Source organism: Amblyomma mixtum, chromosome 8 (assembly GCF_055824585.1).
Source record: "Amblyomma mixtum isolate Tamu chromosome 8, ASM5582458v1, whole genome shotgun sequence".
In the NCBI taxonomy this organism is placed as follows: Eukaryota; Metazoa; Arthropoda; class Arachnida; order Ixodida; family Ixodidae; genus Amblyomma; species Amblyomma mixtum.
Genome location: NC_143019.1, coordinates 22,168,142 through 22,240,230, shown reverse-complemented (window position 1 = coordinate 22,240,230; position 72,089 = coordinate 22,168,142). Strand labels below are relative to the sequence as shown.

The 72,089-nt window shown below is 48.6% G+C and overlaps 1 protein-coding gene across 1 annotated transcript; it reads left to right on the top strand.

Moving 5' to 3' along the window:
• Positions 1–27,777: 27,777 nt before the first annotated feature.
• scro (scarecrow) lies at positions 27,778–55,651 on the top strand. The gene is made up of 6 exons (XM_089555548.1): positions 27,778–28,662; positions 50,408–50,625; positions 52,177–52,278; positions 53,327–53,482; positions 54,460–54,757; positions 55,245–55,651. Exons 1-6 carry the CDS (start codon positions 28,245–28,247, stop codon positions 55,388–55,390), a joined length of 1,338 nt encoding a protein of 445 aa, XP_089411674.1. The 5' UTR covers positions 27,778–28,244; the 3' UTR covers positions 55,391–55,651.
• Positions 55,652–72,089: the final 16,438 nt, after the last annotated feature.

Here is a 72,089-nt window from a genome sequence, read left to right as displayed (position 1 = left end):
GTTTTCTTAAGGCGGAACTTAAGTGTCCCGTCTAATTTTTTTTATAGTGAATGTCTCCAACACACCTACCACTCCAAAAGCAGAAACAAAGGAAATCCCAAAATAGGCCTCCGACTGTTTGCGAAACGCTGAGGTAAGCGTTAGCTTACAGGAGTCTACTAACGAGTCTCGGCGCTTAATTTTCAGCCTGAAATAAAACCTACTCTTTCCCTCTCTCAAATGATAAGCAGCTCTTTTCATTGTACGAAAGGACCGAGGGCAGAGCGTATACGTTCGGGCTTGACGACTTCTCGTTATATTGTGTAAGGTACGGATCGCAGGAGGCAAATCTTAAATTTCGCGAAATATGCAGTTTTTCATTCTGCGGTCTCGAACAGATTTCACAGTGACGCAAGGTCTATTCGTACACTACACGAAACCAAGGGGGTGCTCCACGATACAGACAAGTCGCCACAGTGCACAAAGCGCAAAGATTCATCCGCTGAAACCGATGAGTTAACCGGAACAATGGCATATGAAATCCCTTTAAGCGGTGTAACAGGATTCCCTGCAAGAAGTTCCACGTTCCGTACACTACATCCTTTTACAATTCCAACGGAGTCCCTGCTCCCCACCGCCCCAGTCTCACCGTACCCCGTTAAGCCCCGGACGACGAGCCACTCGCAAACGCAGCCAAGCGTAGCGCTTCAACAAAGATCACGGCGTTCCATACCGGTTTCGGGTGCCCGATCTACTTCTAATCTCTTGCCTCACTTAAAATCGTGCAGCACAGTTCAAGCTACGGATATGTTCTGCAGAACTATCCCTGTGCCTAGCAAACTGTGCCCTACTGTGTCAAATTTCAGATGCACTCTGTGTTTGAATAGCTCTTAAGGTATCTCCTCTACTCCTGAAACATACACATACGTTCCCCCTGTGAAGTTATTATTTAATGATGCGACCAACGATGATAGCCACGAATTATTCACGAAGACTCAACAGCTACTTCTCTGTTTTCACAATATTCCGCAATGTTTACTCTCGAAACCTAATATATGTTCAAACAAATTCGTAAGCAGTAAGCAAAACAAAGCCTTTGCAGCTGAAACGTCTATCATATAGAAAAATATGGAGGGTCCCTTTCGCGATATACTGTCCACCTACTACCGAAGCATCTCTGATCAAAATTGCCGACTGCATCCAACTAAACCACGCCAGTTTTAGCCTTTCGTTGAGTAGCTCAGCAAGGTTCATGAAGCAACGATCGCCTGTTCGTTTTCATATTTGTTTCTCTTTCTACAACGCAAGTACAGCACGCGAAAAACGTTCCTCGCGATAGCTGTCTACACCGTCACAATCAGGCGTCAACTTTCTCTGTCTTTCCTACTGCAATTGCGAGGAAGAAAAAAAAATTATAGGGAGACAGCGAGCATGCTAATTAACTACCGGTCACGTCTTCCTCCAAAACGACGGCCAGCACACTCTCCCCACACTTCATTCCTCGCCGCCGTCAACGCCCCCTTCCTCGCTCCCCTGCCTGCCGACATCCCCGCTCTCACTATCAACCTTGCTCCCCTCATGTTTTAACTGCGTTTTAATTGTACGGCGGCGTGCTCAAAAAGAGGAAACGAAAAGCCCTCCAGCAACGTAGCGTAGCGGACGCCGTCCTAGACGTCCCTACCCGGCATCCCTAATTACAGCCAATTAGGGACATGGGATCACGTGCGTGCAAGCACGGTGGCGACCGGTCCCGCTTCTCCCTACTGTTCCTACCTCCCCACGTGCGCCCTGCGGCGAGGCACGAGACTGCCCGGCATGGATCCAGCTCAAACTGAATTCAGAGATGAGAGTTGTAGTTTTACAAACTCGAACTTTACGAAGAATTTTCTTTTCTTTTTGCTCTCTTCTCCGTTCTTACTACACGGCTTGCAGCTACAGGAGCTTATACATATATATATATATATAATCGTGCTGTCAACCTTCATTGGTTGGTCATGTCAGGCAGGAAATAGAAATGGTTTAAACAGGAAACACACGCATGCTAAAATTTTTTGGAACCCGAGGCGTTATAAGGACGAATAATTCAAGTTATAATAATCGTAAATACAAATAGCGCCACGCTGAAGCTAAGGCACAAAAGGCAAAAACACACATAAATGATATTACAGAATCGGCACATACTGAACAAGACACTCTGGTGAAGATACGATCGTTATCAAGACGCGTTTGAAATGCTGTCATACTAGAACAATGCATGACATGTGTAGAGAGTTGGTTGCATGGTTGTACTGCCTCATGAAAACATAAGACCCACGAAATACGTCACTATGGGCAAATTAGTGACCTATCATTGCATCAAGATCCAGTCGGGTGCTACGTTTATTTGTAGAATGCAGGTGTGTATTTCTATCAATTTTCACTTCACCACGAAGTACCCGTTATTACGCTTTCAACACAGTTTTTTTCCTCCTAGGTCACAGCAGCTCAAGCTGCTGGAACAAGCAGATTTCATCGCGAGTGCCCGTTTAAGCTGGCTTTCCCACATAAAGAACAAAGGTGACGGTCACACCACTTCGCCGTATGGCGGAACTCTCTTGTGGTGAATACGTACCCCGGAGAGAGGGCTACCGTTCTTTGCGCCCGACGGTTGGCTTCAGGTGAACGGAAATTGTTTTGCGCTTTCGTTTTCGACCGCTTGGCCCTGCGAAAGCAGCGGGATGGCGATACCTTCGAGCATACTAATACACCTGTCACACGACAAATTTAATGTCATTCTCATCGAATGACATTTGTTCGACTTAATGTCATTTTTTCTGCGCGCTGCTACACGGCAAAAACTAATGTCATTTGCAAATGATGGCGATTGCGATGGAAAAAGAGTACAGCATACAAAAATTTTGATGTATGCTTCAATACGTTGCCAAAAGTATTGAAAAGTATTGAAAGTTTGCTAATGGATACCGATTTGAAAATACTAATCCTCATTTCAATAACGTGTTGATCACTGCTATTCACCACGAGTCCAAGCCAAGCCAAAGCTCAGCCAGCGGCGGCAGGCAAATGGCGGACGTCATTTTGTTAAATGCTCTCTATGGTAAAACTAGACAGTATTAGCTGTGCGTCCGCAAAAGCTTTGCGCATGCTACGGGCGAACCTTACGCGCACTGCCGCCCGTTCTCACAACAGTTTTAGTTGGGAGCACGGTGGTTGGGAGTGAGTAGCGTAGCGCGCGAGAAGCATAACATACTGTGGCGCCATCTAGAGGACAGCAAGTCAAACCCTCCTGAACTGTGTGCCGAAGAAACGTTTCTCTCTTTTACTGACCGCAGTAATGAATGCATTCGAAGGCTTTGTTTTTTTTACATGTAAATCAATTGGATGAAATGAAAATGTAGATTCTAGTGCAAAGTTGGAGAAATACCTTGCCCAGGATCGTTGCTGTGACGACAGTGTACGCCGTACATAGTTAAGCCTAGCACCAAGAAATTCTTAAATTTACCTAAAAAACGATTAATATTTCACACCTATATTGTTACGGAGGGATGACAATGCACAAAATAAAAGCGAATACAACCGTTTGGAGTAAGCTATCGCGTCGAAAAATGCAGCGGCGACGCAGTATTCTCTCCGAAGCGGGCGGGCTGGGCGTCGCCATGTTGTGAATGTTAACCACGCAAGTCACGCAAGGCTGGCAGCGAGAGTGAGTTTTACTTTTTTCCAATTCTATTTGGCATTTGTATATACATAAATGAACAACCGCACAATAATACGGACGCGAAAATATTACTGTGCTTGTGACGCTTTTGAAATCGTGTTTTTCGGTGTATATTCTCACCAAGCCTCTGGTGTCGAGATAACACATTAGCTCATAGATCGCTGGCCAATGAGTTCTGTAAACTCATTCGATACCTAATGTCGTTTTCATCGAATGACATTATATTCTCTTGTGTGGCAGCAAAATAATGTCATTTTGAACGAACGTCATTCCATGGGAATGACATTAAATTTGCCGTGTGGCAGGGGTATGAAAGCACTCTCAAACGATTTAACCACACAAACAGGCTAAACTGCACACGGCATCTAAGAAGGAGAGTGCCCTCGCAGTTGGGCATGCGCAGCAAGGAGATTGAAACAGGGGGGAACTGCGCTGACCTTGGACACTCTGTCGAGGCGCACCGCGAAGCTTGGCACCGTTTAGCGGGCCACGCACCCCATTTCCGGCCAAGATGGACGCCCCACGCCCCACGAGCCGAAGACGAATCCAAAGCCGAAGCCTAAACCACGCGCCGAAGCCGGGGCTGAGAAATAGTCTAGGAAAACATTTCGTGTAGGCCTCGGTTGAGGCCGGAAAAGTTTTCGGCATATTAAGGCGAAAGCCTTTAATGGCTCATACTGTCGTCCGTTAGCAAAGGGTGTACACGCATTTAACTCGGGAACTGAAAAAGACAGAAGAAAACCAGTGGTTGCTTCAGATAGAGGACGAAAAAAATGAACCTAGAAGCAAGGTTTGATGACTGCAGATTAATTAGTTACCTAACTACAGGCAAAAATGCCGAAATTGTGTCGAAATAGCGCGGACATTGATATAGCCCCGGGAGCGGTGTGACGTCACATCCACCTGGAGTTATCACGGCATAGTGAAAATTATCACAGAATGGTCGGAAAAACGTCAGATTTGTGAAAAATTATATGGAAAAATGTGTAATTAAGCGTAATTAACACTTACGATGATTCCAGAAAGATGTATAATTTGGGTATCGATATAGCCAAGGGAAGGGTGTGACGTCACATTCACCGAAAGTCATCACGGCATAGTGTCCTCGGCTTTCGCCTCTCAACCCTTTAGTTGCCAAAGTGTCCTCACATTTTTTTTCGCGTAGTGCTAAAAAGAGCGAGTTGTGCACGGAAATTTTAGTTTACCCATCGAATGATCATGGAAATATACTGAGCACCGTTACAAATCAATATACTCAGCGCTAAATGGTGAGGGGGGGGGGGGGGGGGGGTGTTCATTTAGGGTCAGTTAAATCTTTTTGTAGGAAGATTTATGTTCGTAAAAGACAGATGTCAGATACATGAGCTCCTGAGGGAGCTTCCAAGGGGATCGGCTGTTTCTTTTTTTCTATCCATTGTTTCGTTATAAACAGTTTGGATATAGCAAGGTTTCACTTATTCGCCTATCCCTACAAATGACCCATCAAATGTTCCAGCTCTTACAATGAGTGGTGTTGTAGCTTCAGATGGCCGGCTGAGTTCGGGCGGAGGAGGGCCTTTTTAAATCACGATATTATAAAAGTAAACCCTATTTCGTCGCAATTACAGGACAGCTTTCCCGCAGTATTATGATCACAATGAGCTGTAATCAACTGAGGTTCAGAGGGTGAGGTTGTTGCTAGCTTCTATATGGAGGCCAGCATTGTCTTTAGTGCCGGCAATTGCTCTGTCGTACAGAGATTTTTGTATTTCAAAATAAACACTAACTATCGCCATTCATGCCATCGTTCTGTATCAACCATTCACCACCTCCACCTTTGATTATTTATTTAGTTAATTATTTATTTCTCTATGTAATCATTCAAACTAACATTAAAGACCCTCGAAGGAGGTTATAAACATAGAAGGGGGACGGGGAAATACATAGAATATAGACACATAAGGATACTTGGTCAAATGTTTAGGGGAATCTCCCAAGGTGGAGTAAATTTCTAATAATGGAGTAATTACTCATTGACATCCACCCGAGCGCAGCCATACGGCTTCAAAGCAAAGCTATACAGCTTTCTCAGAAACTGTAACATTTGACCAGCACAGTTCCCACTTCGAGTTGCTGATCAATTCCTCTCACCCTATCATAAGCTTGCTCTCCTGGTTAGCTCAGTTGGTAGGGCGACCCCTCTGGTGAAGCGGTGGTCGAAGACCAGGACGAATTTTTCTTTAACTACAAAGTTTCTAGAAAGCTGTATAGCTCTACTTTGTAGCCGTACGGTACGGCTACAATGAGTATTAATCAGTAATTACTCCCTTATTATAAGGATACTGATGTGGCCGGGGATCGGGACCGGGGTCTTCACCGCATTAGGACGAAGCAGCCAGACTACGGAGGGAAGCCATCGGGAGGAATAGTGAGCTGGAACGGTTTTATTTTACATTTTGTACAGTAGCAAGGAGACCAAAGTCAGAAAATGGGGGAAGATCTTCTGGCACCCCACAGATTGCTGCTTAAATGCAGTTCAGATTCCCCAGGCACCCAGCTAGGGAATCTGATCTCTGGGTGAGCGTCCAATGGGCTGCTAGCGTCTTCTTAGGCTCCGCCCTCCCCACGTGATCGCGCACACCGCACAGACACACACACACACGGGCAAGGAGGAACATGGCGTCTCTCAGTCGCGAACTGTTTGACCAGGCCCAAAGGTCGTTGCTGCTGTGTTATGAGCTTGATCGATGGGGACGCGAGCGCTGACCGCTCACAACGGTGACCTCTTCAGGGACAAATTAGCCGTGTCGCCCCTCTGCTTTGTCTGCTGCCCAGGGCGCACGCGGGCATTGAGTTAGCGGCGCCGCCTCTCCGCCGTCGTCGCCACTGGGTCTCGTCGGTCAGTCCACGGGCAGTCCGGGAGAAGCACCGCGCTCAGCCTTCCCGGCGAAGGGATTAGACGCCTTTGTGTACGCCGACGCCGTCGCCAGAAGCTGCCCCACGCAGTGTCTCTTTTGTCTCCCCCGAATAGCAGCGCTTTCCGTAGCAGTAGCCTGATGACGCCGGACTGGCTCGCCTGTTTCCGCTGCCAGTCCCCAGGAGCGCAGTTCGGCACCAGAGCTGCAGTCAGCATCGCCGGCGAAGGGGATTATAGCCTTTGTCCGCCGACGCCGTCGCCAGAAGCCGCGCCAGGCACCCTTTTCCTTGCATCTTCTCCGAAAAACAGCAGCGCTTTCGGCTGCATACCTGACGGCGCCTGACTGTCTCGCCGTTCTCCGCTGGCCGGGCCTCCGATCATTACAGTCCGTCCGCCGCCACGAAGACGTCACGAAGTGGTTGCAGCTGATCGGTGCACCACGAATGTACGTCATTGTCCGAGTCCTTCTGCTCGACAGGTCGGCCAGGAAGCCCTGCACATCTTGCAGTGGTCCTCGAAACGCAGCATTAGTGATCAGGCCTACGCTAAGCCCATACCTCCAGCAGGGCAGCACACGGCCAGCCTCAGAGAACTGCCAGGTTTTCGGATAAGGTTAGACAAAGGCTAAATTTTTATACACCCCCAGCCCTCGCTCGAAAGCGCATGCCTGGAAAGCTGGCCTACCAGACCTAGTTGAGCCAATTTTGTGTTTTCTTTTGTAATGGATGCCACTCGCTTCCGAATTTTGAACAAAGAAAACCGCTCCAACTAGACGACAAAGAGAACAAAACGGTGACGCTTCAGAGATGCAAATGCGGAGAAAACAATCCAAACTTTTTTTTTCTCGGGAACTTTAAGCACTTCCATTAGGGCCACGAAGAAAACACGTGCTGAGGCCCTCGCGTTTCAGTTTTCTCGCCCTCTTTGTATTGGAGTTCAATTCGTAATTACCACTAGAATTACGAACGTGCTTACTTCCCCTCATTTGCATGACCGCATAGTGCCGTCACCTTTGCTCCGCCTGGCAAAGCTTTCCTCAATATCGGAGCCCAAGTCATTAATCTCTTTAATGCCTTGAAACAAAGTTGCTCCCGGCGCTTATGCCAGTGTCCTACAATGGCCCGTCTTTCCAGCATTTCCGCATGACAGCGGACGCTGCTATACATAAGCACTACATGTGCATGGTCAAACAATTAGCATTAAAAGAAATGCAAGACCACTGCTGCAAAAGTTAACGATGACCATACCAAAACTACACATACTCAAAACTTTTTCGGCAGGAGCAAAAAAACGAAAAAGCAAACAGCAGAGACTCATTCTCGGAATCTGCTAACTAGCCCCGTCGCGACACGAAGGGTCCTATTCTTCAGCCGGGCTCGGCGCGGTCGCAGACTAACAGTAGCTTCGGCCGCCGAGACCCGACAAAAGCCGAAGGGCTTAAGTGCGCGTTCACCTCTTCGGGCTCCAGACGCCACGCGACGTTGATTTGTTCCGCAACCCGGCCGCGCGTCTCCCACGCCCGAGCAGGACCCGAAAAGAATGCGGGAGGGGGACGATCTATGAAAGCAATGCCTACGAGCATTCCCCTCTCGATTCAAGAATGGCCTGCCATTGAAACGCGTTCTTTAGCGTGGTAGCTGTGCATGCTTCCCTGTGCCCTGCGGCAAGTTTTACGCGTCCTGCAACCGCAGGGTCGCCACAAAGGGGTCGGGTGGTCTTCGCTTTATCTGAACCCTTCCTGTCGGTCTTGCCCTTGTGCGGTGTCTATTGCACCTGGCGTGCCGCGGTGACCGTCTCGGCCGATTACACTGTTGGCCGGCCTTTAGCCTTACAGTGTCTTCGGCCCGTACTTTCTCTGTTCTCTGGAGAGCACCTTTTCGCTTGGTTCTCCCTGCGCGCGGCCGCCTTCCGAAAACTGCCCCAGCAGATCGGCCCTGCGCGCCTCCCTTTCCTGCGGTGTCCTCATCCTCCGCATCTTTTCTCTGATGCAGCACCGAGCCGCATTTCCCACTTGATTTTGACCAATGGGCTCGTGCTTCCGGCGAGTCACTGCATGTCGTAGTATCTGTCTGTCTCATCGGCACTTTACTCTCTCCTGGGCATAATGTGCTCTCTCGAGGCTTGCTGTTCGAGCCTACGGCACTAACGCTCCGGCCTGCAAGTTGACCTGAACCACGTTGCTCGGCTAACGTAGCGCTTTTGTCCGGTGTGCTACCCTCTCGATCGCAGCAATCAACCTCACTTAACAACAGAGCATCTGCCTCAGGGTTAGAGACGGCCGCCTTCTTCCCGGAAAGTGCACGCTCCTCCAGGCTCAAAACCGCCGCGCTGCACCTTTCCTTACTGCTAGCAGTGCCTATATTATCCCCCGAGCCCTCTCGGCTTGCGGATATGCACTTTTCGCTAGCCTTAGTGTCCTGATTATCCCCCGAGCCCTCACGGCTTGCGGATCGGCACTTTTTCTCACTCCTAGCCTTAGTGCTTACTCTATCCCCCGAGCCCTCGCGGCTTGCGGATCTGCACTGTTTGCTAGTTTCGTGACCGAAATCATCGGTCCCTGCTGCTGAAGTAGCCTTTCTTTCTAGAACAAAGTCTGCCCTATTCCGGCACTTCTTAGCAGCCCTCGTGTCTTTCGGCGACTGAGTGGTGCTCCTAAGTCGGTCGCTGACACTGTCGTGGTGTAGCCTACCACAGTCACTTTGGGTTTTGAGATCGACCTCTGCGGGAAGTCCAAAGTTTCGGAGGAGCGCACTTCTAGCTTTCGCGTAGTTTTTCGCATCCTCGTCCGACAGGCGCGCTAATATGTTGGCGACTTCACACGGGAGGACACCCAGCAGCATTATTGACCAATAACCCTGGTCCAGCTGCTCCTCCGTACAAATTCCTTCAAACTTTTCAAGGAAAGTCCCGATATTATCGCCTGTCCTGAAAACACTTAATCGAGATCGAGTTCCTTGCATTTTGATCAAGTTAAGTTCACGTGTGATTTCCCGCAGCTCTCTTTCGCGGTCCTTTTCCTGCTGTTCCCGAGCTACTTCATCGAGCCGTTTTTTCTCGATATCTCTTTCATGCTCTCGCTTCTTTAGTTCCTGTGCCTTCTCTAATTCCTCCCGAATGTACTCCCAACATCCGACTATCTCCTCCGCGTTTGCACCGCCTGCCTCAATTGCCTCAATCAAGAGCGGTTTCCTACGGATAGACCCACAATCGATGCCCAATTTCCCGCATATCAAAACCAGGTCCGGTTTGCGCAGCTTTTTCCAGTCCATGTCTGCTCCACAAGCGACGGCTAGTCTCTACTAGTGGTCAGAGAAGATTCCCAGGCAATCTCTGGAGCCACATTACATTACCTAGGTTTACAAATTTCCTAAGTTGTACAACCTGGCAAAACTCAAAGAGACAAGACCGTGCACTTACCCATACTGGAGCCAGGACGCCGCGCAGACCATCCCACAGCTGCCAACCAGTTGATGTGGCCGGGGATCGGGACCGGGGTCTTCACCGCATTAGGACGAAGCAGCCAGACTACGGAGGGAAGCCATCGGGAGGAATAGCGAGCTGGAACGGTTTTATTTTACATTTTGTACAGTAGCAAGGAGACCAAAGTCAGAAAATGGGGGAAGATCTTCTGGCACCCCACAGATTGCTGCTTAAATGCAGTTCAGATTCCCCAGGCACCCAGCTAGGGAATCTGATCTCTGGGTGAGCGTCCAATGGGCTGCTAGCGTCTTCTTAGGCTCCGCCCTCCCCACGTGATCGCGCACACCGCACAGACACACACACACACGGGCAAGGAGGAACATGGCGTCTCTCAGTCGCGAACTGTTTGACCAGGCCCAAAGGTCGTTGCTGCTGTGTGATGAGCTTGATCGATGGGGACGCGAGCGCTGACCGCTCACAACGGTGACCTCTTCAGGGACAAATTAGCCGTGTCGCCCCTCTGCTTTGTCTGCTGCCCAGGGCGCACGCGGGCATTGAGTTAGCGGCGCCGCCGCTCCGCCGTCGTCGCCACTGGGTCTCGTCGGTCAGTCCACGGGCAGTCCGGGAGAAGCACCGCGCTCAGCCTTCCCGGCGAAGGGATTAGACGCCTTTGTGTACGCCGACGCCGTCGCCAGAAGCTGCCCCACGCAGTGTCTCTTTTGTCTCCCCCGAACAGCAGCGCTTTCCGTAGCAGTAGCCTGATGACGCCGGACTGGCTCGCCTGTTTCCGCTGCCAGTCCCCAGGAGCGCAGTTCGGCACCAGAGCTGCAGTCAGCATCGCCGGCGAAGGGGATTATAGCCTTTGTCCGCCGACGCCGTCGCCAGAAGCCGCGCCAGGCACCCTTTTCCTTGCATCTTCTCCGAAAAACAGCAGCGCTTTCGGCTGCATACCTGACGGCGCCTGACTGTCTCGCCGTTCTCCGCTGGCCGGGCCTCCGATCATTACAATACTTAGAAAGTATAATACAGACAAAATAGCATTGTAAGAAAATAATACAGTAAGCTAGCACTAACACGATATTAAAAAAAACACGTAAAGATAGAAAAAAGCGAACTTCCCTAATATCGAGAGATATTTCTCTTTAAATAATACGGGATTATAATTGAGTAAACACGGTACGTAGACCACCACATGCCCGCGCTCCGTCGAGCGTAGGATGCGCACGGCAACAAGATGGCGACACCCACCACTCGCTTGCATAAACGCCGCAAGACACTCGAGTCCAGCCCCCTCTCGCGGAGTGTCCGTGCCAGCGGCTCAAAGATTGTGCAAACAGGGCCTCCATACAAGCCCCCGCTGGCGACAAACAAAATATGATATCCGACGAGGGCCTCGAGAAACCGTGGCGACAGCACGTAGGCGAAAAATTTGCCCGCGCAACTTTAGGCGGCGAGCCGTGAACCAACACGCTCGGGCGACCGTGTCGTCTTAATTGCGTGAAAAGTGTACACAGGCGCCGGTTTGTGTTACATTGTGGCATAGGGGTTGAGTACTTGTATAAAGAGTCCCCGTTTGCTCTTTCAATCGCTCGTGGTGAAGTTCGCGCAAGCTTCATGAAGGCCCATTCAAACTTCTCTAAGATTTACTCTATAGGTTAACTAGACACTACTTTTATGCTTACCCATCTGCTGCTTGAAATCGAACTTTATTATTATCGTATAAAGCTTACTGATGAACAGATGATAGCAAACAAAGAAAATTATTTGTAGAGAGAAAATAATTTTAATGAGAGGAAAAGGTGGAGAGGTCAGCCGGTGCTAACATTGCCCTGGCCTGCTATGTAATGATATATGTAATGTTGAACAGAATGGAGCATGCTGCTCAAACTTGAGAGGCATCGTCGATAACTATTTTATGAACGTAGCGGACTCCGAATAAACTTTTACACTCGCAAGTGGCATCATTTGATCTTTTTCCTTGAGTGTTTACTAATGCCGCTGCAATTTTTCAAAAGCCTGTTAGCATATTTAAGGCTTCCCGTGAACAGTCGAACCCAAGCGCTTGCGCCGACGAGACAGCGCTGAGTATGCTATATAAACATAGTAAACGTAGCAAAGTTTTGTATAGTATAGTATTCTAGATTTTATAACAGCGCGAAAAGACGACGACGTTTACACACACAACAACACGAGCGCTGACTTTCAACTGAAAATTTATTACCACAAAAAATATTTATACATAATCCCGCCAAACAAACACACAAAAAACCTACCTAACTTATCTTAAACATCCGGCAACGACTTCTCAAGAAGGGCAAATTCACGATTCATCAATGACAATGACGGTTTAGCGACACACGCAGAACCCCCCTTATCAATGTGATAGGCCTCTACTAATTCTCTTACCGTCTGATCTTTGTGTTGGAAAACTAGACGTGTCTTGAACAGCGCTCGTGTTGTTGTGTGTGTAAACGTCGTCGTCTTTTCGCGCTGTTGAAAAATGGATAACAACCAACTCGCCCAGCTTTCTGTTCTTCTTAGTATTCTAGTATAACAACGAGCGAGTTTTACAAAACACCGATACTTCTAAGTAATTCTAAGTGATACTTCAAAGTAAACACGTTAGGATTACAGAGGGAAGCCTAGAATACCGAACGAGACATCTCCACTCGCAACTGAAGTGAAATATTTCTACCTCCGAAAACTGACTGCGCACAAACAGGGCTTTCCATCTTTGGCCGGTGGTCATGAAAAATTCTCCAGCGTCAACATATGGCGCATAAACTAACGTATTGTGATAAGGGAGTAATTACTCATAGACATCCACTCAAGCGCAGCCGCAGTAGCACATTATAGAGTATACGCTGCTATAGAAGTAATTTTGCATGAGCAGTTGTCCATGGATTTTTCTATAATAATTGGGAACATGATTCCGGCTGGGCTAGGCACTGCACAAGCCTCGTTTTGAAACCCGGTACCGAGACTCTAAGCCCGAGCCCGACTCAGGCCCATGTCTTAAAGTCTGGGCCCGGCCCAGGCCCACCGTATTACCGCTTTAATAAGCCCGATCGCGGCCTCGGCCAGTTGTCGGCAGTAGCACAAGCTTTAAATTGTTTACTGCATGCAAGTAGACGCATATTACACAAGTAAAAAGGGGGTCGGAAAAGGCGCTGAAATTAGAACATCTCGCGAAGAAATTAGCTTCATAAAGGGAAAAGCGCCACAAGATGAGATGAGATCGGCAGTTTTGTTTCCTGGAGCATACTGAACAAGTTCTGAGATCTAGCCAAGCCCGAAAGACACGGGTTCGATACCGGCTGCGGTGGTCGAATTTCGATGGAGGCGAAATTCTGGAGGCCCGCGTACTGTGCGATGTCAAGGCTCGTTAGAGAACCCCAGGTGGTCGATATTATCCGGAGCCCTCCACTGCGGCGTCGCTCATAGCCTGAGTCGCTTCGGGACGTTAAACCTCCACAAACCATAAAAGGTAGACCATAATCCCATTGTGTGTTGACAATGTGATAGCATTCGAAGCTGTTGATGCCCTTCTCGGAAGTGACCGACTTGTGAGACCCAGGTTGCTCTTCGCGAGGTCTTGCCGTACGCCTCCTTCCAGCTACCGTGGTTGTCATACGGAGGCTTCACACAGATTAACCTGGTCTGGTGACGTCACTTCCGGGCTGGTGACGTCATGTTCCTCCAGCGAAGAGATTACTGCAAAGAGAAAGGAAATTTGAGGAAAGGAAATTACGCACTGTCTCACTTCTCGTCGGCCCCTCGACCGCGCGTTGAGGGAATGGAGGAAGGTGGGAACGAAAAAGAAATAGGTGCTGCAGTGGATGGCTCCGGAATAATTTCTACTACCTGGTGATCTTTAACGTGCCACTCACATCGCACAGCCCACAGCCGTCCCTGTGGCATTCGGTTTGCAGCCCTCGGGCTGCGGCCGTGTATCTGTATTTTTCAGCCAGCGTCCGTTCCGGCGGACGCGGTTGTTGCGACGCGCGTCTTTACTCCCTCTTTTACTCTGTCCTCTTATCTTTCAACTCTCTTCTATCTGCACGTGGCAGCGGTGGTGGCTCGGCTTGAGACAGTTGGCAGGCCCGTGCACTTTCCTTTTCATCCTTCCCTCTGTCGCAACCAACCAACTTTGCATTTCGCCTCCATCGAAACACGGCCCCCACGTCCGGGATCGGACCTGGGTTCAATCGCGGCCGCGTTTCGATTGCCACTTTTTACCTCGGCTGCTTCTTTCTGCTCGGGGATAAGATCCTTTCATAATTTCATTAAAGCCGCGCGGCTTTGTAAGAATCTAAGCTAACGTCGCCTAATCCATCGCCATATTCACAAAACTTGCCAACGAATAAAACTGGCCCGTCATTGGTTGGCGGCCGTCTTCTGGCCAATGGTGGCCGACAACATCATGAAAAGGCCCAAGCGCCAGGCAATGATCAGTTGTTCATCCCGAAGAACAGGTTGTTTCACTTCGCTGCTGACCGGTAGCCGCCATGTTGCATTGTTTGCAATAGTCTTGTACAGTGTTTAGTGAGAAAGCAGCACAGCTAATTGGCCCAATATTGGAAATGTATTGATTTATTGGGGTATAACTTCCCAAAGCAACTCAGGCTGGCAAAGGCCGGTCCTACATAGGACCACAGTGAAACCATCTATTTTCAATATTGGGCCGGTTACGTGTGATGCTCGGGTATAGCTTCCGCAGCGCTGCATAGTATTAACAGTACAGCGTATGTATTAGCATCCATGGTAGGCCTGCCTACAGCCCGTCCGGTGATTGACAGTTCGCTTACAGATGAAAGAGAGCAGTAGGAAAAAAGCAGAGGGGTGGTTGGGCGATGGGAGGAGAATGGAGGTGGTTGCTGTGTGCTTCGAAAAAGCCCGTGCTTGGCCTCCATAACCACCGCAGTCAGGGCCCACTCTTGCAGTCCCTCAGTGTTGCGAGTGCGCTCGGTCGATGGCGTCGTCGGCAAACACGGGCGGCTGGGAAACCGCGAAACGTGTGGGACGGACAAAGCAGAGGAGCGGGCCATAGCGTACGGGTTTCGGATGCAAACCGAACCGACAGCTCGGGTTGTTTCGAAAACTTTTTCCCTGGCGGTGCCAAAATGGAAAGCGTCGCCCAATGCAGACGGGCACGAATGACACATGCAGGATGGTTTTAATATCGCCGCGAATCTTTGTAGCGTCTGTTTGTTGTGTTTATTTGTTCATGCTTCAAGGCTGCCGGCACGCCGCTTTACATGGCTTTACCGCTTCGTTTGTAACGCAAGACGCGCCTAGAATTATCTCGATTGATCGCATCCAGGCGGAGCCGATTCTACTTTGTGCCAGAATGTTCTAGAAACTTCCACGCTTTATCTCGAAGGTTCGCTATCAGCTTTAAAAAGAGCACGGCCGACAGCGGCGGTCATTCTGTTCGACGACCGCCGAGCACGCTTGTTGCTACTCCGCCGCCGAGTGATTCAGTTCTTTGCGGGCGCAAGTCAGCCCGAATAAAGAGTTTCGCTTCGAAGACATTCTCGCTGTGTTCCTGTTCGCCGGACTGCAGTCCCCACTACGTGACAATATGCTCAGCACTCAGAAAATGTAACAAAACTTAAGTGCCTATAAATCCACGCGTGTTTCGAGATAGGGAGACTCCCGTTATAGTTCGTGAAAGTTCTACATTATTTAGCTTCTTCGCATTAGTTTTGTCTCGTTATCGCTTCAGGTGTGCACAGCTTTATGGTTTCCTTCTCCAGTTTCGGATTACTGATTACAATCATTACGCACAGTACATGGTGGGAGCGTTAAAGACTGTAATCTGTTCGTGATACTTATACGGGGACCTCCTGTCACTAAGTGCGTATAGAAATCGTGTAAATATAGACACCTGAACAATTCAATAATATTTAGCAATAACAATGGCGAACACACAATATACTCTGCGCACAGAAACCGATTATCTAATGATGGTCTCTTAGGGTAATGGTTAGATTCTTATCTAATGATGGTCTCTTAGGGTAATGGTTAGATTCTTATCTAATGATGGTCTCTTAGGGTAATGGTTAGATTCCAATAAGAGGTAAACGTATAGAAAAAGGAGACGGGTAGTCAGGTGCGGAGATGGCACACAGGGCGGGCACAGCTGGCGAGGACAGGGTGAACTGCAGGTGAAATGAAGATGCGTTTTTGTTCGCCTCTGGGCGTAAATGGGCTAAAGATGATGACGATGAAATGACCACCTCTTTAGGGGTAGATGACTGCACACATTATTTTCTTCTCACGCACAGCTGCAAACGCATGCGGTCTGTAGTACAACACCCTGGCACCTCGGTCCTTACCCCCCTTTTACGTCCTGCGACGGGGCCCGGACGAAAAAGCGAACTGCTGACACCTCCGGCGGCCGATCAGGGAAAAATAAATAAAACAAACGCATCTCAGATGAGCCGAGGGGGCCATCTCAGACGGACGCTAGAGGCAGGACTGCTCCTTCCTGCTCGCATTCAAGCGTCCGTGCCAGCAGTGTGTACACGACGCCTCGCCTGTGCAAACAAGGAATGCGACCGCGCCACCAGGCGGCGAGCCAGGCAGTCGGTCAGTCAGTCGGCTGCATTCAGCCCCAGAGCCCACGCTAGGTGTGCAGTCTCGACCACTCCGGCCGGCAGGCGCACCCCGCCGCCGCACACAAATACACACGCTCACCTCTACTCATACTACGTCCGCATGGGGCCTGCTGTCCATCCGCATCCCCCTTTCCCTCTCTCTTCGGCGCGTTCCTCCTCGCCCACACCCTTACAGCAGCGCTCGTGTGTCGGCGTCGGTACAGAAATCAGAGGTCTTCACTGCATACGCCGAGATAGAGCGGGAGCCCGTACCCGCTGCCACTGACTGGCCATGACGTTTCGGCTATCTTCGTCTGTCCTCAAAACTACGGGCAGGCGCTCTTCCTCATCTTCTTGGTGGCGCAGGTGCACAGTATGCCTTGAATGCGAAACGTCGCCCGCTCCCTTGTGTTCACTCCGCCCCGCTGTGGCTGCCTCGTGCACACACAGCCGCGGTCGAGAGTCAATAGAGCTTCTATACTCTGCCTCTGTATATGCCTCGGCTACAGAGGAGACTCTCTTATTTTGCGCTCCGCACACACTAGTGGGACGTTTCGGGTACTGAGTGAGCGGGCGGGTTTGAGCGTATTTGTATGCGGCGCCGTCATGACGTGTGCCACCTACTGCGATGAGGGAATCGACGTTTGGTTAGTGCACCGTCTATCGTTTGATGAGCGAAAAATGCAACCGCATGAGGGACAGGCACACGCACTTGCTGTGTAGGTATGGCAAGCGTAATCGTCGAAGCCTGCAGCGAATCAATTGGTCAACGGAGCAAGATAATGGGCCTAACGCGCAGCTCAGTAAGTTGCAGGCGGACCTGAAAATGAGTGCTGCTAAATAATATGCGTAGTGTACGCGTGTTTCAGACCCCCCCCCCCCCCCCCCCATAGTGGTACCATCTCGCTGTGGCATGGGCGGATTTATGGTATATTATTCAAGGAGGAGCCTGGAGAAGGGGAGAAGAGTTTGAGTTTGAACTACGTATTTTTTCTTGGCCCAAAAAATGGTGTTAGCATAGCTTGCTATGTTACATTTCTCCGTCCTGCATCATGCTCCGTCCTTATAACATGCTCAGCCCTCTGTTCTCTTTATCACAAGCGCCCTAATTTGCAGCAAAGAAAATGTTAAATAATTTGACATCTCAAGCTGCAGTTATAAGGAAGCAGATTGAAATATTCTTATGAAACAAGCATCAACGGCAAACAATGTGACATGTACACACGTTATATCAGCTTGCGAATAATATCTGCCTGGAAAAAAGAAAAAAAGGAGCAATAAAACAGCCTATTCTATGCCTTTTTTGTCTCATACGCGGATCGTTCATGGGAAGTGTACTATGAAATACACCGTCAGCGTGTTTTCTTGTATCGCAGACTCCGCATCAAACCGAACAGATGGCTTCCTTCTCCAAACGCATGGGGTGTTGAATCGACACAGCGTCAGTAAATGAACAAGGAGGTACAATACCTCCAAACCGCACAACAACAACAACAACAACAACAAACCGTCCATAGCTGAAAAACGGCGGCATATCCCGGGGCGTCCTGCCTCAGTGATACCCTTGACCCCGTTTCTCGAGAAGCATGTCTGCATCCGCTAATAACCTCGTGCTCCCCTTTACGCACTCCTCCAGGTACTCGTTCCATATATCGAAGCCGCTCTTGACACACATACGCATATAAAGAAGTCCCTCCATGTCAAGACGTGCACTCGAGGTATACTACTTCTCAAACCTCACGGTGCTCAGTTAACTAAATGCCGCGCGACCGCGTCTTGTATACATGCATCGCAGCAGGATTATACAAGGTCAACAACCGATTCGAGAACCCGTGCGAACAACCTCATCAACGTCGCCGATTCAAGCTGACGGAACAGAAGTCCTTGTTCCGCACTTCACTCCCCTCTCAAAGCTCCGCTGCCTTTCCTGTCATTTTGTTTGTCTTTTTATTTGCGTAAAAAACCAGCACATTCACCCAAAAGCGACGTTCTACCAATGGTTGGGAAGCACATAGCAAGATTCCAATAAACCCTGCCGAAAATGGCATGAATGACAACGCAAATCATACTCGTATGTATTCTCTCGTTCACAAAAAAAAAAAAAGAAAGAGACAATTTTCGGGCCCGTATGTAAGCACATCGACGGCCTCTTTTTTTCTTCGATCGTCGCCGGGTTTGTTCCCATTTCGATGTTCGCGAGCTCGTCCTCACAACTCGTGTATAGAGCTCCAAGCTCCAAACAAACAAACACAAACAAACCAAAATACTTCCACAAAAGTAGCCAACTACAATAATAGCAAAAGCGTAAACTTCCGACATATCGTCTGGTGACGAGCTGAACCGTGAGTAACGAGCCCAACTGGCAAATCTGCATGCGGGTATTACATTCGTAGGCAGTGATGCGATTTCTTTTAAAGAGCAATAATAACTCGACTCGGAGAGTGCAGCACTGTTCGTTCAGCGACGCCGACTGAAAAAACAAAAAAAAAAGAACAAACGAGCGGGGAATAAAGATAGGCGCAGTAAGGGGAGAACGAAAACCGCGATCAGGCAGCGGGTGACTTCTGGCGCGCAAGTCTTTCGTTTTTCGCTCTTCATTCGTTCTCGCTCCCTCCTCTTTGCGTGCTCAATGCTCCCGCAGAGACCCCCCGCCGACATCTTTAAGCGTCGCGTCGAACGGCAAACTCTTAACTCCCTCTCCCCTTCGCCTTATGCGGAAGAGGGAACAGGCAGGAGCACAGCACGATGAGTCCACACAAAAGCAGCAGCTCTTTATTACTAGCCACCGCCCCCCCCCACCTCCCCCCCCCCCCCCCCCCCCATCCCTCTAAGCATCGCAAGCCGTCGTCTTTGGGAGCAGTTGTAAGAAGAAAGAGAAGGTCTGTACGAAGGGGGAAATGCGAGCGGTATATTAAGATTAAATAAAAAGAAGAGAGAAAACACAGGTGAAGAAAGAGCGAGGGGTGAATAAGGAGAACTGAAAGGTAGGGGGATCGGACTGAATACGGACTGGGGAGGGAGGGGGGTGGGGGGTGCTCCGTAGATTTGGAAGAAGACCGCTTACAGTTTGAGACCAACCGCTTCCGACACCAGCGCCTCTTCATAGCTCTGCAAAGACCTCGCCAGGATTCGAACCTACATACACAAGTGCACCGGTGTCATTTGCGATATGGAAATGGTGTTTGTGTTGATGCGACGCGTCCGACTACCTCTTATTTCCTCTTCATTTTTTTTTTGTTTTCTTATAGTTATTGCTCAGTACCGTGTTGGCGTCAGAGTGAATACTGCTGAGAAAGACGCCGGGGTTTTCCCTTTTTGAGGAAGTTCCGTACTCTCGCAGACACGAATAGGAAGATGTCTGGCGTGACCCGGAACTGCGTGCACGCTTGGCTAGAGGGATGATATATGCGCCCTCATGGCGGAGGTGTTCGGTGATGCGTGTGTCTATATCGGACGATGTATGCGTGTGAGGGCTGTTTTCCTAGCCCTAACAAAGCACCGAGCAACTTGGGACAGAGCCCAGCTGCCAGAGGGGAAAAGAGTCGCCTGCCGGAAGTTATTAAGACATCACGGAACGAGCTTATTTGAAGGTCGATGGTCTCGGTGGTCAGTCGCCGTGAAGGACTTCCGTCTGATACCGTCATTACATAGAATCTTGGGCAAAAAGCTTGACGGCCGCCGCCATATTGGGCACGAGTCTGTGGGAGGAACGTGCTTTTCTAACTGTGGAGTGTGTGGAGGCACGACACATTACCCGAACGCGGTTGGCGCAACCCAAAAGCCGGGATCTTGGGGAATTGTAAAGGGATCTGTAGCGGTTGCTTTAGGGGGTACGCTATTTCCCACGTCGACGACGTTTCAGATAGTAGAAAGCGCATAAATTAGTGCAGTGGATAAAGTAAAAACAAAAACAAATATGGGGGAGACGCGAAAACAGGAAGTCTTTGACTATAGCTGACCTGTCTTGGTTTGTAGAATGTACAGCCGGCCAAATCTTTAGCTGGCGTGCACGACGGCCGCGTTTTCCTTGCTCCTGCAGCTTGTGACTGAGCAAACTTGCGAAAATATCAAATCTAAGCACAGGTTAACTAAGCCCGTGCTTAATATTGAGCTTTCAGCAAGTTTGCTTCGTCGTAAAGCACAGGAGCGCAGAAAAAGCGGCTGTCGCGCACCCCAGCTAAAAATTTGGCCGGCTGTACTGTTATGTAATGTACCACACACACGTGCAACCTCGGTCCACCAGAATCCTTTTTCTTTTCTTTGTTTTTGCCAGCACGCCCTTGTTTGGACAAGTTCGAGCTTCGCTTGTTTACGGCGCTACAGACAAAAGTGTACTACGCCGCAAACTCATCTGCTTGAACAAAAGTCATTATTCTGCATATAAGAAGCCGGCCGTACGTAACTTTATTCAGGGGCAGCCTAGAAATCTTTTTTTCTCAGGGTGATCTCAACTTGGCGTGCTGTGTATATGAGAGACGTGGTTCAGGCTATAGTTGATGGAGTGAATGTCTTCATACACTGCACTGCACTGAAGAGCAACGTGTCTGTCTTTCGGCTTAATTCAGTGTCACTGTGTCGTAAAAGCATACGATTCGCGCCGTACTGGCAACCACAAATGCCTCTGCTGCCGTCGATTATTGAAAAAAGGCCGCGGCGGCCGAATTTCGACGGAGGCGAAATTATAGAGGACCGTGTACTGTACGATGTCAGTGCACGCTAAAGAACCCCAGGTGGTCGAAATTTCCGGAGCTCTTCACTACGGCGTTCCTCATAGCCTGAGTCGGTTTGGGACGTTAAACCCCTATAAACCAAACCATTATTGAGAAAACAGGAATTTCGATGTTATTTGCGGCTAATTTAGCAAGAAACATGACCTAAACAAAAAATAAACTTCAAGCGAACCCCGCTAAGCTGCTGTAGTATCTCGCATGGAATTTCTACGAGTTCTGCAGTATGCAAATTCTTTTCCCTAGATTCGTAAATTTTAAGTTTCTGAAGCTCCGTATATTTTACTTGCGCTTCTATTAGTGCACGAATATAAAAGTTTGTAACTTACGATATTTTTTTTATTTTGCACGAAAGATTTGGAGGAGGAAGTCGTGCAGTTACGGCAAGCGAATCCTCAGCCCCGTTTTTGAATACGCAGCAGCAGAATATGACATACGAAAATCGCTTACGGGTGCACTGCCATGGAAAAGATTTGACGACTTTTGGGAGATTCTAAAGCTAAGTTAGAACCCTAAGATAGAACTAGGATTAATCCGAACACGCCTCACGGGTCTAAAAAGACTCCGGGTCGTGATCTAGGCGCATAGGGTGACACCTATCCTGCATCTGTTGGAAAATAAAGTTTTACCACCACCACCAAAACCAGAAGAAGAAAATACCCTTCTTATATCTACAAAAATACGTTTTTAGGACATACGCCACCTCTACAAGAAAACGTTATTGGAACATACGCAATTTAACCAACTATAACGAAGTGATTTATATCAAAATAATTGATATAACGAATGTACAGTTATTCTCCTTGGAAGTTCTCATAGAAGTCCGTGTATTTGATACCTCACGTTACGAAGTGAAATTTTCCTATGGTGCGCCACAACGAACCTCCCATCCTTCAATAACCGCTATTTCGCGCTGAGTATGGTAATTGGAAACGGCGCCCAACAATCACATACCAGTTCAATGCTGTAAAATGCACTTTCCACGCTCTGTAACTTCCTAGCTGCACAAGGAATACGCAGAGTGCGCTCTGCTTCTCTGGTTCCATGCACAGTTTGGTATCTTTTTTCGCATCATAGCCAGTTGTGCTGTTGCTGTTGTGCTTGATTGTTGTGCTTGACGGTATCGAGGTCCTAATGGTTCTACAGCGCCAAGTGGCGGAAAACAAAAGCGTGAAACAATATCTGCTGACCAGAGAAGGCAGCCACGATGAAAGCCCTCGTCTCTGGACCCGACATCGCAGCTTGCTGCGGTGCTTCGGGGTGATGACGTGATGAACAAACGTCAAATGAACGTTTCGACGTAGAGTGGGACCGTGTGGTGGTCCAGGGACCCAAAAGAGGTGTGAACACACTGGCCTCAATAAAGTTTCTCTCTCTCTCTCTCTCTCTCTCTCTCTCTCTCTCTCGGTTTGGCGTTTGTTTTCTCCGCAAGACGTATCTGTGGTGCAAAGAAGTGTTGGGGCCCGTGTACCCACCGCGGTGACTCAGTGGCTTTGTTGCTCGGCTGCTGATCACAAGGTCGCGGGTTCGATCACGGCCGCGGCAGCCGTATTTTGATGGAGGCGGATACAAGAAAGGGCTGCGTGTTGTGCGCCATGTGTGCGCACCGTGAAGAAGCCCAGGTGGTCTAAATAAATTCGGGGCTACCCACTAGGGCGTCTCTCATCACCCATGTTCGCTTCGGGCCGTTAAGCTCCACAATTTACAATTTTGCAGGCTCGTGTGCTCGTCAGCTGTGCGGCGAAGCTAACCAAACAGGCAGCTACGAAATCGCCGCTGCGCCCCTCTCTATTACAGCGGCTTTTATAGGCTTCAGCACCTAGAACACGGAACCAAATACCCTGAATAGGATACTCAATAGACGCGATAAGGGTTTCAAATTCCTTTAATACAGTTTGATCCATTAAGGACCGTTGATGTCACTGTCCTGCTGTAACGTTGAAGTAAAATACATTTAAATATTTTAAGCTGCTTATGCATTGTTGGTCGTTGTAGATCTTAATATGCTGATCTTTAAGGATACCTGTTTTTCTTTCGGTCGCAAAATAATGACTCGCGTTGCGTTCGTGTTTACTCTTAAATGATTATTTCCCGACCCCAAGGCTAATTTGCGCCGTATTTTGTTTGCTTTAGCGATTCGTTCAAACCCAGAACGTGGCTAGGTAAGTACATCAGTATCATCAGCATGAACCTTGGCATCTCCCGAAATGTGTAGCTCGTAAATTATGTATTAAATATAACACAGAACCTGTAATGCATCCATTAGGAACTCACAAGCACAAGCACAGAAAAAGGAAAGAAAGAAGCTTATATCAGCGGCGTTTACATGAAAGCGACAGAAGTAGACTCCAGGCTGATTTTTGAGGGAAAGTGTAGAAACGTCTAGGAAGAGAGTGGAGGACGAGTCATACCTTTCCTTCTCAAAACCTGCTCTTTCAATAAAAAATTGGAGTGGAGTAGACTGTCGATTCATGCAAACGCGGCTATAGGCTGGTTTTGTATAGCGGGGTCGAAACTATATACATCAGCTCATATCCTTCTTAAACACCCTTTGTCTGCGCGTATAGGTGAGGTTCGGAAGTATTTCCTGCTATCGCAGCCGCACAGGTCTTACACTGACTGGAAGAAATTTACGCTTCAATCAATAAAAGAGCTTTTAAAGGGGCTGCGAAGCACTGCCTGGGGGAATACCGGCTATACTTCAGGTGGGTTCTTTATGTCACACAGATGCTGACTTAAAAAGAATTACAGGAATCGATGCACGGAAACGGGAGTTATTCAGTGGAGAAATTTCAAAATACAAGCAAACAAAACGCTGCCCTCAACTCGATTTTGGCGGGGCTTCCCACTCCTATTTCGCTCTCCCAATGACGGCACCTGGCGCAACCAATCAAAACAGCCAGCCAGAGCACGTCGCGGAAGTTTGTACTCCATGGTTGCCTGCTCTCTGTGAGACTGGCAGCGTTGTTTCCATGCCAGAGCGCCCCTGGTGGTGTATTTTTATTTTACTTGCCTTGCAGGGCTTTTATCTAAGACAAACAAATTGTCTTTGTTGATATAATATAAAACGCACACAGGTGACAAAATGTTTCTCTATTTATTCACACAATTTGCAGTATATTTACTGTTTGTCCGGTCATCAAGCTCGCGCCAGGTGATTTCATATCCGCTGCTAAAAACCCGCCACTGTGTGGCGACACCATCAGAGCCATGAAGTTGTTTTTGGGGGGACATTAAAATATTAAAAAACGGAATATACGCGGTGTTACCGACGCTAATAGCACCATTATAACTCACTGTATGCAATCAACAGGCAAAACAGTTAACTAAGATTGTGTTTCTGGGCCCCTTTAAGCAAAGTAAACATGCAGCGACATCATAGTAGAAAGAGAATGCGCAGGTGGTTTTTGATAATCAGTAAGTGCACAAGGGAGGGGAAAGCCTCAAGCACACTGAGCCCCCCCCCCCCCCCCCCCCCCCCCCCCTGCTCACTTCGTGATTATGTAACGACACCGTTTGACTGCGCTGGACCTGTATAGATGCGAGCAGCAGTGTTGACCGCTGGAAGCCTTGTGAACTTGAGCCTGACAACAAAACTGAATTAACGTGAAATTAGGCACCCCTGAAAGACTAGCACCTCTGAAGGACTAAGTTCCTCAGCCACTTCCTCGCTTTTTCACGATATTATCGCGGAAAAAAAATTATGCATTGAAGTACATCGGAGCATGTTCGTCTTTGTGGAGCGTTGTCTATTAGGAGAAAAACAGCGTGCTCACATTCGCTTTACGTAATTTTATAAGTATTAATGCGAATTGGAAGCGAGAAAGATAAGCCCGAGAGTCATTTGAATAATATACAGCCTATAACCTCCTTGCTCTGCATCGGATTGCGAAAGGGTACCCCGTTGACGCATGACCACTTACGTTTCCCAGGGATGCAATTAAGGTGCCTACAATAACATTCATGAAACGAGCTGGAGTAAAAAGAAAGTAGTGTGCCATGAGCAGGAAACATGCATCTTTGAGGACTGCCCCATGCACTGTAAAATGCAAAGCAGCGCCGCGGTTCCCCTGTATTGAAACACTCGTGCAGCACCAGATTTTTTGCCTGGCAAGCAGCGGCAGTTTGCTAACGCAGCATACTCCCAAAACTAAGTCCCGATTTTTATTGTGCTTGCTGTACGCAATAACGATGCACACAATTAATGAAACTTCGCGATTGAACACTCCCAATGAAACAAACATCCTAATCCGTTTTGCGCTCAGCTATAGTGATCTGTGATTCAACGTAAAATATTACGTCAACCGATTGCACACCGATGCTATGCATAAGACAAGAGGAAAGAGACAAATTCTTATCAGCAAGTTGGTATCGGCCTTCCTGTGCAGTTTTGTATGTAAGGCTGCACTCGGCCGCTGGAGGCAGTATACATTAGCAGTCTATTCCAAATGATGATTAGGCATTGGTAAAAAGACGTTTTTTTTTTAGGAAAGCCAGGATAAAAGAAGTTTATGATATCACACATTCTCGGTGTACATTGCAATATGCTATAAAGGTTTTGCTGCGAAAGCACTATTGGCCTCCTAACCTGGAAAATTCCAGTGTGTGGTGAAGCCTCTGAAGATAGTCACGTGATGCGGAAAATGGAGAGAAATAAACGAGGCTTTGAATGAGGGTGACATTGGCTAGCGTGAAGAAATAAAATAACTATTGCCGACACAGGGTTTCGAACTGCAGCGGCGCGAACAAATCAGCTGTGATGGCCACTGCACGAGAGCACTATGCTCTCGCCAGCAATCGTGCATAGTGTATAGTGCCAGCAATCACGCCTCGTGTTAAACTGCAACATACCTTCGCACTGAGCATACGTCGTCGTCATCAACTGTCATCTGTGCGCTAGTCCCGAAAAGAAAGGAAACGCTATTTCAATCCCGCATTCGGGTACGCGGCGTTGGTGTGCTGCTGTAAAAACCTGCTTTCGGCCAATATTTCGTGGTTAGCAATGCTAAACCGCCATAATGTTTTTTTTTTTTTGAATGAAAAAAAGAAACCACGGCAACGAGGTGTTCGCCTGCATTTCAACTCTTACGGAACATTTCGCAAAAGCGAAAACGGAGCAGTCACCATTAATGAATAAAGACAGCACATGAAGAACAAAAGCCGACACCGAAAGGCATATCTACGACGAATATTTCGTGGAGAACAGGGTACTCCCGGCATCGCGCGACGACTCAGCCAGAGAGCTGATTATTAAGCAAAGAGGGGGCAGTCAGACGTTTATACAAGGCCCAAGCTCTCTAACGAAGAGACGCCACCGCAGAAGCCATCCACACGCCCGCAGAGCAGCGCCCCGTCGCCGACCGACAGTACGACCCAACAATTCTCTATAGGCACGAAGCGATAAATAGCTTCCTCTCCAGAGACCAACGTATGTACTTAGCGAGCTCGACGCGGCAGGCCGCTAACTACGTCAACGGCCACGCCAACAAGGCACAAAACATACATACACACGCCGCTGAAGCCGGAACAAAAAGCTTCGTTCGGAAAGAATGAACGCGACTGAAGGCGTGTCCATTTCAAGACCCCGCCTTCCTTGCCTGTGACGACAAACGTCAATCACCGTAGCTTTTGGAGCCACGCCTACCAACCACAGCTTGGCCCGGAATCCGTCAGTCACAATACGAGAAAAGACACATTCGGCGAACGGGGCGCCAGAAAGAGGGGAAGTGCTGATCCGATTCGATTACGAAACACATGGCTGCCTTTCGTGCACGCAAAACGGCCTGCATTTACATTAAGCGTAGAGAGAGGCGGAGCAGTCCCCGGTCTGAGGCTCCGCCTCCCGTTTTTTTTCGCAGTGCTTGGCGGGAGAGGGAGCTCTGGAAGGGGGCTTCGCTTCTGGTCGTCGCCGCAATTCTAGCCCCGAGAGATGGTTCGGTTATTCTTATCATCGCAGGGGTTGCGTTGAGGCTCGCACAAAAGCGCGAGATCTGCAGCACGGACCGAAATAGAGATGACGCCTCATGCACACAATCCGTGGCTCTCTCGACACCGTTCGGCGCACCACCGCGGTACTGCCCGCCGCCGTTTGTCTCCAGACCACGCCCCACTTCGACACCCTTCCGCGGGGCGCGCTACAGCTGAACGCACAAAAGCGTTCGATTCGTGGCCCCTCCTCGAAACGCGTCGCGCCTGAGAGGGGTACGGGGTTGGGGGAAGGGGGCGAATATGGAGAGGGGTGGTATGTAAAGAAAGTAAGGAAAACCAAACGGACAAAACCAAAGAAGTTGCGCCGAACAAAGCTGAAAGAGAGTGAGTGAGACGGCGAGAGGAAGAGAGAGAAAGGAGGCGTGCGGCTGCGACCCCTCGCGCGTCAACGCGGTGGACAGCGGGGCCAGCCAGCCATCCAGGCGAGGCTGTGTGCGCGCGCACACACACACACGCACACACTCACACGTGTTCCACAACAAGAGAAATCGCCACTCAAACCCCTCTAAAGCTGCGAAGAGGGGCCTCTCAGTGCCGAGTGGGAGCCCGTGGCAGCAACGACGTCGACGACGCCGCCGGCGACGACCGCTCGCTACCAACGCTGACCGACGACGCGTTCCAAGATGGCGGCCGGAGCCGCGGAGCCACTGCTTTCTCCCGGGAAGACCGAAGGAAGAGGAGGGACCGGAGAAAGAAGCGAAGCGGCAAGATTTCCCTAAGGGGAACAAGAATAAGAGGCAGAGCTGCAAGCCTAAGATCCCGAGAAGGGGGGTCTCCTCGGCGCGTGCGACGAGACTAGGGAAGGAGAGGAAGAAAGGGGAAAGAAAGAGGGAAGAAAAAAAAAACATGGGAAAGGTCGCCCGAGCGGAGGCTAGGCAGCGCCAAGGCGCCGGCATGGTTTCGGCCCGCGGCAAGTCATGTCCATGAGTCCCCGGAAAACGGCGCACCACCACTCGGACGACCAGCGGGAGGACGACGACTCGACGAGCATATCGGCGCTGCCACCGGCGCACCGGCAAGACCAGCAGCACCACAACAGCACTCCGTTCTCGGTGTCCGACATCCTCAGTCCGCTGGACGTGAGCACCGTGCAGCAGCTGCAGCACTTCCAGGGAGAGGACTGTGTGACGGCCGCCAGTGGCGCCGGTGGATTCGGAGGACTGATGATGAACAGCCACTACGGCATGCAGCTGGGTTCGCAAGGCTTTCCCGGCAGCCAGTACGGAGCCGGGCCGCCCGACCTGACGGGTCACTACGCCGACCCCGTGAGGCAGTCGGCGGCGGCCGCGGCGGCCGCGGGATGGTACAGCACTGCGCCGGACCCTCGCTTCGCCAGTGAGTAACATGCTCCTATTATTAAAGCCAACCCTGGTGATTGACGCTAGAGGACCGTAACTGTGTTCCCCAGTTCTTTCGAATGCATGAGAGGGCAGCCAAGTGAGCCGAACCCGCGCGAGTAGCTGAGTGTAGGCGTGACTTCAGAACGCATGATGATCAGCAGTCTAGACTGATACAGGCAGTAGTACTACGAAGTACAAAACTGCGAGTCACTGCCGCGGTGGCTCAGTGGTTATATATGGCGCTCGGCTACTGATCCGAAAGACCCGGGTTCGATCCCGGCTGCGGCGGTCGAATTACGATGGAGGCGAAATTCTAAGAGGCTCGTGCACTGTACGATGTCAGTGCACGTCAAAGATCCCCAGGTGGTCGAAATTTCCGGAGCCCTCCACTACGGCGTTCCTCATAGCCTGAGTGGCTTTGGGACTTACCATAAACCAAACTTAACCAAAACGTCGAGTCATTATGATCAGTAGCATCGCTATGAGCGGTACATCTCAGTGCAAGTCTTATTTGGTCCCTCGATGTTGCCACTCCGGGGAGAAGGAATACCCGAGCACTGCACAGGAGCTGAGACGGCAGAGTCGACAGCTCGGTTGGTCTGAGCGTTGAAGAGGCGCGAAGTTATTTGCCGCCATATCGGTTACACTTGCCTCAGTGGTGTTTGGCGTTAACAACGAGTTGTTATAGTGGATAAGTCCGAAAGCTTGCAGCTTGAAAATGCAGTGGCACAGGAAATGATGGGGCATGTGCCGGAACAGCAACGCAGTCGCAGAGTATAAAATTTTCGCACTGCATTAAGAAGCCTCTCAAAGAGCGGAGTCGGAGCCCATTTCCCACTAGCTGTTGAAAGTCGCGTTGAGCGTGAGTTAGCAAGCCGCAATATCTACATACACTCATCCGACCGCCACGCAATAAGTGGCACAACTTATGTGGATTCTGTGCTTTTGCATGATGTCCGCCGTAACAATTGCATCGTGGGACTAAATTATGCATGATTCAGTTTTATTAGAAGTCAGAACACTGTTCGACGTAACATGATGCTTTTCCCGACCAGAGTTCATTCTTCAGCTAGCGGTGATTCAAATCATTGAAACGTGTTCCTGTATGTGCATTATTCAGGCGGTGGTTTAAATACTGCAAGCATCCATTAGGAAATGTACGACATCTGCAGTTTAGAGTGTGACGACAAGAAATGTATGTCCCGCAAACTTTTAACAACCTGACGCCTAGACATTTCGACCTGTGTGGTTTTGTTGTTGGCATTCTGCCAGTCCCATCTTACACCCAATATTAAGCAACACTTCACACCTAGCTGTCGACCAAGGCTCTGAATTTGAGGGGACTTTTCAATTCCACAGCATGCGGGAGGTCTTGGGAGGGACGGCCAAATTCCAGGCTTTGAGTAAACTTTTCAACAGCTGGTTTAAAAAAGGGGAACAACTAATTCATGTTTGCGGAATCTCGCACATAAAGTGTGGTTCTGAAGCGTGGGCACCTGTTTGTTCCGAGCATCCTTCGTCGTGGACGCAAGGCTTGGTGCACGAGCTAGTGATTTGTTTGCTGATCGATGTCTCCACACCCTGAGTAGGCGCAGGATACCGGCATGTCATTGCTGCGAATGAATAGAGTTAACTGGACCGATGTGGGAGAAGCCTTAAACCCGTGCCTCAGGAGCACAAGAAAGGAGAGTAGATGCTTAAGGCCTTAAGTTCTTTAATGCTATTATTTTTGGAGCTCGTGCTCCTCATCGAGATTTAATGTAATTATACGAAAGTCACGATGGCGATAACGCCTGCGAAGCAGTCAAAATGTTTACCTGAAATTAAACACTCACGTTTAGTAACAGTAATGTTAAGAGATCGGAAGCGGGCGGAGTGGGTGAGAGAACAAACGCGGGTTAATGACATCCTAGTCGAAATCAAGAGGAAGAAACGGGCTTGGGCTGGTCATGTAATGCGAAGGCAAGATAACCTCTGGTCCTTAAGGGTAACGGAGTGGATTCCAAGAGAAGGCAAGGCAAGTGTAGCAGGCCCTTCACTACGGCGTCCCTCATAGTCTGAGTTGTTTTGGGACGTTAAACCCCAATAACCAATAACCAAGTTTAGCAGAGGGCGGCAGAAAGTTGGGTGTGCGGATGAGATTAAGCAATTTGTTGGAATACAGTGGCCGCAACGGGCGAAGGACAGGGTTAATTGGAGAGACATGGGAGAGGCCTTTGCCCTGCAGCGGGCGTAACATCGCTGTAACATTTCACTATAAAAATCAATTTATCTGCAGGTCTCCCGTCAGCAGGTTTGCATTTTTTTTTCTATTAACGCTTTTTCTATGGCAGTCTTAACTTCTCGATGCGAGCGATGGAAAAACTTCAAAAGAAAGATTTTGCTACACATCGGAACAGTGGCCAATTACCTTCAATATTTCCAGAACAGTACCTTACAGTTTTCCAATATTCAAGATTTTGTCCAAGAATTTTGGACGCGGTGGACTCGAAAAGACGTCAAAGCATTTTTAAGCTTTCAAGAGGAGACGGGGCTTTAAAATCCCCAAAATCGCCGAAAAGTTGGAACTTTCAAAACTGTTCTATTTTCTTGAATGCCTCCTTTTTTATGCTATTCCGAAGTTTCGTCTCTCAAATCGACGGGGAAGTACCCTAAAAAAACGGTTTCGTGAAGCACAACGGCACTGCCTTTGGAGTAAACGCTCGAACAATGGGCGTTGTTCATTATTACGTGTTTTTTGTTGCGCTCCTAGTACCATAGCGTAGGTCAAAGCATTTTGTTTTTCAAAGATGTAATTTTGAATTCCTTGTAAGAAAGTTTATATGAAAGTTGTATGACAATTTCCGCTTTGGGAAAAAAAAAATTCTGAGAATGTCTTGACCACGCAAGTAAGAACGCAACGAATGTTAAGCCAACCTTCTGCCAGATTTTTTAACTCTGGAACCTTTTCCCAAGATGCTGAGAAAAAATGTATATATATTCGAAAACAATCTGCTGGAGATATCACATTGAAATTCTATGGCAGCAGTCACAAAATTATTTCTAATATGCTCAAGAAATTTGATGCATATAAATTAAGTGATAAACAAAAAATGTTTGCTGAAAGCCACGTCCCCTCTTCAGCACTTATGATAGTACTCGCAAAAAACTTAGCGAGCTCTTAAGAACAAATCTGAGCAAAGAACAGACTCTAAATTTCCTCTGTACTTCGTAAACTTCCAGATTTTCATATTCGGCATTTACCAACACGGAGTCAAAAGTTCGGAACACAAGAAATATTTCATGTCTTAGAACCCAAATTATCTTAAATTTGAGCAAAATCGGAGACACAATTTACACTCCAGGTCTGAGGAACGTGTGACACATTGCATTCGAATAAAAAATTGCTAATAAAGTTATAAGAGTACCTAAAAAAAAGTACCTGAGGCAATTACCTCAGGCAAATACCTAAAGCAAGTACCTGAGGCAATAAAAAAAGTACCTGAGGAAGTTGACTGATGAAAAAGGCTCGAAAGTTCAACAATTTTTCAAAAATGTTTCTTCCTGCCATAATGTATCTCGTCGAACTGCACACCCGCGCTTGCAAAAACGAACAGAGCGCCAAGGGGGCCTGTTAGCGAATGACAAAAACACACTGAATGATTTGTTTGAGATTTCGGTAATATTCATCACGAAAAAGTGTGGCACGCGGGCGCCTTTCTTCGTTTGCTGGCACTTGAAGCAAGCGAGAGAGATATGTCCCGCTGCCCAACAAAGGGTCAACAAGTATCGCCATCCATGCCCATGGGCGCCCTGATCGCCGTCGAAATCATTCGAGATCTCAGGAAAGCAATCGCATAAGCAAGGTCTGCTTGCCTGTTCACTAATAAATAAGTGTAAACGCAAAAGCACCAACACACACCAAAAATTTTTACACTCCAAAAGGTGTAACGTTTTTGTCCCAGGGATAAAACCTTTTGTGGGCGTTCACCAACACCTTGAGAGCGTTCGTGAACGCTCTTATGGTGTCAGGGTGCTAATGAACATTTTACTAGTGCACATCGGTACCATAAGCGCGTTCATGAACACCCTTTAGGGCGTTAGGCCTTTGACACTCTAGGACACCTTTCTTACACCTTTAAGGGTGTAATAAGTTTTGAGTGCATCCGTCACGGCAGGCGTATATCCCACGATGCTTCTGGTCGAACACATATTTTGCGGTTTCGAATGCTATACATTTTCCTAATGCTGTTGCTTTATTCCACGCTTGACGCTTTTACAGCGAAAGGTTCATCCTTAGCTCTTGCAAAACATTCGCATTGTTAGCGGTCCTGCCCCTTCGGACACATTGTGCAGCACATGAGACCGCTTTACAAAGAAAATGTTTAATTTACCATAGAAAAAAGGCATGGTTATTTACAGAAAACTTCTTTAGCCTGGTGAAAAAATTAGGAACGATTATAATGGTCTTGGCGAGAAATTCGTCCATTGCGAGTCGCAACCCTGCCAGTGCATGCTTATTTCGTCACTCTCTCCAGCTGGGTGTCCCAAGGGAGTCTTAGCGTGTATACAGTGAAGAGATGTTGCGATGCCGCAGTGTAACCGCGAGGTTAGGTCAGTTATAATAAGGGAGTAATTACTCATTGACATCCACCCAAGCGCAGCCATACGGCTACGAAGGAAAGCTACATAGCTTTCTCAGAAACTTCGCAGTTAAAGAAAAATTCGTCCTGGTCCGGGGTTCGAACCCGGGACCACCGCTTCACCGGAGCAGTCGCTCTACCTACTGAGCTAACCGGGATTTTTTTTTCTTTATTATACTGAGCTAACCGGGACGGCAAGCTTATGGTAGGGCGAGAGCGAATTGATCAATAACTCGAAGTGGGAACAGTGTTGGTCAAATGTTTAGGGGAATCCCCCAAGGTGGAGTAGATTTGTAATAATCATTTGTAATCATTTAGATTTGTAATGTAATAATTGTAATAATAGGTCAGTTATCTACCAAACTTTGCTCCAAGCAGCACAGGTATTGGCAAAGGCAAATGTATTAGCAAAGGTTGGGCCTACAAAGGCGCAGTGGGAAACCATTTCGTTCCAATATCAGGCCAGCCACCTGTGTAGCTTGGGCTGCAGTACAGGTCAACGCCCATGGTTTGACCGCGTATACAAATTCCCACTATTCAGCGTTGCTTGGTTGCTACGATCCATGCATGTCTTCAATGTACAGATACTGGACCCTTCCAAAAGGCGCGCGAAGTGACTTTTGCGAAGACGTTGTTCTGGTCGCACTAATGTGAGACCTACACTGCCAATATTCGACGCACCTCAGCTAGCGCTTGATTAGATGCGAGCCTAGCCCCAAAAGAACGTAGCCAGGCCGGAACGCTGCTCACAACTAAACACTCACTAGCTTTGCTATGGAACGAGTTTGCTCGCGTTGAAGATGTAGCAGTTGTAACGACCAGGTCAAGCAAGAACAGAATGAACGTTTATTGATAGCAGCTGCTCGGTTTTATAGGGGCAGGTCGATGCAGGCACGTGTTCGCGTCAACGGCAGCGGTCGGTTCGGGCAGTTTTTTTGAGCAGTTTTTCACGTAGCTTCGGATTATTTGTGCTGAACACAATCTGGTCATGGATCATTGCGTCGCTCAGTGTTGAGAAGTTGCAACTCTGGGCTAGCTTTCGCAGGTCGCGTAGAAATTGTTCAAAAGGTTCGCCTTCCGCTTGAATCTTTGAGCGAAACACGTACATACCTCTCGTAGACCTCATTCTGCTGCTCCTGACAGTACGCTTCAAACTTGCTCACAACCGTTGCATAGTCATTCTTGCTTTCTTCCGCCGAAAAAGTGAAGTTATTAAATACCTCAAGAGCGTCATCGCAGGCAACACTTAGCAGCAGCGCCGTCTTAGCAGCTTCCGTCCTTGGCTCTTTGGTCGATGCTGTTGCTTCCAAAAAGAGCTCGAACTTCTGCTTAAACAACGCCCACTTCTTTGCGATGTTCCCGGTCAGAAGTAGGTGGTCGGGCGGCTTGAGTAGCTCCATTTTTCCTGGCTTGTAGGCGACGCCCTTGCGTTTCTTGTTCAATCCACTGCTTGAGAGGCAGACAGTCGGCCCACTTCTGACACCATGTAACGACCCGGTCAAGCAAGAACAGAATGAACGTTTATTGATAGCAGCTGCTCGGTTTTAAAGGGGCAGGTCGATGTAGGCACGTGTTCCCGTCAACGGCAGCGGTCGGTTCGGGATGTGGCTGGCACGCACAGCGCATGCGTATCATGTACGATACAGCAGTGAAACGACCTGTGGAATAATAATGAACATGAAGCAACATACCACATCATTTTTAAGAGGAGTGTACTGCTGGTCTTCATTTGAACTAATCATCGACATGCTTTGATTCGGATATATGCCTGAAGAAAACTGCACAGGGACACGGTTTTACATTTGGCTCAATTATCTGCTTTGGTTCGGAACGAGTAACACAATTAAACTTTACGTCTGACGAGTAATGGTTTGTTTTTCCGGCGATATTGGACTTGAACACTGCAGCCAATGTCGAAGTATAATTTCTCTGTGCTGAGCAGGCAGGGATTGCGCTCTATTCTTAACTACTTTCAATTTATTAGCGACGATATCCTGCTAATTTAAGGCTACACAATGTGACGTAATGTCAAACGACGTGCTTCGGTCGAGTTTGCGTCTAGGCAAACGAATGGTCACAGAAGCAATTGAAGTAATTCCCTGCTATGTACGGCGAAGTTATCAAACAAGCACGTTTTCCATTTGAAAGAAGGGTGTTCTTTTCAAACCTTCGGTTATTTGTTATAAATTGCTTTACATTCCGAGCCTCTATGTTATCAGATCACAATGTAGTCACGCTGGTTAAACAGCAGTTTCTAGTAAGAATAGCAATAATAGGAATGGCATTGTTACTTACCATTTTAATTTTCGTCATTGTGTGCTGGTAGCATGCTGCGTTTTGTTACACTTTCGTGAAACACCGTCCTCAAACTTCTATATTTTATGATCAGGTAAGATATCAACTCCATCATCTCCATCAGCTCCATCAGCTCCATCAGCTCCATCAATACCTCGTTTCAGTAAATCGTTGTAAAGAAGTTCAGGTAGTGTAAAGCAGAATACGTGAAAGTATTTTCGCCACGGAGTTACGTTCGCACCAACGAAAAAATGGGAGTGCAGCTAGTGGAATGTATACGAAAGAAACAGGGTCGTGACGTACAGAGGAGCTTGTCGAAATTTCTTGAGCGGAAATGGGGTGCCACCGTATATGCGAGCTCCTAATGAACTCTTATTCCACCATCGGAATACTGGAAAGTCTACAAATTTTGTATTTAGCTTTGGTATGTTAGGAGTTGAAATTTATAGTTTAAACCGAAAAGAAAAACGATAAAAGTATTCGGCGAATTCAGTGTTCCAAATTCGGGTTAAACCTAAAAAGGTCAGTATTCTTGGCGAGCAAGGCATTACTAGCTGGCTGTTAAATACCAGTTACACTCAGACAAAGTTGAAAACTAACAGGGACGTGAAGCGACGGTGGTATTTTTGGATAAACAGCGCAGTTATGCGATTTAAGGTATGGCTCCGCTAGCTTACAAGCCTCAGAAGACCGGGAGGTGACATCTCCTCGTCGCCTGCTACCAAAGCAGTTTGTTCAGTATCATAACCCGCTTTGAGCAGTTATTCGGTTAAGTAGGTTGATCAGTTTCGTGTAGGACACCGACGCGAAACCGTGCATGGATGTCAGGAAAAAGTATGCTCTGGCTACCGCCACGATTTCACGGCAATTCCATTGCTGCCATCAACGCCCATAAAACGTGATGCCCGGATCACTCGCTCAACCCAGTGCGACGACCCAAGAAAACACGTCCACCTCGTTCTTTGAAGACAACTTCCATATGCGTTTTTGACTGCCGGCTATCTCCTTTAACCTTCTTTACTTTTTAATGACGATAATGATTTCTTATACAAGCAGAGATCCAAGTGCTATCATCTGGGCATTAATTAACGGGAAATGAACTGTTTGTTAATGGTGACAAAAAGGCCGAGATAGACTCGAAGTGACTTTTGACCACACAGGATTGCCGCATTAAATCAATGAAAAATGCCAGTAACTTATTTCCAGAAAATAATATTCACAAAACAAAAATAACAAAAGTTTGATTCTGAAGTAGATACGGAAAAAACTCCGCTGAATTTTCAACATATAAAAACTGAGAACTGCTACCTCTAGTTTTTAACGATAGCAGATTCTGTTGAGTAAGAAAAGCTAGCGTACGGCCAAAGGACTATAGAGACCAAATTTTTGCTTGCCTGTTTTTTTTTCTTTCTTATGATGCGTTAGACATTAGAATACATGGATCACCAAGTGGTATTTTCCTACGACCGATAAATAATTTATAGTTGAATTTCTTCTTGGTGCAGTTTAGGCTTTGGCTTAGATGTGTAAAAATGTGTTTAGGCGGGAGGCATGTAAAAAAATACAATATATTCGCTGATATGTATGGTTTACTTCGCTGCAATGCTTTTGTTAGTCTGTAATATGCGTTGTGGGGCTAGTTGGTTCATACTCAGATTTCTTTTATGCGCACAGAAAGACGACACAATAAGACAAGGTAGACAGGACGGAGCGCAAGGGTTGGAATTCCTGCCTCAAGGGTTGGAATAATAAAAAAAAAACGACATATAAGCGGTTTTTTTTGCAGCCTTTTTTCATACCTCACGTGACCAAAAGGCTATTTACATGTCACAGCCATCATTCGGTTGATAAAACCTCAACATCAACAAGAAAAAATTCGATTATTATTTACAGGTCGTAGACGAATACCAATGACTTATGCATCATTACAGAGGAGAAAACATGTAACTAAAATTAATTACCCATAGTGCATTCATATATTCTGCGTATATTTACTGGAAATCTGGATGGCCACAGATAAAGACGAAGTGGACTAATTAATGCAGAAAAAGAAAAGTACATCTAAAATTATCCCTACGCTTAACCGGGCGCAAATGAAATCAGAGCGGTGATTTTTGTCAGTTGTGCTAATCTATTAGTACGGGCTTATCGCCATCATCCTCGCTTTGCTTGTTGCAGAATCCGAGCATTTTCGGCGTGAGACGTTCTACAACTGGTAAGGCAGACTGTGCACACCGAAGAGACGCAGAAGGCGATGAGCGTCTGATGCCTTCAGAAAAAACACAGGCAGAGCTGTTCAGCGCGGAAGCGAACAATCAGGGCAATCTGATATTAAATAAAAGCTAGGCGTTATGTGATGTGGCATAATACACCCCGTAAAGTTTGCGGAAGTAGACTGAGCAAACTTCATCAGCGCTACCAAAGATGTGTACTGGGCCAACGTTGGTTATGGGCCACGATACTGGGTGTGTGTCTCTTCGCTCATAAAGCCGGAAATAACTTGCAGAGAACGTCACTTCGTCTTCGTGGTGTATACCCCTCGCTTTTCCGGTAATCGCGCAGTGCAAGGGTGCACAATTTCCAAAGTCAACTCTGCCTCAATTTACTCGAGGATATATGCGTTTGAAGCGTAGTGCGCCTTACGCTCGGACTCATCAAAAAGCACATCGTCATCAACATCAACGTCATCGTCATCGTTGACGTCATGATAGTCGACCGTATTCAGACATCTGCAAAGAAAAGGCGGCTTGTCCTGTAAACACTTTGCTTGTTCTTGTGTTCGTCTTGCTGCGGCACATTAACACTGCAGCATCTCTCAGCTCCGTACCCTTTGCAAATGATTGGCGTTGGTATATCCTCCGATCTTCCCTTCGCATCTAGGGTGAATACAGTTTCTATTTTTTTCTTGCTTAAATGTTAGCTTCAATGACGCTTATGCAAGCGCGGGTTTATATATGCACGCCGGGCTGAAAACCTAGTCGCGCGGCTCGGGCCAGCTATGCGCAGATTTTTTCGCCGCATTATTTACCTGATGTGAGCGACGAAACGCGTTCAAGTAACAATGTAAATTCTTTGAAGAATGGTATACCCTTCACTTCAACACTGAACTCTGATGAAACGAATGTTTTGAAATATTGTATAGTACATTCTTACCATGTCTTGAATCAGGCAGAACAACTCCAAAATGCTATGGAGTTCATAGCGAGAAAGAGCACATCTATACACTGGTTGGCACGGCAAAAATGTGTTCGCTTTCAGTTTAAACCGTAACAGTATGAGTGAATATATAATGATCGAAAATAACAGGTGACGCGTGAAGACATTTGAAGCACGCGTACGCGCATCAAAGAACCCCGCTTTCTGCACCCACAGTCAAATACTCAAAGTTTCCCACACAAACCTCTCAATGTGTTAAAAAAAAGGTACTTTTCGTGATAATATGTACCGCCTTTTACTCCGGCCTTTATTCGAACTGAATTGAAAAGACAGATGTCAGAACTCAAATCTTCTAAGGCCGAAAACTTCATATTAGGTTGATGAGCGCCTCTAAAGTGCGCAACGACTCATTTGTAGCATCAGAGTAACATATGCGTGTTAGCACTGCACAAAACATCTGGGCGTGAAGGTCATGCATACGTCACAAAGTTCGGTTTTTTTAGTGACAACCCAAGGTAATTAAGGCGGCAATGAGTCTCTAACACGCGGGTGCTTCAGGCGAACACATAGGAAAAACTTGGACATGAATCGACTACCGGGCTATTTGTATATACTGACGCACTCGTTATAAGTGTAGGCAGGGGCTAAAGAAGAAGAACGAGCACTTATTGCGTGTCACAGCGGAAGTTTTAGGACCAATGCTCAACCGTAGGGACACAATTCTGCGCCAGTAGATTTGAAGCGAACAAACAGTAGGCGTAATCCCAAATTTAAATGCGTGGGCATGATGTATTTAGGCACCGCTTACCATGTTTAACAAGGCGTCCCAGATAAGCCGTCTAGCGGACCCGCCTCACGGTTCACCCGACGCACCCTGCAAAGGGTGCCTGGATGCCCGCTCTCCTCAGCGGCGCTAGCTATCGAGGCGCCCTAACCCTGCATGGATATGCTCGCTTTCATTGTCTCTCACGTTCTCATTCGACGCTGTACAATCTCTTAATAACCCTCATAACACCCTTTCGTCAAAGCTGCTTTGAGCCAGGCTCACAATTCCCCGCATGGGCTTGCTCTACCTAAAATCACAAGTTTCTATAAAGACACGCTTGGGCGAGAAAACTCAAGCATGTACTGAGGAATGAAAGAAGACAATAAGAAGTGGGCAGTACGGGGGAGGGGGGGGGGGGGGGTGTAAGCCTTTTGATACGCTCAAACGATACACCTAATCTACGGTACATATTTCATGCGTTGTCCAAAACACCATTAGCTGGAAGTTCACCACCTGTCCTGTATAGTTCATTTTTTTCCTTCCTCTGCGCTCTACATTCTCATCAAAATGAACACATACACTCTGAACATGGATGACCTTATATGGGAGTGAAATGGTAGTCAGCAGTCCTCTAAAGCACTCCCTTTAATGGGCAAGGTATGCTGCCCAGGTAACGAGTTAGATTTCGACTACAAAATATACGGTACGCTTGCTGTCGCAAACGGACGCATATTACCACCTCAAAGTATTGTAGAATTATGTGGTAAGCACTGGAAGGGGTCTGTTCAAAAGCTGCACCGGGCGTTTCGAGCTAAGCAAACACAAGGGATTGAAATCGTGGTTCAAATTTTCGTAACTGCAAGAACTTCGTGCGTTTCGAAGAGGAAATATATTTCCGTTGCCAACTAAGTATTCCGTATTTTTAGTCATAGAAATATACCCACGCAGTGCTCGGACAGCATATCTTGCGCTTATTATTAAGTGCTCTAGACCAACATGCAATAGCTTTTTACACTCCTACAGGGTAATTTGTGTTTAGAGTGTATCAGTTCTCCGAACACTCCGTTTTACTATATCATAAATAATTGGCACATCGCACAGCCATCTCATCGCATAGCAACCCCAAGCTGCACCGTTTTCACGCTTCTGCATATTGTTGGTACAAAGCTACCGGAACTCAAGCGCAGAACATACGCCTCCGGGTATCCCGCCACAACGACTCATGCGCGTTGCACGGGGCAAAACATATGCGTGCTCAACGCAATCTGCCAAGCAACGATCCAGCGCATCTCAAAAGCCACTTGGTGCGCCATATGTACTAAGTGCGCGTGGTTTCCGCACGTCGCTCAATCTTTGCGCTTCAATCCCCTGTCCTCCTCCACGCCCGTTCCTCAAACACCGTCGCCCGCAGCTTAATGGCGACTATACGCTCAGGGCGCTTTGTATAACCGAACAAATCCACGGCGTGCGGTTTTTATAGATGCCGAACGGCCGGCTGCGCGTGTTTTGATAACCTCGTTATCTCTTATTATTATTCTCATTCTTCGAACCGGTATACGCCGTCTCCAGCACCCAACTCCTCTTCGAGATCAGACGGACAAAGGCTGCGTCGTGATTGCGGCGGGACGCCTCGGGCTACTGCCGCGTTTCTCGCCTGCAAAACCATGTTTGCGCGCGAGCGACCGAGCGGGAACGAGAAAGCCCAAGCGGCACGGCACGAGTGCTTGCCTGTGCGATGACGCGCGCTGGGGTTGCGTGGTGTTTGCACGCCATATTCTGAAGGCGTGCGGCCGGCTAAACCACTATAGCGATGGCTCCTGCTGTTCGCGTTCTTATGCAGGACACCGGTGACCGCACGCAGTCGAAGCTGTAGACGTCCAAATGTGCGCGCTCTGCTGTATATGTCCTTTTTTCTCTGTCTTGTATAGACCTGCGCATAAGGTGTGACGAGGGGTTGATGACTTAAGAACGCGTGGCCGGTTTGATCAGTCATGCTGAGAGGAAACTCTTTCTCGCTATAGACATCGAGCGTGCTTACACACCAGCCTATCGGTAGGGAGCCCGTACATTTACCCCAGCGGTTGCAGTTCGTTCAATAAGTTTCCAGGCCGCAGGTTTTCCTTGCTGGGCTGTGTAGCGAAGCTATTGTCCATAAACACTTCGGTTCCCTGAAGCGGAGGGGGTGGAAGTTATGCACATTTAGAGATTTGGGGCGCTTGGGGCTTCTAAAGGAGCCGCGTTGCAGTGCGATCTAAGTCGACTTAAAAGTTTTGAGAAAGACCGTATGCGAGAAAAAAAGAAAGAAAAAAGGCCATTGCGTTCAATAGCATAAATTTCAAGGCGATACTCTGCAGGCAAGAAAGCGCTCTTTAGAGGGGGAAGTCCCTAACTGCGATACATAAATGAAATGTGTGTATATCGAGAGGGGTTGAAGCGTCTCTCTATCTGTGGCCACTGTCAGTGGACTCAACGCTGAAAGCAGCAAAAATAATAAAAAGCACACTGGCTACATTGTTTACTGTACTGCCTTCTTCGCGGACATACGAAAGACGTGTGTCTGCAGAGCTACACATCACATAAACACACGTGCCAGTCGAACGTCGAGTGCAATGAGCGCAGTTATAATAACGGCCAGCCGAGAAGTCTCTCTTCTCAAGAGAATAAAAGCGATACCCCATGGATACATGCGAAAATCATCAACACCGCCAGCAGTTCTTCAGGCATGACGTAGCCGCTCCTAAAGAAGCGTTGAAACTATACGAACCAACCAAAGAATAACAACGATCACGGATGTACACACATTCTTTCGCCGTCTGCTAATACGCAGATAATCAGCCACGCACAACACCAAAACTTGAGCACGAGGTCACCCACTGCTGAAGATCACCATGCTTGTTCTTAAGGCGGTAGTCGATCAAAATAACGGAGCTTTATGTCCATTGCGCACTGTAAAAGACACCAGAAGAGCAGGGAAGAGAAGCAACCGTACGGAGCACAATCACTTCATGAGGTTCACTGATGCGCCGCAAGGATTTGCTCCTTGGCCGGTAATGCTGACCAGTGGTCTACAGTCTTCGATTGGTTACCACTTAGGGTCTTCAGAGGTCGATGATTATGAAATAATCACTACACAGTCGATGACGCGGTCTGAAATCAGAGTGATTCGAGCGTTATTTTAGACACAAATAACGAATCATTCACCTTGTAGTCTACAGATGAATGCCATGGTGGAACGGCGCCGCCACTAAGGCACACAAGAGCCGGAGTACCAAAACACTGAGAGAACATTCCATGGTATTCTGTGGACACCTGGCGCCAAAGAGAGCTGCCACCACTGCATCAGAAGGAACACCACCATGCATCCTCGAATGCAACGTTCTTGAAGGCCTTGTGTCTGCCTCGAAGAACTCCAAGTGTAGGGACCACAGGGATGATAGAAGAGAACTACGACTTGGGCGAAGCTACCATTCTGGAATGCGTTGAACGTTGACGGGATCGACTAAGCCGAACCACCGAACTTCGCGAGCGCTTGGCATCCGGGCTGTCTCCAGCATTCCCAGACGACCAAGACGACGGCGAACTGCACCGGACCAAAGTTGAACCGCGACTGACGTCGCAGCCAGGCCTCTTTATTTTTTATACGGCAGTGAACGACGAGAAGGGGAGGGGCAATAGTGAGGACCATCCGCGGGCCGTTGCTGGTGCGCACCACTCTTCTATACTACTCGGGCCCAGGAGGAAAGAGAGAGAGAGCGAGGACCCTAGAAGGCCCGCCGTCGTCGAGACTCGAGGGTCTCTTAGGGCCCGACGACGGCAGCCGTTGCGGCGGTAGCGACGGCGGCGGGTACGCGACGTCGGTTCTATACAGCGCCGCCGAAGCACACGCCACTCTGCCGCGAACTCACCTTGGAGTGCGCGCTCGCGACGCGCCGGGCCGCGCCGGGCTTCCACGAGAGGTACGAGTACCCTCCTCCGCTCGGTGCGGAGCCCTCAAGCACCGGCCGGGCGGCCCGCGCCGCGAAACTTGCGAGCCTCGAGAGCACCCTGCTGAAGACGAGTGCCGTGCCCGGACGGAGAAGAGGTGTGGGAGAGGGAAAGAGGGGAAAAAAGGGGAAGCACGGCAGCTCTGGAAGAAGGTCCTTGGGCACGATGGCGGAGGACCTCTCCAGCGCTGCGGCCGGATATTGAAGAGCGAAGAGGAAGGTGCTGGTGGTATACGGTGGAGAGGTGGTGGGGTGGGGAGAGGGGGAGGCCGTAAGGTGATTCGTATAACGTCGGAGAGACGCTACGCGGCAACGGCGGCGTCCTCCTCGAGGACGTCGTCGTAGCGGCGGCGGTGACGGCGGAGGGAACACGCCGAGGAGCGCCCTGTTCGGAGGTCCTCCTGGATGCTAAGAGCGACGGTGTGGTGCTCTTGCACTCGACAGAAACGGAGGGTGCGGGCACTGGCCGGTTCGAGAGATACAGAAGAGAGAGAGCGTAAAAGACAGCTTGCGCACGAGAGTACTGTCTTCCCGTTCTTGAGGACACTATAGCATTTCAGAGCGAGGAACGCAGACATGGTTCTCCGACCATTTTCGAGGAGCTGTAAGAACTGTACACGTACTCTCTGTACTTACTCTCCTACTACAACATCCCCGCTTTCTTGCTCTACCAAGGCTATACGCACGAACGCAAAGCTCTCGAACGGATTTCTGTGCACGGCTGCGAAAAAAGAAAAAAAAAGACCAATTCATTCTGAGTGGTCCTGAACGAAGTGTAAAGCAGCCATGCATTATACGATGAGATGAAGCGGGAAAGGGAATTGCAAGAAGAAATGGGGTGGGAAGGGTAGAGGAGTTCTTTTAAAGAGCACTCGGAAACGAGGGCTGCCGGTCTCGAGAGCGCAGACGTCTTAATCCGGCCTCTTTCTTTACTGCTGCTGTTTCAGAACAGCGAAGAAAAGACAAAAGCTTAGAACTTGCCTCGAATTCGTGTAATCTTCGGCGGTAAAAGCAAAACCCGTTACGAATTCAGGCTGTTTAGGGAAAGTTTTCAAGGATGTACCATCGTTCTTCCGATTGCCTAACTTGCTTTACACTGCATAAATAAATGTAGGCGAACAGTTCGTACAGATGTGTACGGATTCCGCAGTTTACATGCGTACTATGGCGTCAGAGCTCATGTTATGACAGCTGAATAGTTTGAGGCTACCTGTACATGACAGGCGTTCCAAGAATGCAACTGTCTTTTTTCATGATGTCGCCTTTCTTGGCCATGATTGCAATATCTGATTTCCTCAATTTTGCACTGCTCAGGTGTGTTTAAAGGATCTCTTTGGTGCGGAAATGAATGCCATTGTGAGTATATTCCCATATTACTAGTCTGCAGTGGGCCACATTCTTCATTCAGTTCCGAAGAATACCCTGAAATAAGATGGATAGTTGGCCTACCTGACAGCAGTTCATTTCGGGTGGAACCATTTTTAATACCAACAGTTGCGCTAGCTATCAGCAACTAATTCTGGATGGAACAGTGTATTTATTTTGTGTGTTTCTACAGGTGGATCACGCCTATAGTTTTGACTGGGCTCTGAGAGATTGCACTGGGTTGTTAGGTCATATGACTTATGGCATAAATGTGGTTTTTTTAATGAATAAAATTGTTTTTTAAGAGTGAGCTTTCATCTGTGTGTTTTTTTTTTCTTCGTCGTTCGTTAGTCCTAGTGCTCTACCCAAAATTCACAGTAAAGAATGTACCAATCAGTACTTACATTTCACATGTTCAACACGAACCTCGTGCGTTTCTGAGCGAACGAACCCTTTTTCTCTACTCGAGAACCTTCCCCGCTGTCTTTTTCTGAATTCTTTTAGGTATAGCCTTTTAATTCAGAAGCCCAATCTATGGTTTGCAAGCTTGATTTCCGCGGCCCTGATTGCTTTCGCACTTCGGGGCAACGTCTTTGGTTCCGCACTTTGGAGCACATCTGAATGATAATTGAGGTCCATGATCACTTGAATGAGAACAAAAACCACCGATATCTTTGTAAGCGTACACTGTATTCATGGTCGCGTATATATAGCGCAAGTTTCATATATGGTCGCATTGTTAAGGTGTTATCGTATTACACTGCTGGTGAACTTACAAGAGAAAGATGCAGAATGCATGCATGCATCATTACCAGCAGTTCATAAGTTTTCAATGCTATGCCTTTGATACGTGAGCACAATATCTTATTCATTATTAATTTGCTTCAGAACAGGCTATCAACCATGTTTTTTTAGGTTAATCCACAACAAACTTCGTTTTAATTCACTGACAATAGTTGCAAGTTTGCAGCTGAAAAAAACGTTTTTGCTGCTTTATGTTTTTACTAATTACCGAAAACGGTAATCTAATTTCGACTGCATTTATTGATGGAATAACCCCCTTCTGAGTTTAAAATAACCGATGTTATTGGCCGTGTTTAAATTAGTTTTGAAATTTTTTTCTTTTTCAACAATAGACTTAACAGGATTGTGCGCATGACTTTTAATAATGAGTATTTAAGTTTTCTGCACTGCGCTGTATCTTTCTTAATTTTGTGTTTCATGAAATATCATATATAACGATAGTTATTTTAGTCCTGAAATATTGCTTTTTTTTGCCCACATAATCTATTTGTTTCGTTTGCACCGCATATAACGTTTTTCTATGTATATCAGCTTTGTTATTATTGTATATTTACTTGCCTGTGTTGCTGTTTGTTTAGTTGTAATTTAGTTTAGTATTAACTTATCGTGGGTCCCATTACAGTCTCCTGGCTGTACACTGATGTTCTTGTACTTATCCCTCACGTACTAAACAAATTCTTTTATCTTTGATATTTCGGCAATCAATAGGAATGCGCTGCGTCAGAATTCGCATGCGGTGTTTTTGCGTGTATATCCACACTTTTTTAAACATGTGGCCGTTTCCTTCTTAAAACATATTCGATCCACCGAACTCTTGGTCACAACGATCGACAATCTTACAGAAAAGTATGTCAGCTCTTTTTACATCACGGCTAAAATTTCTTTTCTCCATTAAAGAGAAACTGCATAGCTTTTAGAAATCAACGCGCTTAAGAGGGTCGAATGTGTGAAACTTGGAGGTAAAGCATGCGAAGTCTTTTTGGGCTAGCACTTGATATAGTGAAATAATCGCCGATTAAAACCCGGACGCCCGTCAAGCTTGTCCGCAGCGCACAACGCCAAGTGGGGGGCGCATGATGACGTCATCGAAGGTATCGGTACATTTCCTAGACACAAACGCCTGCTTTGTAGGAAAAATACCAACGCCACCGAAGGTGAACCCTGCCGAGAGTTGTTTGGCAGCGTTTAATGTGTCAGGGCTGTGTGGCTGACGACAGCGGTAATCTGAAATCATACCTTCCGTGACGTCACGCTGAGTTTTCCTGCGCTCCTCCAGTGCATTGTTCAATCGTCGATTACGTCACTATTTTAAATGCTAGTGCAAAAACACTTGGCATGCTTTACCTACAGCCTACATAGATGTGAATCCTTGAATATCGCGAAATTCTAAAAAAAGTGCTGCAGCTGCCCTTTAAGGAACTCTGTCTCTCCCTTTTTAGGCACACACCAATGAAACGAGCTTTCGATTCTATAGCTGTAGGTAGTTGTATAGAGCCCCCCCCCCCCCCCCCCCCCCCCCCCCCCCCCCCCCCCCGTTGTAGAGGGTGCCGCACAAGTTAGCGAAGCACAGCTGCGGCTGCAATAGTGCGCGAGTCCAAGCGGATAAGCTTCCAGCTACTCATGGGCTAGCAAATTGGTGCTGTTCCATAACTAGCCATATGTCTTCCTGTGTGTGTGTGATGCTGTGATGCTTTAACAGTTATGCGCTTTTCGCTTATTCTCTCTTTTTTTTCCACACCAAGTCGTTTCTCGTCTTCGATTAATAGACCAGGTTAATTAGCTAATAATTTTCTGCTTTAAAACTCATCACAATTAGTGTGCAGCGCGGTGTTACGAAGCCGATCATTCTAATCCCTTGCCAAGTGCACAAAGGAAGTACAAAGCTGGTTGACAAAACAGCGGAGAAAGGACAGAGACCACGTAAAGAATAGCGTGAAACAACGTTTGTGTCGTCTTGGTCCTGTTACTTCCTTCGTCCGTGTGTTTTGTTTCGTTCACTATGAACTATACCAAGATAGCCGAAAATCCATATACTAAACTTGGCTTTGATACGGGCATGTGTGCGCACTACAGACTTTTCCCGTTTTGTGAGGCAAGAGATGCGGATAGCGTGCATAAATAGGAGTCTTCTGATAAGGAAATGAAGAAACCGTGCAACTTCACGCTCTCATAAGGACACTCTTGGAGATCAGCGTTTTCGTAGCCTCCAATGCCCACAAGGGACGAAGGAGGCTACGTCATTTGTCCCCATGCTTCGTATCTGTTGTTTACGAGGGGGTACCCAGAAGAAACCGGACTTATTTTTGTTTGAACTTATTTGTTCACATTTTAAGCACAGACCTTCAATCTCCTTTAAAGTACTCTCCACTTGCAATGGTACGCTCGTCGAATCTTTCATTCCATTCTTCAAAACATTGTTTAAATTCATCTTTTGTGATGCTTGACAGTACCTCCGTCGTTTTTTTCTTCACCTCAGCAACATCAACGAAACGCTTTCCATTCACCTATTTTTTCATTCTAGGAAACAAAGAGAGTAGCACGGGGCAAGGTCGGGAGAGTATGAGGGTTGAGGAATAGGGGTCATGCTATTTTTGGTCCAAAAGTGTCGTAGAGACAGGGCTGTGTGAGCAGGGGCATTGCCATGATGGAAAAACCAGTCACCCGACCGCCACAAATCTGGCCGCTTCCACCGCACACTGTTGCCCAATCTTTTCAAAACATCCAAGTAGAAAGCCTGGCTAACTGTCTGACCCTGCGGAACAAATTCTCAATGGAGGACTCCTCTCACGTCGAAAAAACAAATCAGCATTGTTTTGAGGTTTGGTTTCACCTGACGAGCTTTCTTGAGGCGAGGTGAATTTGAAGTTTTTCATTGGCATGATTGTTGCTTTGATTCAGGATTCGATTCAGGAACACTTGAGTTGTCCCCATAGCATCGTCCTTGTACGTCTTTCTTAATATTTCAAGAGTTTCCATTCAACTTTTTCCGAACAAAAATCAGAATTTCACCGGCGCACGCTGTTCACGAAAATCAGCCATTGCAAAAACGACATTCACACAAAACAGTCGTCACTCTAAAACTCTGCCTAAACTAGTCTGACCTCCTTCAACGACTGCACTCGGCTTACTGACTCTGGAATGTTCGTTCTATGCGCTCCTAGTGGCAAAACGCGGTACCACAGAAGCTTTGCCGACCAAAAAATTTAGTCCGGTTTCTTCTGGGTACTCCCTCGTATCTCTGCACTCGTTCGGGCAGTAGGCCTAAAAAATACCCCTCAGCAAGTGTTATTTATTACAAACGTAGCAAATATTCTTATACTTATGGCTGGGTCCCCATCAGCCGCTGCTTGCCTTTAACTATGGTCTCGCTATATGGCCCATACCTTGGCTTCGCGCCAAATATGCAATTTTTCCAGGCCTTCAAAGAACAGCCGCAATTTCTTTACTTCGTGACATAAGCTTAAGGCTGAAATCAGTGTTCGTATAAACATACTGAGCAATTCTGGACCCAAACATTTTTCAAAGGGGAAGAGTTCATGAACGCAATTTTTTCATATATTGCTAGGTTTAACTATAACAATCAATATATCCGCCGATCTCCCATCGCTAGGCTTTCATTCTTTTTTTTTGCCATTAAGGATTTCGCTATCGTTAAAAAACGTTCCCTATTTGTTCTTTATAGCAGTCTTAACTGATCGATGCCAGCGATGAAGAAACTTTACGAGAACGATTTTGCTGCCCACTGCAAGTATGGACAATTACTTCCAAAATTTACATAACAGTACTATACAATATTCCAATATTCAAAATTTTTGTCCATGAATGCTGGACCCTTATAAAAATGGTCTACAGACAGTCTGTAGATTTCTTATAGACTCTATTGCCTTCTTATAGGTATTTATTTTTGTCTATTCATAGTCTATAGACTGTCTATAGATGATTTGGTTTGGTTCATGGGGTTTAATTAACGTCCAAAAGTGACTCAGGCTTTGAGGGACGCCGTAGTGAAGGGCTCTGGAAATTTCGACCACAAGGGGTTCTTTAACGTGCACTGACATCGCACAGTACACGGGCCTCTAGAATTTCGTCTCCGTAGAAATTCAACCGCCGCGGTCGGAATCGAACCCGCGTCTTTCGGTTCAGCAGCCGAGCACCATAACCCCTGAGCTGTCTATAGACCAAAGTCTACGAAAACTGTATGGGCAAAAGTCTATAGATTGTCTATAGACTGTCTGTCGCATTTGTGTTGCTTATAGACTGTTCTCTAGGATTTGTCTGCAGAGAGCTTATAGACTCTCTATAAACAGAGGTCTATGGAAAGTCTAGAGACTGTGTATAAAAAATTATGTAAGAGGACATGAACTACCCCTGCTTCTCTGACCCTTCGTCCACTATTCAAAATTTCTGTCCACTTCTAAAAATGGTCTATACACAGCCTGTAGATTTCTGGTAGGCTCTATTGCCGTCTATAGAAATATCTTTTTTTGCATTCATAGTCTATAGACTGTATCGACAAAAGTCTACTAAAAGTGCATGGGCATAACTCTCTAGGTTGTCTGTAGACTGTCTATAGCACTTGTGTTGCCTTTAGACTGTTCTCTATGAATTGTCTGTAGAGAGTTTATAGACTCTCTATAGACAGAAGTCTATGGAGAGTCTATAGAGTACGAAAAAAATTTGTAAGGGGACATGAATCATCCCTGCTTCTCTGACCCTTCTTCCACCCCTGAAACTGCTTTGTGTGCGCAGTCTCGAGGCTCATGGGGGGTCCAGCAGGCGCCGGGGCGGGCGCCCAGCTGGGTCCTGCGCTCAGCGCGGCCTGCGGGGGCCCCGGTTCGGGGGCGGACTCCATGGGCAAGTCGGCCGCGGCCGCTGCTGCCGCTGCTGCCTGCGCCGCCGCAGCCGCGGCCGCGGGAATGCAGTTTCCTCTGGGACAGCGACGGAAGAGGCGCGTGCTCTTCACGCAGGTAACGCGTTGCTTTCCCCACATATACCTTTGATCTTTGTGCGACTGTAGACAGTTTAAGTGCGCTTTAATTGACTGAGAATTAGAATTAGAGTTTGAGTTAGAAGAGCACTTTTTCTCGGAATAGCATTGTAGGCTTTGCAGTTCAGGTGTTTTCACAAGTAAATGGAAGAGAATAGTAGCAAACAAATTTATTATCACTGCCCTTGTTTCAAGGATCATTGAACATATTGTGACGAAGACGAAGCTGGCAATGGCGCGGGACGGAGCGCTCGCGCTAGGCCAGCAGCCATTAAAATCATCTCATAGCCATCGTTCACCACGTCTCATTCTTCGGCTGGCCGCCACGTAACATTTGGTGTGAGGTGCTGGGGTCCCTTCATCGCTATCCTGGTCACGGAGCTTCGGCGTCCTGGGCCTGCCGTGGACGTCGGCCGTGAGACCTGGTCAGCGCCGCACGGCCGTGCCCCAGCCCGCCCGACCTGAACCGACCTCGCCGCTCACCCCAGCCCCGTCCCCCGCCCGGACCACACGACACGACGACCCAAGACCCGACGGACCCAAGACCCGATGGACCCAAGACCCCACCGACCAAGACCCCACCGACCCAAGACCCATACGTGAGGACACCGCCCCCCCTGCCCCTGCCGTCCGCTGCGTCCACGGACCTCGGCCGTCAGCTCCTGGCACCCTCCGGCCCGGATGCTTCGTGGACCGGGACTCATCTGCCTCTCATTTCATCTTTCTCATTGTGGCGGCCAGCACTGCACCATCTTCTACATATTGTTCGATCCTTCACTCAAGACCATCGCCATTTCGCCGTCTGTTCGTCACCGATCGGGACGATCGCTCGGAGGCCCCGGGTAGTGTGACGAAGACGAAGCTGGCAATGGCGCGGGACGGAGCGCTCGCGCTAGGCCAGCAGCCATTAAAATCATCTCATAGCCATCGTCCACCACGTCTCATTCTTCGGCTGGCCGCCACGTAACAATATATATGTGGCTTAATTGCGATTGCGATAATTAAGCAATGTTCGAATAAATCTCGGTCGTTACGCTTTGGATGCAAAGTAATTGAAGTTTTTCAACAGGTTCGACGACGAGTGTACATCAGAATACAGCTAAGACGCGCGAACTAGCAGGCTGGTTAACTAATATTCTTCCCTCAGGGTACCGAAGCGGGTTCAACTGCAAGCAGACAGCCAGACTAACAAGTCTGACGGGGTAGGGCTGGCGCACGAAACGGTTAATTGAAGATCATTGGGACAGTCTTTGCTCTCTAGTATACTCAGTTAGGCTGATGATGATGATGGCACTATATTCGTTTAATTATTAACTATTGAATCCGCCCCTCGCTATGCCCGGTTTGCCCCGTGCCTTCTTTTCCCTGCGGTAGGAGAGCGATGAGTCCCTTCCGTCGAGAATTGGGCCAGCCTGACCCTTCACTGTCTGGTTTCGTGAAGCGTTTACATGCTACTAAAGTCATTAATTGTGATACAGTTCTCACTAGAGGATTCTTCATTGCTTACCATGTGTGCTGATTCCGTCCGCAGGCGCAGGTGTACGAGCTGGAGCGACGGTTCAAGCAGCAAAAATACCTGTCCGCACCTGAGAGGGAGCACCTGGCTAGTCTCATACACCTGACACCGACACAGGTACTGCACAGCTCACGAGAAAGGCTTGGAAGTGCGAGTACCTTTGGTGCTACGAGGGCGATAAAACTTTTCTCACAATACACTGCTAAAATTGGAACTGGTTCTATCCTTCAGCGCGATATATTGCCGCGAAGCTTTGTAGCGTTTGTTTGTTGTGTTTATTTGTTCATGCTTCAAGGCTGCCGGCACGCCGCTTTATCGCTTCGTTTGTGACGCAAGACGCGCCTAGAATTATCTCGATTGATCGCATACGGACGGAGCCGATTCTAGTTTGCGCCAGAATGTTCTAGTAACTTCTAAAGCTTTATCTTGAAGATTCGCTATCAGCTTTAAAAAGAGCACGGCCGACAGCGGCGGTCATTCTGCTCGGCGACTGCCGAGCACGCTTGTTGCTACGCCGCCGCCGAGTGATTCAGTTCTTTGCGGGCGCAAGTCAGCCCGAATAAAGAGTTTCATTCTCGCCGTGTTCCTGTTCGCCGGACTGCAGTCACCACTACGTGACAATACATTTAGCATCGGTGTCAACAGGCCAGTCAGTTACCTAGAAGAAATATGTAATTTAACACATTCAGAGAAACACCTATGAGCAGTTTTATGCATCTATGCAGTGCCAATGTGTGTGCCATTGAGAAGCTATCTATAGAGGGTAGCTAGAAAGCACTGCAGTGCTTTCGAACAATTTCACAGGTATAAAGGGTGGCGTCAATGGTCGCCTGCTAATAACAGAATTATATAATTGAAGAAAGAAAGAAGGAAAGAAAGAAAGAAAGAGAGAAAGAAAGAAAGAAAGAAAGAAATAAAGAAAGAAAGAAAGAAAGAAAGAAAGGAAAGAAGAAAGAAATGGAAAGTTAAGCATAATGCAACCAGCAAGCTTGTCTGACCTTAAGGGCACCTCAAAGTGCAAAATTTTGTTGCGAACTGAATAAATAGCGAGGTCATGAAGTCCGGATACAGCTGTTTAAATCACCAAACTCCCCAAAGTGTGCACCCTTTTATCCCTCAGTGCCGCTCTTCATCTCGTCCCCATTCCTCCCTTCTTCCCGAACAGGTTAAAATCTGGTTCCAGAACCACCGCTACAAATGCAAGCGCCAGGCCAAGGAGAAGGCCATGGCCGAGCAGCAACTGCAGCAGCACGGCAGCACCAACAGCGTTGGCGGAGGGACAGCTTCGGCAGCGCACCAGGGGTCACACTCGCCGCGAAAGGTACGGACAAGTGCAGGCCGTGCACTGTCTCTAAACAGAGGGGAGTATAAGGCGAATAAGCTGTCCTCTTACTCCCTTTTATAAAAGGGTGTGCGCCAGAGGACAGCTTACTCCCTTTTTTACTCCCATATAGGCGTATTCGGCTTTAGAGTGCGGCCCTAATAAGAATAACAGCTGCTGCGGACATATACTCGTACACTCGTCAATGGGCCACCATATTCCAACGAGTGGTCAAACGCCCCGGAGGGTGATATCGAATAGAATAAACGAACAAAACTGCATAGTTTTATACCTGCTCAGTTGAGCCATACGTACTCAAGCTCGATGGCGTCGAACCTGACTTCACTGCATTGAACTATTATTACTCGTACCTGCTGATGAGTTTGAACCTGGGATAGGATACAATGGCGATCATGTTCCAGTTGTATTTCATTTTGATTTTTTCAGCTCTTCTTACTGCCCAAGCGATGTCATACGCCTGCTATCGCTGCGTCTATTTACTAAATGGCACAGCGGACGATACAGACTGAATATAACTGAATGAAAAAATTCGCTTTATCATACCGGTATAGCACTCAGTATACGCTGAGGTCTTGAATACCATCCTGAATTTCTTGACGCTCCATACTCCCAAAGCAGCTAGCCAGCATGGCTTGTACTCCTGGCTCGTTAAACCATTAATTGAGGTGATATCGGGACTCGAACCAATTTTATGGGTCCAGGAGCGCAGATTATGTACACGTCTGCAGCATCCACGCTGTATATAGGTTGTTCTGGCGGTCGCAGGACACGTCATCTTCTGGCTCAGGGAAAGATAACCGGGTGTCCCTGGAGCGAGAGTTTGCCAGATGGCTCGAAAGTCCAAACTAGAACCGCATGGCGTACCTTTAAGATTAGCGACTACTGTCATTTTCCGAGAGACCGGAAGTTTTTGGTGACGCTAGTCCCTGTCTGGTTTTCCGTCCCTGTAACGACAGGTGGCTGTGCCGGTGTTGGTGAAGGACGGCAAGCCGTGCGGCAGTTCGTCGGGAGAAGAGGACGCCGTGGGAGACTTGCTCTCGTCCACTGGCTCCGCGTCTTCGGTCGGGGTGGGCGCCGGCCACCACCAGTCCTCCTCCCAAAGGAGCGGCGGTAATGGAAGCGGCCTCGGAGCCGGCGGAGGCCTGCACCATCACCAGCACCACCATCACCGGTCTTGCCTGGTGGACAGCTCGCCTGGTGCCAGGGTCATGTGCGGAGGGCCACCCAGCAGTTCCAGCCCACTGGGCATTAACGGTGAGTTATTCGCCGTTATTCTGGAGGTTCACGTACGACCAAGTACACCAAGTACACGCGGAGGCATAGAAAGGTAGAGCAATGTGTTTGAATTAGTTATTTAATCATCAATGGTATTCGCATTACAGATGACAGGGGCACAAAAATTAGCGAGATTACCAAGAACAAAATGTACAAATCTGAAAGTAGAACATTGAGAATCACCTATATAATAAATACTACCTGAGGCAAAAAGAAAAAAACAAACAAGCATATGCGACATAGTTACATCACGACATGTGTGGAAACAAATCCGGAAAGGCGACACATCACTCGAGGTTCAGAATAGCGCACTGCATCGATCGGCATGTCGTCTTGGCGACGGGACTGCGAGTCTTTAGTGCTCACATGCTGCAGGGCGGGTGAAAAATTTAGAGCTGGCATCAGGTCTAAGCAGACTTGAGTTACGCTCATTTATTTCACCATTTCTTGTCCACGCGTCGTGCAGGTATGACATCGTACGGCCAGGCTGTCGACCTGAACCCGGGCAGCATGGTGGGCAACGCAGGGGCGACAGGAGCTGGTGGCATGCCGGGGGCCACGATGCCCTCGATGTGCCCGTCCTACCTGCAGCTGCAGGGCCGGACCTGGTGACTGGATCTCTGGGACGCCTCGTGACCCCAGCGGGCCCACGAGGCGTCCCCGGCGGCCGTCAAGAGAGAGGTCGCCACCGACGACGACTGCAACTTCAGCGAGGACGAAGAGGAGGAAGATGACGACGAAGAGGAGGACCAGGACTTCACTGCTGCCCACGGAGTCCGATCTCAGCCGCTCAGGCAAGGGGCGCCCGAAGACATGGCGCAGGACGAAGACCTCTGCGACATAGTGCTGTGAAGAGGGTGCAGTCGAATGCGTCTCATAGAGTGAGATAGCGAGTACTTGACCACCACGTCCTCACCAAGAGAACTCTGTCACACGGAAAAGCCCGGAAGAATGGCGGGGATACCGATGACGAGGAAGACTGCAATGAAGAGCACAGACCGATTGTATGTCTGGACTGACACTGTGACAGGACCGGCCGTCATCGCCATTGCTAACTTCTTTACACATGCCGAGAAGAAAAAGCTTGCGCTATCGATTCAGAGGCCATCTTCGATTTCTGCCCACCTCTTACGCAGAAAGAACGAACTCACTAGCATTTAGGTGATTTTATCATCAATGTCGACCAGAACATGCCCTCGTGGACTCATCAAGGCTTCACCATTGCTTGACCGGACTTTATGTTGTTGATCAAGGCACTCCACGTTGATGAAGCATAGACTCCAACGTCTGGTGGTATTGAAAGCTACTGGTGCATGGTACCCATGCAGAAACCGACTAGTGCGTGATATGAAAGGCCGTGCGTGGCTTGCCTGACGGACACGTTTGTTGCGCCCGGTAATATGCGAATGAGTACCTACTTGGGACTTGTTTCCTGAGTAGACGGGCTTTTCAGCTACAGTGTATGCGAGGTGCTCGAATGGCTGCATCAAACACGAATGCAGAGGTATCAGCTCTACTAGCCCGGAGTGGCCCTGTAAAGGTTGCGCCCAGTGGTGATCAACGATGTGTGATAATCATAGACAGCGTCCTCGTAGGCCGGGGAAAACTGCGACTTCCATCTCATGAAGTCGAAATGTACCGCCGAACTTTGCTCGTGAATGTGTGCATTGTGCGAACGTGGATGAACTTTAGCGAGTGTTGACGCAGCAGATATCATCACGTGTGAATTTCGCTCTCTTTCCTGCAGGAAAATACGTGGAGGTTTGGTTTGTGCGCCCGTTAATAGGCGCATATGCCATCATGGCTAAATGAGCCTGTCATGCATGAAACGTGAGTGCGCTGCTTAATGAATTTTCTTTTCAGTGGTCTAAAGCACGATCTCAAAAGAAGCTATGGCTATTTTATTATTCTGTTAAAAACAAAATGATTCATTTTGCAGTAAAGGATTCAGCTTAGTGGTATGATACCGTAACCACTGGTGTCACAGGTAACAGGAGCATGGCAGTTTACATGCGTATTGAAGAAGATTGTTTACCGTCTTACGAAACTGAACAATGGTTTTTCAACTTGTTTTGAAGAAATACCACAGAACCGACGTACAGAAGCAAAAGGAGAGTCCCAAGATGTATACCTCCTTTTCTGCTACGTCACTGGTTTTCTTGACAACGATTTAGTGATACTTTACTTAACCGCATCAGTTCCATGTCTGTCATGTAGCTGGACCAACCTTGTACATACACCTGTAGTGATTCAGCAAAAATACATGCCGATTATGATGTGTACTCTGAGGTCTGCTCATACTTCCTGCTCTGCTGTGACATACGTTCAGCATGCTGAAACTAAGCGGTGGCTCATCACTGATAAGGGCCAATACGGCCGCAGCTGACAATTATCTAGCGCGACGCCTGTAGTCATATTATAACTATTAGGATTGAGGAAAGGTGGGTATTTTTTAAACGTGCTAACGTCATAGTTAGTTCACAACAACAGTTACCCCCGCGTAAGTATCGCGTGGGTTCAACAAGACTTCGAGTGAAGAGTAGTGTCGATTAGAAAGAGAATGCCTCGTTTTGTGATGGTATAGACGTGGCACTACCGGCCATATATGAAGCAAAAGTCAGTTCATTGTCAAATGACACTTCCAAATTGATAATTTGTAAACTAACGTTGCACGCCACAACAGTTGTACTGCAACAATTGTGCAAAAATTTAAAAACAATCAGTGAATCACTGCTCATTAGACAGTTCCGGTGACTCTAAAGAATGCAATAAAAACTAACATTGGAATGCTCGTTATAAAACTTAGAAAAAATAACCGTCCGAAGCACTGCAAGCACAAACACAACCACAGCTAATATATCGAAATAGTGTTTTTCACGGTTTCTTTTGAAGACAAAATAGGGAGATTGAGAACATTCATCGCAACCCTGGACATCTGCAGTGGAGCTTGACAGCATTCTCAGACAGCGTACAAGTAGCTGATTCGCGCGATATTGCTTTTATCAATGTGATTCACATGCATAATAGCATGCACACACAATACGAATATAGCCCTAATGGCATTAAACCGCTCAAGGTAAACCAAATTACGGTCTCCGAATTTAGTACATTTTGCTCAGAAAACTGCGACGGGCGTAGAATGAGCTTACAGTAGAAAAGACACGACTGGTCAGTTGAGTCTTCGCCCATTGGCGTGATGACCACTAGAACTGCATCACAAGAAGTGGACATGAAGGCGTTTTCAAATTCACCAGCCACCACGGCGTACAAGTACGGACCTCCCGCACAACGTTATACGTCCCATAGTCTTCGATCCACAAAAGCCGTCAATCAAGCAAAACGACGACGTCGTCCATTCCTCGCTTGCATCAGCTGTCTATCCAGGAAGCGTTTCCGCCACTCGGGATACCAATTTTCCTTCGCGAGAAGTGTAAACATCCCGCCCCGACAATTGTTGGTTCTCGTGGAAGAGCTACACGCGGGCATGACGGACAGAGTGTCTATCAGACTCACGTAAGCCGGAGAGGAGCTTATTACTGGCTCAATAACGCACGCACGTGTACGGGCCACAACAGAAGCCCTCACGCTGCAATTGGTCTCGTCCCCTTAGCGATGATTACGTCCGAAGCCCCGCGAAGCAGACGCAGCGCGAGAGAAACACTCCTCACAAGAGGATACGGCAGGCAGCAGAAGAGGAGTACGTCATCGCTGACGCAAAACAAAGCGGCGAATCAGCGGAGGGAGAGAGGAAAGCCGGTAGGGGGTGCCAAAACACGGATGCGCAGCTAACCCAGCAGCGGCGGCTCAAAGCAAAAAGTTTAATAACCAAACGTATGTGCCTACACAAAATCAGCCGCCCTTCCTTCTTCACTGCGGAATGCCATGAACGAGCTTGCCGCCGAAGCCGACGGCGAAGACGCAATGTTGACCCAACGGCGTGCTGCGGAGCGCGATGGCGAACCGCGGCTGCCGCTAGCTGGGTGAAGGAGCCGGCTTGCAGCAACGCACGAGAACCGCTGCCAGCGCCCTCTCGGCCCCACTCCCCGCGGAGCCTCCCGCCACCGCCGATGTCGTCAATTGAAAGGCCGGCCGCTCTGGAGCGCACATCGGCGCGGGGTGCCTCGAAAGACCTTCGACAAACAAGGAGCTTTTCCTTGTCAGCCGCGGCCGGCTGCCTCTTATTCACAGCAGCGCGCGCGCTAGGATCTGCTCTGGCTTCCACTCTCTGTGTCTGTCGTCTGTGTGTATGTACACGCATCAGCCCTTCCCCTGCCACTGCGCCGCGTTCTGTGCACACGGTGAGACGCAGCGCTGAAAGCCGGAGACGAAGCCAAACGCGCGCCGAGTCGCTGACAGGCGCTTTGGAGGAGACAGGGGCTTTTGTTTGTGGCGCTTCAGGTGGCAGGGATCGGCGACCCACTGCTGTGCTGACGGAGAGGGGAGACTGGGGCCGAACAGTGTGTGGAAAGCTATAGGAGGCGCTGAAACGCGGGCTGCGCGAACAATTTGAAATGGCTTCTTAAATGAGGTCATCGAGGCTAGCAGGCTTTGTTAGAACGCTTCTTGTTAGAGGGCTCCTTTTTAGGGTAAGCGCCGTCACCACGTTAGTACGTTGCCACCGGAAACTCGCACTATCGCTGCGTCACCATTAAGGGCGATATTCATATGGGCAGGGAATGTTTCCTCTGTGGTCAGGTGATCCAGGTAACCTTAGGTGACGTGTCCCTTGGTTTGTGTGCTCCCATGATGGGGAGGTGGCGTGGCACTAGCTGTGACCATCACTTTCTCGGCTCGACATAGACACAAAGTAAAGACGGAAAAACGTGTTCCAAAGGCCCGGTCCGAACTAATTCGCCTGCAGAGGCGGAAGGAGACGCCATCGCACTTGCTCTGGCCCACTCCACCATTGACACAAACATAACCGAAATTTGCACAGATTCCCGGGCCGCGTACCGCCACTACCTAAAAGGCGTGGCGACGCCGGCAACACACCGTATTCTTACCAGGGCCACCTCTCTCGACCGAACAGTTACTCTGTCGTGGGTCCCTGGGCATGCCTCGATCCCCGGTAATGAGCGCGTTCATGCGCTGGCCCGAGAACTCTCCTCCCGGGCCCCGGATGATCAGGCACCCAACCCTGCACAAGAAGCCCCATCGGTCCTCTCTACATATCACCAAATCACCACATTTTACAAATTCAGCCGCATGACACTGCCACCACCCCACAGTACCTTGTCGCCCTTATCCAGCGCCACATGGCGACAATTAAAGACAGGCTGTTTCATTTTCCACCAACGTCTCTCATGCTTTCACCCCACCTTTCCTCCTGAATGTAACACCTGTGGCGTGCCCAGATCCACACTTTTGCACTACCTTTGGGAAGGAAGGAAGGGAAAACTTTATTTACAGTAATGGTTATTCCTGCGGTTTGGGGGCTTCTTCAGAGACGTCTTGGTTCTACCCCCGGGAGCCTTCTCTGTCGAAATCGTCCGCCTCTAACCAGTGGTCGGTTGCCCTCAGTCCAGGGCTCCGCTGGCCACTGCAGCCCGTTGAGCTCGCTGTACCAGACCTTGTTGGTCTTCGCAGCGGTCGCTGGACAGCAGAGTCTCCCACTGCTCCGCACTCGGGTTTTGTATTTTGGGGACCACGTCTATGTTTTGGCAGGCCCATGTGGTGTGGTATAGTGTAGGTTTTTCGTCGCACCAGGGACATTTGTTCGTGTATATCGTAGGGTGCATTTTGTTTAGTATATGTAGGTTTGGGAAAGACCCTGTTTGTAATTGTCTCCAAGTGACAGCTTCCTCTCTGCTGAGAGATTTGTGCGGTGGGGGATATCGCATTCTTCTGCCTCTATAGTTTTGTAGTATGGCCGAGTATTCCCTGGGTGCTGGCGCGAGTTCCGCGGTCTCGTCGGAAGCTCGGAAAGTAATGTATCCTCGAGCTATCCTGTCGGCCTCTCGGTTCCCTGCAACCCCCGTGTGCCCCGGTACCCACACAATTTTGTGTCGGATCTTGTCGTTTTGTTCTTCCCGGTTTTTAATTCTGTCACTCGCTGCGAGGAGTATACGGAGCGCGTGACAACCTATCCTGCCATTCATGTAATTTCGGCAGGCTGTTTGAGAGTCCGTAAGTATTGTTAGTGACCGCCCGGTTCTATAGCCCTCCGCCACCGCTAGAGCAACGGCTACTTCCTCGGACTCTGCAGCTGTGCAGCCTCGGAGAGACGCGCTGGTCATTTCGCGTAAAGACGAATCGACCACCGCCGCTACAGCGATTTTGGTATCTCCTCCTCTCCAAGACGCGTCTGTATACACGGTCGTGGCTTGAGGAGCGTATGTTTTCTCGATGAATTCGGCCCTCGCTTCTCTTCTGCCTCGATGGAGGTTGGGATCCATGTTTTTTGGTATTGGCGCTACCTTGAGGGTCTTGCGAAGCTCGTCGGGGATCGTTGCCGTCGAGCCTCTGCAGGAGCGCTCTTCCTGTCGTTGTTTGCAACAGCCTGAGTTTTTGCGACTCATGCTGCGCCTCTCGTAGCTCCTCAAAGGTGTTGTGTAATCCCAGGGCCATGAGTTTTTCTGTAGACGTGTTGCGTGGTAGTCGGAGCGCTGTCTTATACGCTTTGCGTAGCAGGGCATCCGCTTGTTGTATTTCATTTTTGTTGAGGCACTGGTAGGGTAGGCTGTACGTGATTCGACTAACTACTAGGCTTCTGACTAGTTTTAGTGTGTCTTCTTCACGCATGCCATGTCGCCTGTTGGTTATGCGGGTGATCATGCGTGCGACTTGTAGCGTTGTTGCTTTCAGTAGGGTAAAAGTATGAGTACTGCGCTGGTTGGATTGAACCCACATGCCCAAAATTCTTATTGTTGTCTTTTCGGGTATGGGCGTCCCATCTAGGTAGACGTTGAGTTTTAGGTCCTCGTTGGTTGGGACGGTCAGGTTTTGCTTGCCTCTCCAGACTCTCAGCAGTTCCGATTTCTCGGTCGAGCATGCGAGTCCTCTTTCTGCGAGGTATTGCTCTACACAAGAGGCCGCTTGCTGTAGCCTTTGTTCCTTCTCTCCGAGACAGCCCGTGTTTGTCCAGACTGTTATATCGTCAGCATACATTGCATGCCTGATGCCTTCGATGTTCTCTAGTTTTCGAGCTAGGCCTATCATAGCTATGTTGAAGAGTAGGGGTGAGATAACTGACCCTTGGGGTGTTCCTTTGTTTGGAGTGCGAATTTTTTCCGATCGAAGGTCTCCTATGCCGATGGTGGCAGTTCTATCGGACAGGAAGGCTTTGACGAAGCCGTGGATTCTGCGTCCGCAATCCAGGTTGTCTAGGCCCGTAAGGATCGCTTCGTGGCTGACGTTATCGAATGCCCCCTTGATGTCCAGGGCCATTATGACATTTTCTCCCGTCCGAGGTACGTTTCGCAGGACATCTTCTTGTATTTGGAGGAGAACGTCCTGCGTCGAGAGCTTCGCTCTGAAGCCGAACATGGTATGTGGTACACAGTCGTTGTCTTCCATGTAATTTTGCAGTCTGAAAGTTACAACCCGTTCGTAAAGCTTGCCAAGGCACGACGTGAGTGATATAGGCCTGAGGTTTTCAATTTGTAGCTTTTTACCAGGCTTAGGTATCATTATTACTTCGGCGTGTTTCCAATCTTCGGGAACCGTCTCCGCCTCCCAATGTTTGTTAAGAAAGGTGACGAGCTCTTTTATGAGGTCGTCGCTCAGGTTGCGGATTAAGGCGTTGTCGATTCTGTCCGCTCCGGCTGCCGTGTTTCTGGTGGTGTTTCTTATGGCCGCGTAAACTTCTTCCACAGTTATGGGGCGGTCGAGTTTCTCGTTTTCGGCTCCTCGATACGTTCCTTGGTATCGCGGGGGGTTGTGATCGCCGAAACTCCTTCGAGGGATCAGACATCGCCCTACTGGAGAAGGCACTACCTTTGGGAACTGGTTAGACTCAGAGGCTCCCCCACAGGAAGGGCGCTCCTGAAGAGGTTGGGTCGGAACACCGGTGGTCTGGCTGACAGATACACAGAAGTACCAGACGACCTCAGAAGGACTTTCAATGTAGGGCCATTGCCTAAAAACATGGATCCCAACTTACACGAGGAGAGGCGGAGGGCTAGGGCCGAGCAGATGGACAAAAGGCTAGTCCGATCCGAAAACACACTATATACGGACGCTTCTATGTACGCAAGCGTAGAGAAGCGCACAGCCGCTGTAGTGGTAGTCAATGGTACAGGGGAAATGACCTCCTGCGCTTCAGTGGGAGTGTCGGGGATAGCGGAGGCCGAAGAGATTGCCGTCGCGCTGGCGGTAGCCGAAGGCTATAGAAGAGGCCGCTCCCTGAACATTCTAACGGACTCGAAAGAAACATGCAAGAGTTATACGAAGGGCAACATTAGCGGCATCGCCCTTAGGATCATCGGCGAGGCGGCAGCTTCCGCTGGAAAAACGCCTATACAGCATATCATCTGGGTGCCAGCTCACGCAGGCGTAGCAGGAAACGAAAGGGCGGACAGCCTGGCTCGAGGGCTCACTTACCGAGCAGGCTTATCGGACGCCCCGGAGTTACGGCTACTCACGTGCGAGGGAGGCTACGCAGAGACCCTACAACTTTATAGGGGAACTAGACTGAGGTATCCACCACCACACAGAGCACTGACTAGGGAAGAGGCTGTAGGATGGCGTAGGCTACAGACGAACACTTTTCCTAACCTGTACATATACAGCAAAATGTCACCAACGCAATTCAGATCAGACTGTCCCTGGTGCGGCGGTACACCTACACTCTATCACATTACCTGGGAGTGCGAAAGAAACATAGCATTCCACAATTATCAACCACCGAGTGAGGAGCAATGAGAGAGCTGTCTCTCCAGCAGCGAGCTCGAGGTCCAGAGGGCCTTGGTACAGCACGCTGTTGAAGCGGCACGACTCAGTGGAGCCCTGGACTGAGGGCCCACCCTTGCTCGAAGACTCAAGTCGCCAGCGCCCAAGCAGGACGACCAAGAAGTCTTCATCTCCGCGAATCTCTTGAAAGAGCAATAAAAGTTTTCTCTCTCTCTCTCTCCCCAAAGGCAGTACCCCCCATCCCCAATCCCACTCATTCTTCCTGGGAGGCTGCTTTACGGACCGCTCAGCCCAACGGCCAGAAATGGCTGGTGGATCGGGTTTTACGTGAAGCACAAGCCCGTGGACTCCTGGATCAGTAGGGGACCACCCTGGGAGACTTTATTTTGTAATAAAGTTGTTTCCATCCATTCACCCTAGATGTTCTGCAATTAAAAAAAAGGCTTTTTGGGTTAGAAGAGCGCTTTTTGCGGAAGCGTTGTCAGCGGCTTAGTGCGTCACAATAAAGCTAAGACGTGCCAACTAGCAGGCTGTGTAGCTAATATTGAGTAGTTAACTTTTATTGCGAAAGCACTATATGACGAGGTCAAACCGGCTCGTCGGTTTGTGTGAAGCTTGACCTTGAGGGTGACCTTGGGCGAACCATAAATAAACAAAATCAATATTGCCCCCAATGAGTTTCAAACCCACGACAGCTCAAACAGATCAGCACTGACGTCGCACAGCACACGGGCGCTTTTGCGTTTAAACGCTGCCGCCGCGGACGGGTTCGAACCCAGGAGCTCTGGCTGCGGGGACCCTGGGGCGTGCCCCGAATTCCTGTTGTAATAAAGTTTTCTCTCTCTCTCTCTCTCAGTTGAAGAGCGCCTCAATAACTATTGAGCCACCGCGGCGGTGGTGGTGAAAACCTTTATTCAGAACGGACAAGTGCCCATGTACGAGGTGGAACGCAAAGGGTGCACGCGTGGTGTGCAATGTAATCGCACGTTGAAGATCCCCAGGTGGTGGAAATCATTCCGCAGCCCAGAGGTCTAAATTATTCCGGAGACCTCCAACACGGCACCTTTTTTCTCTTTCTTCTTTCACTCCTACCTTCCTCCCTTCCCTTACGGTGCGGTTCAGGTGTCCTCCGAGATATGCGAGATACTGCGGTTTCCTTCCCTCAAGAACCAATTTACCAATTTTACACGCCACTACGGTACCTATTTATCTCCTTCTTTCGCTCTCACGTGCCTCGCTTCTCTCATGGCGCGCTACAGGTGTGCACCATGAAGGGAGACAGTTATCGCGCCTTTACGAAGAGAAATCGATTTCGCCCACACGTCAGCGGCCAGTCACGCATCATGGTGGACTGTAAGGTTTTCTCCTTTTGTAGTGGTTCTTAGAAAGAATTAGTTTAAAGGAATTGCGGTTCTTTCGTGCGCTGTTGGTACTTTCTTCATGGATATAAAAATTTTGAATATGCACAGTAGTTCGGTTGCAAGAATCACGAGTGCATCGGCGCGCCTGGATGTGTTCTCCGTGAAAACATGGACGTAAATGCGGTTATTGAATTGGCTTTATTGTCAGTGAAGATCTTTGCGCATGAGGTGTTAACCTTGCGTAGCTCATTCAGTTCGGGGTGTACTCGAGCCGCCCGTCTGCCTGTCGTGTGGCTTTCTAGCCACGCACTATTTCGTGGGAACTATGTGAAACTGAACTATAGAAGTAAAAAAAAACTTTTCCGTTTCATCTTGTGTTGTTACTGTCTTTTATGCTCGGCTCACAAAGTAGTCTCTCGTAAATCGGCTAAGTCACTCAACGCAACAACGTACACTAACTCATGTGTCTGTCCTGTGCATTTCAACGCCTCCTCCACTACTGGCGTGGCACTTGCTCACTATCCGGTGGGAAGGTTGTGACGACGCCGCAAGGTCGCGTCAAGTCGTAATAAATACGGCGGAAGAACTCACTGAGGCGCAGATGACAGGGCAGATAACACGACTCTCCAAAACTGCAGCCGGCAGAAAAACTCTAGAAAGAGTAAACGTAAAATGCAGGCAGGACTCACCTCAACGCATGGATCTCGATGGAAAAATAAGGGAACGAATCGTAATACCACGCCTCCAAAAAAAACATGCACCCCTCTCACAACAACAGCAGAAGGAAAGCCCGCGCGGCAAATATGCACAATAAACAAGTCAGCGCTGTATGACGACGCTGCCGAGTAAAGAGGCATATGTTGTGGCTATACCTGAGCACAAAGAAGAATGCGTAGCAGCAGCGACCATACCAGCGAAAAATCCGGAAGAAGCAGAAGCAGCAGCAATATACGCCATGTGCATAAAAGTTTCGTAGGGGAAGACCATAAGAAAAACTGCGATAAAGAGCTTCATAAAAGGCAGAGTACCTCCCCCGGCCGCAAAACTAATTAGCAAACACCGGCCAGAAACTTGAATCAAAATAATATGGACCCCCGCACACTCAGGCCTCCCAGGAAAAGATAAGGTCTACAACATAGCCCGGGAACTAATTATCCGGCCAGGACCAGGCGCGTTCCCAAACCACGGGGCCAGCTCAGCGAGGGACTATCTACTCACTTTTAGTGAAATCACTCCTTTCTATCAAAGAAGCAGACTGAAATATCCCCTTCCCAACCCCACGTCCACGCAAGAGCAAGCAACCACTCTCAGGCAGCTCCAAACGCACACATTCCCATGCCCCGCAGTACTAGCCAAAATTCATCCGGATATACACTCTGCAGAATGCAAAAGCTGCGGAGAGTATGCCAACCTCAACCCCATCATGTGGGCCTGCAGTAAGAACCACAGAGGAGCAGTGGGAGACCGCGCTGCGCAGCTCGGACCTGTGGTAACAAAAGTTGCTCACAGAGAGAGCTGACCATGGGTCGCCGAGATCCAAGAGATCAAAGCCGTCAAGCGACACTAGCCCTCCTGTGCCGGAAGGGAGCCTTCCACTTCAAAGACTCTATAAATAAAGTTTATTCGCTCTCTTATTGCGAAAGCAATACTACTTGCACTTTCCAGGGTGACCATCATCGTGCCGCGGCAGTGACCACGACTGACCTTCATTTGACCTTGATTGCATTAGTTGGATTAGATTGCATTACATTGGATTACATTAGATTAGATTGGACTGGATTGGACTGGATTGGATTTTATTGGATTGGATTGGATTAGATTAGATTACATTAGATTAGAGTAGATCACACTGGATTGGATTCCATTGCATTGGATTGGAGTGGAATGGATTGGATTGGATTGGATGTGATTGGTTTGGATTGGATTGTATAACCGATGCATCACCACAAGTCTAACCACAAGCACCACCACCAGCTACACTACCAGCTGTACCATGGCGTAGGTACGGATATTGCTTTCGCAATTACCGGGCTTAACCAAGGTAAGCCACAGCAAATTTTTTTCTCGCGTCACCTAGGTGGCACAAATAGGTTCCTTCTCCGGGATTTTTCTGGTCACAACGCCGTCGACGACGCCGGATTTTTTGCAGAACAGGAGCCTTAACCAGGTTAAAATTGCTTCGCTTGCGCTTGCTGAGTAGTGCACGAAACTCTGCAATACACTGCAAGCGCGTGTGGCTCAAGTTCACTTGCTTCAAGTACACGTCTCTCCAGTTCACGTGACTCAAATGCATGTGGAGAACAGTGTATTTAGGTAGCAAGTGAGCGTCGTAGGTACTGGCTACAATATACAGCGCACCAGCACCGTATATGCCGAAAGAAGTTCCTCATGCTGCTCCCGCTGCGTGAGGAAAAAATTACAGTATTGCACTTGTCTGCTGAAGAGCGGAAATGCGAAAGCCTTTCCCTTTGCTTTCTTTCCCCCTCCATTTATTTGTTTTTTAAGGCGAAAGTTTCGCTGCGCTAGGTAAAGCCAGTTTTGACGGACGCAAGTTTGACCTTCAAATGACCTTCAAAAGCAAAGTCCACGCCATGCTGCCAACAGATAAAGAAGGTGCGTAACTGCGAACTGCGACAGCCATGACGTCAAACAAAGCATAACTGCAGCTTTTTGCTTGTATATACAGGCTTAACCAGAGCTATGTCACCGGCAATTCTTAACGAGGAAAGTACTGATTGTCTCGCTTTGGATGGAGGACGGTGCCAAATGCACACGGCAGACATCAGGGTTCGTTTACGTGATTGCGTAGTCACTTAACCGATTGCGTTGACAGCCATTATGAGCCGAGCATCAACAGCTCCTAGAAGAGAAGTTTATTGGACTGATTATTCATACAAGGGACCATAGTCCCTCACATAGACAAAAACAACAAGGCAGCGACTAGTGTCGCTCGGTGTTTAGAAAAAATTTATTTACATATGTACACATGCCAAGGTTACAAGATACATTCACATTAACAAAAACAGGTTTGGTTTATGGGGTTTAACGTCCCAAAGCGACTAAGGCTATGAGAGACGCCGTAGTGGAGGGCTCCGGAAATTTCGACCACCTGGGGTTCTTTAACGTGCACTGACATCGCACAGTACACGGGCCTCTAGAATTTCTCCTCCAAAGAAATTCTAGCCGCCGCGGCCGGGATCGAACCCGCATCTTTCGGGTCAGCAGCCGAGCACCATAACCGCTGAGCCACCGTAACAAAAACACATGACATTAAGCATGTAAGGTGAGCCAATTAAACAGGTACCGTAAACATTTCTAAGTAACTAACAGGAATGGGCAATGTAAAATAAGAATGCACATATACCGATTGACAGAAGAGCGAAAAGTCGATAATTAGTCATTGAAACATTGAAAAGGAGACCTTAGCGCCAGTTTGGCCTAAAAACCAAGACAAGACGACCGTTATTAACAGAAATAAATGGGCATGACCATTGTCGGAGAAACTCTTCCTCACCCAAGAAAAAGAGTTCCTCGGACAAAAAACTAATCAGCTCCCGTCGGAGACGGCCGAGCATTGGCCACACAGCGCGGCGTCGAAAGCCACTAGCGACCGCGGCGCTTCGACTGCGCCATAAACTAAAAAGACCTGCAACTATTAACAGGCGAGCAAAACGGCCGCTGGGGAAGCGGCCGCGGGAGACGAAGCACGAAATGCCCTGCCCACGAAATCCCGCATGAACCGCGCGCCAAAAGACACGCGCTACAACACAGGTGACTGTAGCGTGGCGATTAGATTCCGGGAGCGGGCAATTCGGACAGGTACTGGAGCGTAACACACCCCACCGCTCTAACCGGTCACAAGTAGGGAGCACTGCCCAGCCAAGTTTCCAGACAAAGTCACGTAGATGATCTGGGAGAGGTGTCGACGCTAAACGCGCCCACTGAACGCGGCGCATAGGTGAGCGGCGAGACGCCGGCACAACAGGTAACAATAGTGTGCCCATAATGTCCACCACACGGTCTGCAACGATGTTGACAGCAGGTGCTACTGCTCTTACATGCCTGTAAAAGGCCACTGATGAAGCGTAGAAAGCGGTAGGTTGCTCTGACTGGGGTCCATGATTAACAGGGGCCGCCGGATCCAAAAAGCGTAAAGAAGGGCCCAAAAAGTACCGAGCCAGGATTCGCGCCGGAGACGCGTTTCCATACGCAAAATACTCTTCAACGCTAACAGCGAGGACGTGACGGACAAATTTGGAAAGGCAAACCCTCCTCTCTCCCGTGGTTGTCCAAGAACAGCACGGGCTACAAGCTCGGTTCCGCCTGACCAAAAGAACGAAAAAACTGTAGTCTGCACTCGCCTTATGACACGGAGGGGTGGTTTAACAGTGTAGCAGAGGTACCAGAAGGCACCAAGTATGACGGACTGAACCAGGTAGCGCCTCTCAAGCATAGGCAACTCGAATGTCTGCGCCCTTCGCACACGAGCTGTAATGTCTTCGACGACCGAAGACCACACACCATTACATATTCCAGCACAGTCGTAGGTCACACCTAAAATGCGCATCTGCGCGCACCACTGCAAAGGTATTGAAGATGTAATACGAGTCTGGGAAGACCCCACAAAAAAGTAACAACTCTTCGAGTAATTAAGAGCAGCCCCAGACAAGGAGGCGTACTCACGGAAAACATTTAAAGTTTCAAGCAGGCTGCGTTCATCAGCTAAGTACAGAGTGATGTCGTCTGCATAAGCAGTGACGCGTACCGCTTCGCTGCCTGGCAAAGCCAGACCTCTAATAAAGGAGTGGCGATTGACTGCCAAGAGGAAAGGCTCTAATGCTAAGACAAACAAAAGGGGGGAGAGCGGACAACCTTGACGGACGCCGCGGCGAACATCAAATGCGGTACTTTCCCGGCCATCGAGGAACAGAGTGCTTGAAATATCTCTGTACATCTCTTTAATGAGAAGCACGAATGAAGGTGGGAAGCCGAAAGCATCCAGCATCCCGTAAATGTACTCGTGCTCTAAGAAGTCGAACGCCTTTTCCTGATCAAGGGAAACAAGAAGACCCTGTGCGCGCCGTCGTAAAGTATACGCTAGGATGTCTCGCGTTACAGAAGATAAACTGTGTATTTCACGGCCTGGGATGGAGCAAACCTGGTGGCAGGAAATAAGTGACGGGAGGAGAGCTCGTAGGTGACGAACGAGTAATTTTGCTAATACTTTGTAATCTGAATTTAGCAGGGTGGTAGGGCACCAATCTGCCGGGCATGTCGACATAGGAGACTTTTTAGGAATAAGGACAATGCGGCCTCTTTTGAATGATTCAGAAAATACGTGCTCAGTAAAGCATATTTTTAATACTTCCGAGAAAATAGGGCCCACAATATCCCAAAATTCTAAATAGAACCCCACAGGAAGGCCGTCTGGACCAGGCGCTGAGCCTCGTTTCATAGAGTCCAACGCCTCCTTGATTTCATCTGTTGTTGGCACAGCCATAAGGCCGTCATGGAGTTCAGTTGAAACCTGCGGCAAGCCTGCTAAAAATGGGGCTGCGGAAACGACATTGCGATCAACTAGAATGACCGACTGAGCAATACCCCTGAAATGGCTAAAAAACGCACTGAAATTCCTGCCACCTGGTTGGGACGTAGCCCCGGCGGAAGATGTAAACGCAGGGGCACCTTGAGTGTACAACAGCTCTTGGCGGGCCAACCGAAGCACCTCAGGATGAGCAGTTGGACTGCGTCGACAACGCCATGCAGCCGCTGTCAAAGAGGAGGCACGTAAAAGACGCTGTAGGCGCTCCGAAAGCTCCTCTTTCCATGCGCACATAAGCGACGAAGGCGACGGGGTGCGTTGAGCAATACGTAGCTTCGCCGTCACCACACGCACCTCATCTGACACGCGAGCCCTAAGGGCTCGACCAGATGCGGCGCAATGGTGACGCCACTGCTCCTTCAGACGGTCCCAGTCACCAGGCACCGCCCCAACAACCGAAAAACGCAAGACCCGTGTGAGCCCCTCTTTAGTGCTGGCGTCGTGAAGTATGCGTACATCCAACCGCCATGGTCTATGGGGTGATACTGCAGGCGCCGGAACCGTGAGTGATAGAAGAAAAGGGCGGTGGTCTGATATGTGCACCGGCGAGGATGGCAGCGTCAGTACATTAGCTACACAAACTGACCGCGAAAGGCTCGCCGGAACGTACGCCCTGTCTAGCCTACTCGACGATAACCCGCGACGCCAAGTCCACACAAAGACGTTGCCATAGAGGAGCTCATACGCGTCCGTGAGCATGAAATGATTCACTAAGCGGCGCAACTCACGCGCATTCCAGCCTGGCCTACCCCTACCAGCGCCTTGCACATCGGCGACCGTATCGAGCACGCAGTTGAAATCGCCCAACATCACAACATTACGTCCTCCAAGAAAATACACATCTAAATCTTTAAAGAATGCGTTTACCAAATTGGAATGCGCAGGCGCATAAATACAAAGAATTCTCAGGTGAAGTGCGTTAAACGTGCAGTCGAACGCCAACACGCGTCCAAGCGCATCGTAGGTAACATGATGATCGCGCAACAGTGAGCGGTTCAAAACAAGAACGCCAACGCCGCTAGAACGCGTGCTGGCGTACGAAAAGAAGGCATCGACGCCAAACCTACGCTTGAATTTCAACACGTCACTGAGACGAAAAAAAATTGGTTTCTTGCAGGCAGACGATATCGCAACCCGAGGAACGAGCGAATGCGACCACCGTTGCCTGCTTCAAAACACTGCGGAACCCCTGCACGTTAAGAGTAATAATTTGAAGGTTAGTCATTTTGGAAATGAAAAATGAAACCTGAACAGTCGTGATGTTTAGGCAATACAAAGCGCGCCGCGAACGGCGCTAAACCACCTCACTTTTTGCGGAGGGTCGGACCAGAGGAGGCACGAGGCCTCCTTGGCCGACCGGCAGAATTGTCCGAGTCCGTAGTCGACGCATGTGGACGCTTTAAGCTCGAACTTAAAGCGACCATCTCAATATCCGACGACTCTTCGCTAGAAGTGCTAGCGCTGATCCTCGATGTTGAAGAGGACGGCGACTGCACAG

Excerpts from the sequence above, each read along its gene's own strand:
- scro (XM_089555548.1), top strand. The coding sequence starts at position 28,245 with ATGTCCATGAGTCCCCGGAAAACGGCGCACCACCACTCGGACGACCAG. Across the intron at positions 52,279-53,326 it reads TACACCTGACACCGACACAG|GTTAAAATCTGGTTCCAGAA; the intron begins GTACTGCACAGC and ends CTTCCCGAACAG. Across the intron at positions 54,758-55,244 it reads CAGCCCACTGGGCATTAACG|GTATGACATCGTACGGCCAG; the intron begins GTGAGTTATTCG and ends CGCGTCGTGCAG.